Below are 71,853 nucleotides of genomic sequence, written 5' to 3' on the forward strand. Positions count from 1 at the left end.
CATTTGCTCAATGGGCCGGGAGAGGGAAGTGCAGCTGCTTGCTCATCTGCCCCTAGACTTGGTTGTGGGGTCGGCTTTTGGGCACAGGGTGCCAAGCACAAGACCTCATGAGTCACTGTCTCTGTCGGGGCTGCATACACGACAAAAGGATTATGTAAGCTACCATGGGTTCCTTGCAGAAAAAAGTGGGATATAGTGAATAAATAAGTAATTGGGAGCTGTGGAGGAGCGGAGTGAGCACTAGGTGTATAGTGGGCTGGGAAGCCAAAAATGTAGAGGGGAAATGAGTGGCCTGGGGAGAATTGATTTGGGTGTGAGCTCCCTATTGGTGAATAAATGAATTTTAGAGAATTTATTTAGAGAAGAGTTGGAGAAATTAATTGACTTGCTCTGTGAAATGGATGTTCTTTTGCATGTGCCTCCTGCTGGCATGTAAGTGCAAAGGGCATCCCGGTCTTTAACACTTCATGCTCTCCAGAAGTAGGGTAGTGAAAGAAAAAGACAAACAACGATGTCTCAAAACCTTTTTGATGTCCCCATCTTGTTCTTCCTTTTGGTATTATGAAGAAGGTATTATTCACTTTCCTATTTTTGTAGATATTTATAAGCATTGTGCATTTATAATACTTCAGACTACTGGCTTTCATAGACCTATCCAAAACTAGCTGAGGGCCCATTTCAACCTCATTTCCTCTAATTTCCAATGCAGGCATTGTGGGCTGTGTGTGTTTGTTTTGGTCAAATAATCCAGAGAGCAGAAATTTTATTGTATTTTAGGGTGGGGGAAGTACAAAGCCATATCAAACTGGACCTTTGGCTGGGATATGAAAAGACCAAGTGTACTCTGAACACCTCTCAATATTTCCAGGAAATAATCATTAACTTAAACGAAAATATTAGAAACTGGTTTGCTTATTCCATGGGGAGTACTTACAGGAGAAGCCACCAATTCAGATTGTTTTAAAGTGGCATTTGACAAATTCATGATGGATAATGGCTAATAGTCCTGATGGCTATGTTACCTGCAGTATCAGAGGCACTAGGCCTTTGTACAGGTGCTGGAGAACATTGGTGGAAGGATGTGTCCTGATCGTGAATTTCTTGTGGGCAGCTAATGTGAACAGAATGCTGAACTAGACATATGCTTGGTCTGACCCAACAGGGCCCTTCTTATGTTCTTAATTTCTCCTGTGCAAGCCCATTGAAATCCTGAAGGAGTTGCTTAAGGTCCTCTCAGCAGACAAAACTTCCAGAAGTCTTGTATATGAAAACTTGCCTTGCTCTCCCAACACATTCTTTCAGCCTTAGGAATTTCAGGAGCCCAGTCATATACTACCCAACCTTGATTTTTTTCCTTGCCTCTAGTGGGATAAATGACCTTTTGTTTTAAAACTGGTCACTTTCATACCATTATACCACTGTGTGTTTATTTTTTCCTCTCTCAATGTAAAGGATTGCTCTTGAAATATATAAGGTATGTGTCCGGGAAGTAGGAGGTAAAGATAGTGATCTTGCATTTGAAAGTGGAGGTAGGTAGGAAAGAGAAAGAAACAAAGGGGCTGCTGCAAACTTGTGCATGAGATTGAAGGAAAACTGGGAGAATCATTCTTCTGTTTCCCTGGAGTATCTTTCTTTTGCCACTACTGCATTAATGTCTATTTGTTCCATTTCCTCCACTGCTCTCACACACATTGCAGATCACCCAGAGAGACTGATTAATATTGCTGGATAGGGAGTGAAGTTAAAGGAACCTTCCATTGCAGGGACACTGCTGAAAACTGTGTCACTGGGAAGAGGCTTTAATTTCACCCCACTGCAGTGATTCTTGAAGAGAGTGCACTAGAGGCTTCCCCATGCACCCATTTCCACTGCTGTATCAGGATCCCACCAGCTCACTGAACAAATATTGGAGGAAAGAGGGTGCCTGGGTAGGACAAGCAATCTTGTGGCTATGTTCACTTATGGAAGACCTCCCCCCAATAAATGAAAAACTACCCCAAACTACCCCCAATGACACTCAAGTTATCTTACCTGCTATAAAACATTTCCTCATATGGTGCCTTCTCTTGACTGCTGCCGCCTGTCACTGTCCTTCACTCTGTGAATTGTGTGTTTGAAATAGACATTTCAAAGTAGATTAATTAAATGAGGGAAGAATGGTGATGGCATGAGTGAGACTGTGAGAAGCAGGCAGGTAGTGTTGCTGGTCAGCTTTCTAGCTATTCCAACAACTATCATCCTGCTGGGCCTTGATGTTGAACTAAGCCACTCTAAAAACAAGCTGCCCTCAGTAACCCTAAAACAAGCCATGGGTTCTCAGGGTGGCTTATTTGCACAATACTATCTACCATGATTGGACAAATGCTTCAATCTTGGACATCACACTAAGCCATTCTGTAACCACCCATGAAGTCCACCCACCATGGCTTAGCATGATGTGGGAATACAGACTATGTCTCCATATTAGAAGACAGATGCTATCTGGTGCCAAGGGACAGAGCCTTTCTGTGGCAGTCAACAATTATGGAATACCTTCCCCTCATGAATTTCCATATTACAGTCTATATTCTATACAGTCTGGTTCTATATTGCAATCTTTTTATAGTTATTATTTATTAAATTTCTAACCCTCCCCATTAGCCAGCTCCCTGGGGAGGTTGCAGCAATAAAATACAAAATAACATAGAGATTAAAATACAATATAAAACAGCAATTACAAATAAACATTAAAACCAATATAAAGATGTGCCATAATAATGACATACTCACAGTTAAAATGCTACTTAAACAAGTTAACAATTTAAATACTGTCAAAATAGAAAGGAGTTTTGCCTGGTGCCTAAAAGACTATAAGGAAGGCATCAGGCAAACCTTTCTAGAAAGCTCATTCCAAAGTTGGGGTGCCACTGCAGAATAAGTCCTTCTTTGTGTTACCCCCCACCTTATTTCTTTATTTTCAGTATAAGGCCCAAATGTTCTTTTATTTGCCCATCCAGTTTAAGTATATCTTACTCTACTCTGCTGCTTAACTGCATTTAAATGTTTTTTTATGAGTTTATTTAGTTTTTCATTTCAATTTATATTTCTATCCCACCCCATAGCCCTTTGGGTTCTCTGGGCAGTATACAAATTCAATATCTCAATACCTAATAAAACAATATAGTAAAATCCAAGATAAATAATACATAATACAATTAAGCAAAATGAAAAATACAGTATCAAAAATAATAGCAAATATCAATATCAAATATGCAACAATATCAAGAACAGTAAAATAACAATAATAAAGCCACAATAACCCTAATAGGAAAACTCCAGTGCTCAAACCAACACCAAACTGGCATTGTCCTGTGTGCTGGCTGGCTATGCAGGTGTGGCTGGTGTGGCCACGCCTGGTCTCTGCGTCCATTTCCCTCCTCTTTCCATTTCCCTCCTCTCCCCGGTGCTCCCACCACACATGTCAGGGGGCTGCAGGAGACAAGTGGTGGGGCAGAAGAAGCCATATTACTCTGTTGTGGGCACAGCATCAAAGGCAATGGCGAAGGCAAGTGGGCATAAGTGTATACAGGTTCACTGTATTTAAAAAGAAATCTTGGTGTGATCCATTCTTCCTTTTCTAAGCATCTGTAAGCATAAAAGACAACGCCAATGATATTTAACATTTAATAAGTACTAAGTCCATATAAAGCCTCACAAATGAAATGGGCTAAACTCAGTCTAGCCAGGCAAGGCAGACGGGTCCTGTAAGCCTTGCTTTTCATTGTCTTACTTTGTTTTAGGCTGTAAAACTGCAGAGCCTTTTCCACAAGTGGAAAGCCAAGTTGAAGGCTGGAGAAGAAGAAAGCAGACCAATTTGAGCTGCTTCAAGTACTATTGCAGGGCTTGGCATTTTAAACTATACTGGAAAAGGAACAAATAAGGCCCATATCTAAGGAGAAGGGACAGGAAGTTTCCCAAAAGGGAATGGTTTTTCTTTAGCAGAGGAAAAAAGTCTGTGCTGGTAAAGAATGGGTCCAGGAGGAAAAAAGATTGAATAGAAATACAAAAAGGAAAAAAAGAGGCAAAGAGAGACAGAAGGTAGGAAAGATGGGCCAAGATGTTTCTATATATTCAGGATCATTCAGCAGGACATACCCTATGTGGAAGAAAAGGGAAGAGGGACTTAATGACAGAGACCATCTCATTAAACTTCAGAGATGGTAGGGTGGAGGGGTCACTGAAACAATGGAAATAGTAGCCATTGTTATCACATCTGGCTTAACATTCGTCCAGGATCTCAGGGGTGCCTACATGATTCCTTTTGTCTTCCCAACACCCGTGTGAAGTAGGTTAGACTCAGAAGTAATAACTAGTCCCAAGGCTGTCCAGTGAGCTTCATGACTGAGTGGGGATATGAACGTGGCTCTCTCTGGCCCAGTCCAACACCCTAAATAGTACTCCACATCCAATATTTAATTAATTTCTATATTGCCCAACAGCCAAAGCTCTCTGGGTGGTTCACAAAGCACATTAAAGAAAACCAAGAAAGGATACATAGTATAAAAAACATATTAAATGTGCGCATGTTTGTGTAGGTGTGTGTGTATAAAACAATAAAGGGGGGAAAAAGAAAAAATAGAGTACGGGTAGAACATTTTGAGTAACCAGCAGGGGATTTTGCTGGAAGGAGTGCAAACTCTGCTACATTCCTGTCTGGGGTGCACTGATGCCTACTCCAGCAGTAGGTACTTGTCCATAGAACAGATTCAGCTGAAGTTTTTCTAGAAAAATCAGTGGTACATTAAGCAAGTCTGTTTTCATTTCATCGTTTTATTGTGAGGCTCCAATGGTTCAGCACCGCTAGAGGTCACTAGTGTAGAAAAAAACATGTGAAAGAAGCATGTGTGCTAAAGCTAGTGCTTTTTTCTTACCCTCTCCACCTGCACCAAAGCTGACTGTGCTTAAGCTGTCTGCGCTATTTATTGATGAGAATATTTCATCCCCACTGGTGATGCTGACCTTGGATTAAGAGGTGTCCACTGTACTGGAGAATCTTACTTCTGTTGGGAGAGAAACATGCAGATTGTGGAGGCAGAGCAACATCCCCTTCATTCTACAAAGATGGGGCCTGGTGCTCCTCCATTTAGTCCTCCTTTTTAAAATAAAAATAATAATAACTACTACTACATAACAATATTATACAAATAACATAAGTTACATAATACATAGACTAAAAAAACCATAACAACATAGGCTACAAATATACAGAACGTCATAAACTAAAACTATACATAACAACATAGTGCTCCCATCACCCTCTGGAGTAAAGCTTGCAAAAGATCACCACTAAACGCCATGACTCTTCAAAAATGCAGTGAATCTTTTGCCGGATACTTCCCTTTATGTTTCTCTAGTACATATAGTAAAAAGACATTCAGTATTCTTGTAAAATAATTTATTTTCCTTTCCCCTCGCCTAATTTTCAAATCACATGTTCATTTATCATTAACGGCTAAGTTCCACATTTCATTATACCAGTCAAGAATGTTGATTAAATCTATACCTTTCCAATTTTTAGCCATTAGTAATCTGGTGGCAGTAACCATAATAACAATTCTTGTTCTGCTGTCTAATTGCAAATCCGAAAAAGTATTCAAAAGTGCAATAATCGGAAACATCAAAATCTTTCTATCCATAATATCACTAATTTCCTTAAATATCATGCCCATTCTTTCTGTTTAATTTTGCACAATCACCACATATGATAATAAGTCCCTTGTTCTTTTTCGCACCTCCAACAAAGAGGCATTAATTCAGAATTAATTCTGTTTAACCTTACCGGTATATTATACCACTCCCAAATTACTTTAAAACAATTCTCCTTTACTCTGATCAACATATTCTTTATAATTCTATTATTCCATAGTTTCAACCAGTTTACTTGACTAATATCTTTACTCACATCATCTTGCAAACCTTCCAAAAGTCTACATTGCCCATACTGCCCTTCTATTAGCATTTTATATATTAAACTTGTAATTCCTTTCCTATTACTACTATCTTCCTTCTCTGTACTCTCTACCAGTTCTTCAAATTTAGTTAATTTTCTTATTTCACCAAGTGTTTTCCTCATTTCAGCCAATTTTGTAACTGAATCATCTTCCAACCGGAACCCTTCAATTCTGCACAAATTTGACCCATTTTGTCTTTATTATCCAAAATTTTTAACTCCTTCAGTCTTAATATGTTCTTTTCTCTTAGTACTCTCTGTAACGTACCTTTCAGATTCTCTGGAAAACTCTTCATTGCAATTACTGGAATTAATGAGGAAATTACTGAGATTAAAATCTTCCTACTATAGCTCTACAGTTCTTACATATTCTTTAAAAATGGAGTTTCTATTTTCTTTAAATTGAAAATATTATCCTCCCTAAATAAAATATTTTCCATATGATTTCTATCCTTTTTGAATTCAACATTGCCCCAAAGTAACTCTTTATAGATCATTATATCTAAAATATACCTTATTTGATTTGCTAAATAATATGTTTTAATATTTGGTAAGCCTACTCCTCCTCCCTTTTGGGATTTATGCCATAATTTTTTATTAATTCTAGCTTTTTCCCATTACAAAAGGAATTAATCATATTCTGCCAACTTTTCAAATCAGAATCTGCAATCTTAATGGGTAGCATCCAAAAAAGGAAATTAATTTTAGGAATAACCTTCATTTTGCATACCGCAATTCTACCAAGATAGTTTGGCCTTACCAAACTCCTTAATATAGTCTTCTATTTGTTTTTTAAGATAATCCTTATTCAATTTTGCCATTTTGTATATATTCCATATAATATAAATTCCCAAATATTTTGTTGTGTCCCTCCTTTTCCCTTCAAATAAGTCTTTCAGTTTGGCCTTATATTCTTTGCTATAATTAATTAACATAATTGCAGATTTGTCCCAATTAATTTTTCATCCAGTTATTTCCTCAAATTCTTGTAAGTGCAGCTTAAGTCTATCTATAATTTTATAGGGTCTTCTAATGTCAATAGGGTATCATCAGCAAATACATTTACCTTAACTTCCTCTTTATACCCAATTCTTTTCAATTCCGCATCTTTCCTAATTACAATAGCTAATAATTCCATTACCATCACAAATAAAATGGGAGGCAAGGGGTATCCTTGAGGTGTTCCCCGGCCTAGAGATATTATATCTGTGATTCCATCATTTACCAGGACTCTTGTAGAGTTATCTTTATATAATTTATTTATAGTGTTTAAACTTAACTCCAAATCACATATTATCTAACACAATTTTTAATGTATCCCATTCCACTGAATCAAACATCTTAAAAATGTCTAATGCTAAAATACCAGCTTTTAAGCTATTTTTCTTTGCTAGATGTATAATATTCAGAACTCTCCTCAAGACATCTGCCATCTGTCTATCTTTCAGGAAGCCATTTTGATCTTTATTAATATATTTTCCAATAAAGGTGTGCAATCTATTAGGTAAGATTGCAAAAAAAAATTGCATCTTGAATTATCAGGGAGATTGGTCTATAAGAGTCCATATTTACCGCAACTTTTCCAGGCTTCAATATTAAAACATTCAGAGATTCCTTCCATGATGGGGGGATCTCCTCACCTTCTAAAATTTTATTCATCAAAATTTTCATTTGGGTATCATTAATTTACAAAAAAAACTTATAAAATTCAGGGCCTAGCCCATCTACCCCAGGGGTTTTACCAATTTTCAGTTTATTTATTACTGCTTCAATTTCATCATCAGTAATTTCCCCTTCCATTTCTTCTTTGTCTTGTATATCAGTAGTCTTTTCCAAGTTATTTTTCACATATTCTATGACCTTATTTGTATCCACCTCTGTGGCTGTATACATTTTTAAAATAAAATTCTTGAAACGCATTTAATTTCGCCTTCATCTTACTACATCTTATTCCTTCTCCATTCTCTTTCACTCCAATATTACCCTTCCTTTTCTTTATCTGTGAGGCTTGTGCTAATAATTTAGAATTTCTATTACCATACTCAAAACAATTGTCTTTTCAAATATATTTTCTCTGCACCTTTTCCATATGTATACCTTCTCATTCTTTTTTTTTTCTTTTTTGGCCTGGATTTCTTTTCCAATTGAATCATTTCTAGTTGCAATAAAAAAATTTTCTAATTCATTTAAGTTATTTTCTAATTCACTTATCCTCTTAGATTGTTGCATCCTTACTTTCTATCCAGCTTTAATTGCTAGGCCCCTTCATACCTCCTTCATAGCGTCCCATATCATACTAAATTTCCCCTCTCCCTGTTCATTTATTTTCCAGATCTCCTCTATGTCTCTCTGCATCTTATCCATAACCTTTTTATATCTGAAAATATTAGTATCTAATCTCCATCTTTTGGCTTCCATATAATCTGCTTTAAAGTCCAATTCCATTTGCACTCTAGCTAATGATCTGAAATCTGAATGACCCCCATTTCTACATACTTAACTTTAGTTATTACCTCCTTAGATATAAATAAATAATATATTCTTGAATAGGATTTATGAGGTTCTGAATAAGAAGAGTACCTTCTTTCATTCCCTTTTAGCTCTCTCCAGACATCTTTCAAATCTGTCCTATTTATCATCTTGTATAGTTTAGTATATCTATTTTGTTTTTCACTTTGTTTCCAAGAGGATTTATCATTCATTTTATCCATTACCATATCACAATCCCCTCCCAAAATCACAAATTCTTTCCTAGTTTCCTCCAATACTGCTAAAACCTTCTGCATAAATTGTTCTTGGTTAACATTTGGAGCATAGATATTCCCTAAAGCACAATTCTCTCCTTTCATTTGCCCCTGAACTATAATGTGTCTTCCTTCTTGATCTTTAACTACCTTCTCAACTTTAAATTCACATCACTTAGATATTATAATAGCTACACCTCTGGATTTAGAAGTTCCAAAACATTTTTCATAAACATCCATCCAATTCCCTTTGATTTCATTTAACCCATCCTTTTTCCGAGGAGTTTCCTGTAAAAACACCACATTGTTCGTTCGCTTATTCAATACATTCAGTATTTTACCCCTTTTTAAATTTGTCCCTAGGCCTTTCACATTCCATGTTAATATATTAATTTGTTTAACCATTTTGGTTTTCCCAACACTGTAGCTTCAATCCCGAGTCTTGTGATCCACATTTAACATTGCCAATACATATAACATAGAAAACATAAATCAAACAATAACCCCACAACTTCCGCTCAACCCTGATACATAGACAAACTTTCTTCCCCCTTGAATTACCCCCATTCCCCTGCAGCCTTCCTGCCCTTAGGCACAAGGGGGAGGGGAGAAAGAGCGTAACCCCCTCCAAAGGGGAAAAGATAGACCACTCACCACCTCCCTGTTGTGTATAATTACCTAATATTGCAAACTTTATTATAAATTTATATATAGCCCCTTTATTTACAATATCCTACTCTATTGGGATTAACCCTTAAATTCTATAGATTGTCCCTAAAGACAAACTTCCATATTAAAACTTACTGCATCATATACCAAATTGCTATGAGATCTCACTATTTTAAATATTTCTTACTGCCCATTACTATTGTGAAGGTGACGGTTTTACCACTGTCCCCCAATTTTACCCCTTCTGGTATTTTTTGGGACTTTTGATGTAAGAAACATTATTACTCTTAGAACAACCATTTACATGTTTTAATTCTCAGGCTTCTTGGCCTTAAGAGACTTCAATGATCCTGTGCTATTCCAGTTTTTCACCCTTTACACTTAGTAACAGTAACATTTCATTTCTCACTCTATATTACCCACACCTTAGTTCTATTTAGTTCTAGTGCATGTAAATTCCATTGTACATAAGGGATCCTACTTAGCTTAAACCCTGAATGTGTAACAATGAATATTTTTTACCATTTACAACACTTAAGTCTGAAGCTAAAATAGTACAATTTTCTCCTCCTGGTCCATGCAAGCTCTAATTCCTAGCATTGGGGGCCAACCATCAATTCTAATTAACCATTTTGTATTTGTTTTACCCAAACAACCCAAAGGACCACCTTCACATCAGTTCATCATTATTTCTTTCCCCAACTTATTCTTGGCAGTTTAGGGCTCTCCTGTTTTTTCTTACTGCCCCTTAGTTTTTTACCCATTACTTAAGTACCCACACCTTCCCATCTACCTTACCTCATATATTAAAGCTCAATTTAGTTCTAGTACATTTACATGCCTTTGCTCATAAGGGATCCTACTTAGCTTAAGCTCTAAATGTGTAACAATAAATATTTTTTACCTTTTACAACACTTAGATCCAAAACAAAAATAATACAGTTTTCTCCTCCTGGTCCACCTAAATCTTATGAATGGGGGCCAACCATCATTTCTAATTAACCGTTTTGTATTTGTTTTACCCAAACAACCCAAAGGACCATCTTCACATCAGTTCATTTATTTCTTCCCCCTCCTTTTTCTTGGTAATTTAGGGCTCTCCTGTTTTGATCCAGTCCCTGTAGTATTTTCCTCTCCTATTGGCAGTTGCTTCAGTGACCTGAGATCCCCCCTCTCTGATGTCTCCGGCTCTAGATCGCCTACTTCTGTCAACATTTTATCCATCTGGTTGTCATATTCCTGAAGTGATAAAAAACCCATAATCTCTCAACCATGTTAAAACCCTTCTAGACAATCTTTTCGATAATACTTCTGATTAAGTTGAATTCACACAAAAACAGAATACCCCCAGCTATAATTAATAGATTTTTCTCTCAACAATGCCAGCACACTTTTCATTTTCCTTCTAAATTGTAATTTTTCAAAACAGACACTCCTCCAATAGATAAATCCTTTGGATTTTGCCTTTAAAAAAGCATAAACTTTTCCTTTTTTTGATAGTTCACAACCCTCACTAAGACATCTCTAGGGGCGCCACCAGATCTCTTTAGACCCACTCAATGAACTCAATCAAGAACCCACTCAGAGAATTGAAGTTCTTTACAAATGTCACTTATCCAGCTTTGAATCTTTTTATGTTAGGCCTCTCCAGGTGCTTCCAGCAAATTCATAATTCTAATGTTGGCTCTTCTTTGGGAATCCTGTAATTGAATTACATGTTTTTGAAGTTCCTTGGACATAGTCTCCTGGTGAAAGATCCTTATAGAATTTATATTAATCTGGCTTTCCAGAACTCCCAGCTCTTTTTAAAACTCTTTCATGTCTGTTCTAAGTGCTCCCAACTCCTCCAAGAGCTCCTTCTTCAACGTATCATTTAATAACTGTATTGTCACTTTTTTCATTTCTAACAAGTCCGAATTATTAACTTCATTCCGTCAATTATCTGCCACGTTTTAACCCCTGATCGGATCAAGAAAGCAGACAGAGGAAAGCTGAAAATATGCAAAGAGGTGGTGATACACCTTATCCACTAGATGGGGTTCTACTTCATGAAGAGATTATTATTGTAGAAAACACCATTTTTTTCTACTTCAGATAGCTAGGATCTTTTCAATTTTTCAATAAAGTTCATATATAAACTATTAGTAACAGGCCTATATCTAATGTATAATAGAGAAATAGAAAAAAATCCACTTATTCCCAATGCCTTCTTAAGTAATATAGGTACAGTAATAAAGAATAATAATGAGGGGCTCTCTGCTGATTTTCCTCCAAAAGTAATTAATTCTTATCCATCCACATTCTTATCTTAAAGACACTTGGACACTTTTCGTATAATATTATTGTTTACAGTCTTCTGCTATCTTGCTGCTCCGAAAAGTTTCAGTAACACCCACAAAGAAATCTGAGTCTGTTAATTGCACTTTTCATATCCTCATTTCAACAGTCTTTGCCCCTCTTATCTTGCTAATTCACAGTAATAATTATCAGTATACTCTAGACAAGGTTTAAATAGTATCAAAATCTTGGCATACCCAACATAAGTGTAAGCAGGCCTCAACAAACATTTCAACAAGACAGGAGCTCCGTTCTCAAGGAGCCATCTTCTAAACTGGCAAGCTCCTCCCCCGCTCCATGTAGTCCTCAGGAACCAACTGTGCCTCCACCTGAACCAACTACGGAGACAAGAGGGACCTATTTCCACAGCAGTCGCATGAAGTACTTCTGTTCAGGGCTTTGGAGAGCCTCAAACTCTTCTGGGGGCTCCTGGGAGGGTATTTCAGTAGCAGAGCAGGGATACAGAATGGTGCATTTTCTCTCTTCCTTCAGACTGTCAATGTAACAAACGCTTGTGCAGGAGCTCTACTGTTAACAGGTATGCTGATAGTAAAGTTGCAACTGTTCTGAAAAGAGTCTGAAAATCAGTAGACCCTTCAGGTGGCCACTTTGTCCCACTGTCCAATTGATGCTGGGGCCAAATAGAATTACAGTAGACATTTAGTTTCTTTTTCTTTGAGATGGAATCTCTTTTGAACTTTTTCCCATTTCCCAAAAGACAACCCAGAGGCTGTTCGCAGCTGTCATGATTTGGCGACTGCAGTCCCTTATCCTGCTCTGCTGCATTTTTATTCTGGCACGGTCCCCCCTCACTGGCTCTCGGAAGGGTGGAGGGGACAAGTCCCATGCCATCCCTCCTGTTTGCCTTAACGCCCGTGTCCAATACAGGGACAGAAGGATTTGGCCGAGAATATTCACCTGGTGCGGGAGGGGCAGTTAGTGGATTAGGGACAGGGATTCCAGTAGCTGTCAGCCCATATTTTTCCAGCAAATCTGGGCTGTCTCTAAGGGTTACAAACGCTTGTGCATGAGCATGCTCGGTCCACCTGCCAGCTCGTTGGAAGAAAAGCTGCAGCTGCAAAATGATTTGGAAATCAGCCGACCCCTCCAGTGGCCACCTTACTCCCCCATCCAATTTACATTGGGGCCAAACAGAACTGCAATATTCCTGTAATTTCCTCTTTGAAATATAATCACCTTTAAACCGATCCCAGTTATCTGGAATGCAACTCAAGGGTGTACTTGTTTGGGTTGACTTACCCTGTCCCATGATGCGCGCTGAGCGTTCCCCAGAATACCTTTAGAAGGATTTCAGCAGACCTCTCTGATTTTCCTTCTGTCAATTCTGCCGGGCGTCCCTGGTCAGAAGTGCTCACGCACTTATGCGAGATCCGTTCACCCCGGACTCAAACGAGGGTAATATACCAAAAAGAGTTTCCAAAACTCCCCCCTTCCGCCCAAGGAGCTCCCCCTGATTCTACTCGAACTCGCCTATTCCCATAGAGTTCAACTCTACTCGGGAGTCACCAGCCGTCAGACAGGGGAGGGCAGCTTGCTGGCCTCTTAACAGCACCGGACTCTAACCGGAGGCCCTTTTCAACTCTACTTGGGAGTCACCGGCTGTCAGACAGGGATGGGCAACTTGCTGGCCTCTTAACAGCACTGAACTCTAACTGGAGGCCCTTTTCTTTTCCCTCTTTTTGAACTGGGTCTTCCCCCAAGCAGTTAACTCTCCCCCCCCCCTTCTTTTGAACCGGGTCTTCCCCCGAGCAGTTAACTCTTTTTACCAGAGGCTTTTTCTTACCTGGGAGCTCCTTGTCTTATCGTCGGAGTTAGCTCTCTCACTCTTGTTTTCCTCTCAGCCACCCTTTCCTCAAGCCCTGCTCACGGCCGGTGGAGGTTTCTGGCCAAATTTGCCTCAGCCCAAATGCTGAGGGAAAGCTCTCTAATGCCGGTTGTCCACCCGTCCGAAAAGAGGTTCTTTGAGGAAAAGGCTTAAGAATTTTGAGGCAAAATTCGCCTTTAGTCCACTCGGTGCCCCACGTTGGGCGCCAAAACTGTTACCGGACTGAGCCAGTCAACAGCTGGGGCAAACCTGGGTGGACCCCAGACCCGAGCCAAACAGAGCCTGAGACAAGACTTAGGGCCAAAATCAGCTTTATTCTAGTGCACTATAGAATAAAGGGAGACAAAAGGGAACATTCAGCCCAAAGCAGTGTCTCAAAAGTTGCACCCCAGTACATGCGTTTTATACCCTAGGTAAACAGTTAGGTCACCTAATACACATCTAATGCATCGATACATCAATGTATGCACCCCCTCCCATACTGGAGAAAGAATCCTTTCTTCTGTCAAGGACCAGACATTTCCCATGTCTATTTCTTACCTGCTCGAGATTCACACAGGCTTGCCATGTTCTTACTCCCTGCACATTTGCAACTTTCATGGCGGCTAAAGCCAGTTTCCACTGTCCCTTTGATTACTGTAAGTGTAAGACCGCGCCGCGCCGGAGGGGAGCCGCTGCCTCGCCGCGTAAGATCGCGCCGCGCCGCCATCCACCGCCCACTTGGCTGCTCCGCCACGCCCCAGCACGTGTGGCAGGCGTGCTCCGGACAAGGCGGGGCGACGCAGGGCCGGCGGCTAGAAAGCCCGCAGGAGGAGCGCGCCAACAGCAGCAACAACTGTGCCCGGCAGCCTACGCCGGAGGAGGGCCGCCTCCTCACTGTGTAAGACCGCGCCGCACCGCCATCCACCGCCCACTTGGCTGCTCCGCCACGCCCCAGCACGTGTGGCAGGCGTGCTCCGGACGAGGCGGGGCGACGCAGGGCCGGCGGCTAGAAAGCGCCGGCGGCCTTGGGCCGGCGGCCGAAGGGCGTCAGCCAAAGGGCAGCCGCCGCCGTTCGGGTGGCCGAGCGGGGGGCGGGGCTGGCCAGGGGCTTTCGCTTGGCGATAGTAGGCCCTCCTGCTGGGCTGTGAGTGAGGGTTTGTTTTTTTTTAGTAGTAGTATTTTAAATCGTTTTATGGAGTCGTCCCTGGCCATGCTGCCGCTTATGTTTCCTGGGGAGCGCACGGGTCCCGCCATTGAGGTGGTTATGGGCAAGGGACGTAACAGCGGTGGGAGCTTAACGTGTCCGCATAGAAGAAGGAGGGACAGATGGCTGACACCTGTCCCTACTTCTGGTTTTGCTCCCAGCCAGAGGGTGCCAGGGAGTCTCGTCAGTCGGCCCTCCGGCCTGACGGTGCTGTTGCTTAATGCCAGGTCGGTCAATAACAAATCTGCCCTCATCCAGGACCTGATTGTGGATGAGGGGGCCGACCTGGTCTGCATAACGGAGACCTGGGCGGGAGAGGGGGGGATGTTGCCCTCTCCCAAGTGTGCCCGCCTGGGTATCTGGTCCAGCACTGCTCACGGCCGGAGGGGAGGGGAGGGGGGGTCGCTTTGGTTTACCGAGCCTCCATCTATCTCATGGGACTTCCTGTCCCTTCGAGACCAGGGCTGGAGTGTCTCTACTTGGTGTTGGGCGACCGAGACAGACTGGGGATTCTGTTGGTGTACCGTGCACCCTTCTGCCCAACAGTCTCCCTGCCTGAGCTGACGGAGACTGTCTCGGACCTGGTGTTGAGGACTCCCAGGATGTTGGTCCTGGGGGACTTCAATCTCCATGCCGAGGCTAGTCTGACCGGGGCGGCTCAGGACTTCATGGCCTCCATGACGGCCATGGGGCTGTCTCAACATGTCACCGGCCCGACCCATGAACGGGGACACACTCTGGACCTGGTTTTCTCGACGGGGCAGGAAGAGGGTGGTCTGAGGGTGAGTAATTTATGCTTGACTCCCCTGTCATGGTCAGATCACTTCCTGGTGAAGTTTGTGCTCGAGAGCGACTTCTCCCTCTGTAAGGGTGCGGACCCGATTATGTGGGTCCGCCCCCGGAGCTGGATGGATCCGGAAGGATTCCTGAAGGCCCTGGGGGAGTTTCCGGCTGACAAGACGGGTGCTCCTGTCGAGGCTCTGGTCAAACTGTGGAATGGGGAAATGACCAGGGCTGTAAACACGATCGCTCCTAAGCGTCCTCTCCCACCGGGCAGAGCCCGCTCTTCCCCTTGGTATACTCCTGAATTGAGGGCGATGAAGCAGGTTGGGAGACGACTAGAGTGTAGGTGGAGGAAATCACGAGATGAATCTGACCGAACACACTTAAGAGCCCACTATCGGGCCTATGCTGTGGCGGTGAGGGTGGCAAAAAAGAGATTCTTTTCCGCTTCCATTGCCTCCTCACAATGCCGTCCGGCAGAGCTCTTTCGAGTGGTGCAAGGCCTGGTTCGTCCAGGTCCAAAGGAAGACCTGATTCCACCCTCAAAGGCCCGCTGTGACGACTTTGCCAGGCATTTCAGGGAGAAAATCGCTCAGATTTGTCACGAGCTGGACACCACTATTGATTCAGAGGTTTCAAAGGAGACACCAACGCTGCCGTCTGGTCCAGATTTATTGGATGAATTTCAGTTACTGCGGCCCGATGACGTGGACAAGGTGCTTGGGCGAGTACGTCCCACCACTTGCCTATTGGACCCTTGCCCGTCTTTGTTAATAAATGATTCCAAGCACGGGATTGGAACCTGGATCTTGGAAGTGGTTAACGCTTCTCTGAGGGAGGGTCGGGTGCCTGCCCCTTTAAAGGAGGCGGTAGTCCGACCGGTCCTGTAGAAGGCCTCACTGGATCCAGAGATGGCCACTAATTGTAGACCCGTGGCCAACATCCCGTTTCTGGGCAAGGTGTTTCATCCAGGCACTCTTGGATGAAACTGATTATCTGGATCCATTTCAGTCCGGCTTCAGACCCGGGTACTGTATTGAATCTGCCTTGGTTGCACTGTATGATGACCTGTGCAGGGAGAAGGACAGGGGGAGTGCGTCCCTGTTGGTTCTTCTGGACCTCTCAGAGGCTTTCGATACCATCGACCATGGTATCCTTCTGGATAGGCTAGCGGGACCGGGGGTCGGAGGCACTGCTTTGCAGTGGTTCCGCTCCTATCTCAATGGCCGGTTCCAGAAGGTGGTGCTGGGGGACTATGGCTCTGCACCATGGCAGCTATGCCATGGAGTACCGCAGGGATCCATTTTGTCCCCTTTGCTGTTCAACATATACATGAAACCGCTGGGAGAGGTCATCAGGAGGTGTGGGCTGCGGAACCATCAGTACGCTGATGATACCCAGCTCTACCTCTCGTTTTCCACCAATACAGGTGAGGCAGTGGCTGTGCTGAACCAGTGCCTGGCCGAGGTAATGGGCTGGATGAGGGCCAATAAACTGAAGCTCAATCCAGACAAGACGGAGGTCCTGTTGGTTGGCGGATCGGGCTTCAGAGAGGGTGAATTGAACCTTGTCCTGAACAGGGTTGCACTCCCTCTTAGGGACAAGGTCCGCAGCTTGGGAGTGCTCCTTGACCTGGAGCTTTCACTGGAAGCTCAGGTAACAGCAGTGGCGAGGAGCGTTTTCCTCCAGCTTCGGCTGATTCATCAGCTGCGCCCCTATCTGGAGAACGACTGCCTTGCGACACTGACACATGCGTTGGTGACTTCCCGTCTGGACTTCTGTAACGCGCTCTACGTGGGGCTACCCTTGAAGATGGTCCGGATACTTCAATTGGTCCAAAATAGAGCTGCCAGGCTGCTGATGGGGACTGGACGTTATGTTCACATGACTCCAGTTCTCCGTCAGCTTCACTGGCTTCCCTTTGAAGTCCGGGCCCAATTCAAGGTGTTGGTAATGACCTATAAAGCCCTAAACGGCTTGGGTCCTGGTTACCTGAAGGAGCGCTTACATCCTTATATGCCCAGCCGCCTCCTGAGATTGGCGGGAGAGGCCCTTCTCCGGGAGCCCTCCATGGAAGAAGTTAGGAGGGTGGTTACTCGGAGGAGGGCTTTCTCAGCGGTGGCGCCTAAGTTATGGAATGTGCTCCCCAGAGAGGTCTGCCTGGCGCCGTCGTTATTTGTTTTTCGGCGCCAGGCGAAGACCTTTTTATTTAAGCAGTATTTTAAATGTTAATATTATTGAATTTTATTTGGCCAGGGCGGCTTGTTTTATATTGTATGTTTTATATTATATATTTGTATTTTAATGTATATATTTTAAAATGTAATTTTGATTTTTTGTTGTAAGCCGCCCCGAGGCTTCGGCGAATGGGGCGGCATAAAAATGTTTTAATAAATAAATACATACATACATACATACATACATACATACTGTATTTGAGGTCAGGCTAGCATGTTAGCTGTGGGTTACACAAAGTTCATTTTGTTCTTACCTGCCCTCCCTTCTGGGACAGTATAACTGTGGTGTTTTTACTATGTGGCCTTCCTCTGGCCAACTACTTTTGGGGCCTTTCTCTGGCCAATTACTTTTGGGGTGTTTTGGGGTGCTACAATTGGTAACACTCCCCTCTGAAGGAAGTAACTTAGTGATTGAGAAACAGTGAGGCAAACAACCAAGTCATGAAGCCTGTCTGAAGGAATGTGGAAGGGAGAAAAAGATAATTGGGTTGAAGAAAGAAGGCTACCTTCTATCTCATACTCCCAGTAGTTTTATGAGACGGGGTTGTAGGGCAAGGTGAAGCCAGAAAGGAGTGAACTAGTGAATTTGTAGTTATGAACACACAGATGTAATAGGTTGATGAATATTATCTCACACACCTTGAATAGACAATGGGCTAATTATAATGCACATGTGATTTATGTAGATGTATGTAGTGGGATGAGATGGGAGATATGAAGTAGGCGGATGGAAAGACTGTACCCCCTTAGTACCTTGTCCAATGAGGGAATCGAGGAGGGCTATGGAGGCCAAGTTAGGGTACAAAAGGAGATGATTTGTGTGTTTGTGCTTTGGAGAGATTCTGATAGAGCGGGCTCTCCCTGTCTATTGCAATAAACGAAGTAATTGCCTCTGATGGTAGTCTTGGTTATTTAACTTGAGGAGAAGTATTTTAGCTGCTTTTTGCATAACACCTCCAATACTGCAGTTCTATGATGGTGATTGCCTGTCTCTTACCTGCATCCCAAAGTCCTGGGCATCTTCTCACCTGAAAAGCCACATTTGACCATATTTCCACAGTGATGGCATTTCTTCCACTACATAACAAAAACTGCTTCCATTTGGAAAGTGGTGCTGGTGCATCCAGTCCCTTTCTCTCAATCAAAGGGCATATTTTGTACTTTTTCCAGGAATCGTTGTAGCACCAGCAACCTCTGCACCCAGCAGTCAACCTTTGCTGGTCCTCCCTTCTTCTCTAGGATTCACCCTGGCATACTGCTTATATAGAAGGCTGTGCAACTTTGACAGCCTAGAACGGAACAATGAGGAGACAATGGGGCTTATAGTCCAACAATATCCGGAGGGCCCCAAGTTGTCCATATCTGAACTGGGCTCATTTTTGCACTGTGATATAGGAACTTCTGTTCCTTTTGAGTAATAACTGCTGTTTTTGCAGAAGGCTATGAAGCCCCTTCCACATTCACATCTCAGAGGGTTTCTTGCCTTCCTCTTCTTTCTAACTGAAGCAGAGATCTGAGATAAGTCTGAAGAAAGGAAAGTTCTCATCTGCCTTACAAAAGGGAATCACAAATGCTCTTGCACTCTTACTTCCTACCTCTATAATTGTTCCTTGGTTTCGGCCTTCAAATCATACATTTGTTTTACAAGCCCAAAACCCAATGTTATTCAAAAAGCTGCAAAAAGACTTCTCAAGTTAAATAACCAAGACTGAGGCAGTTCCTTCATTTATTGCAATAGATGGGGAGAACCCACTCTATCAACATCTCTCCAAAGTACAAACACACAAAACAGCTCCTTTTACCCCTCAACCCATCTGCCACAGTCCTCCACTTTTCCCTCATTGGGTAAGGTACTAGGGGGTTATACTCTTTCCATCCGCCTACTTCGTATCTCCCATCTCATCCCACTGCATACATGTACATACATCACATGTGCATTATAATTAGCCTATTGTCTATTCAAGGTGTGTGAGTTAATATTCATCAACTTATTATGCCTGTGTGCTTGTAACTACGAGTTCACCAGTTCACTCCTCTCTAACTTCACCTTGCCCTACAACCACCATCTCATAAAACTACTGGGAGGTTGAGATAGGAAGTAGCACACTTTCTTTCAAGTCAAGATTATCTTCTCTCCCCTCCACATTCCTTCAGACAGGCTTCATGGCTTGGTGTTTTTGTTTTGTTTTTTTAGCCTCTCTGTTTCTCAATCACTGAGTTACTTCCTTCACCAACAAAAAGAATAGCACATTTTAAAAACCCAAATCACTGGAAAATGGAAAATAGAAAATGAAGAATACATGCAGCACACTGTAGGCCCTAGGCCTCAGGAACGGCTAACATACCTGCAAAGTCGTTCTGAGTTTCTTTGCTAATGGCACAACTATTGATATTCTTTTGGCAGTTGTTGGCATTTGGATCTGACAGCAAATGACAGAATGTTTCTGCATCTGTTGCAGAATCATGAGCTCCAAAATCCGCTAGAAATGTGACTTGAGGGGATATTTCAAACTGGAAATGGAATATTAGCTGTTGGAAAAAGGGCAGGGTGGCCTTGCAGCAGATTTGAGCGTGTTGAGTGACATGGATTGCTTTTACTGACAGTTTGGAAGCTGTAGCCTGTATATTTCTGAGTTGGGTCAGGGGCAAGATTCACTGCCTGAGGCCAGGCAGCAAAATATCTTGGGCCAGGCCTCAGAAATAGTGAAAAGCTGAATGAGTCAGTAGACTCTTGCGGGCAGCATTGGCTTTGTGGAAAACACAGGCTCACTGAAGAATGAATTGAAGATTCAGCTGATACTCACTGGGAGAACTTATTTCACTTGACACGTTGATGGAAAACAGAAGATCTCTTTATTCAAACAAACAAATTATGTGCATGGGGAAGGACGTTTCAGCCAAAGTTTACACCTAACTTTGCCAGTGTACATGTAGGCAAAATATTATATAGTTAACATTTAAGGAGGTATATGCCCTCCAGTACACTGGAAGTTCTATGAAAAATTGTATCAGTTAGAGGTACAGAACATGTTTTGCAGCTTTAGTTTCAGGCTGCAAAACAACCTTATCACACACTGTTTCTTTTTTATCTCTAGCCATTAAATTCTGCTCTTCCTGCTGCCACATACATGATATTTTCTTGAAATGTTCTTTTCTTAGGAAATTTTACTCAGAAAGGCTTCATTTGCCTCTGACAGAATCTTGGCTTTCAATTTGTGAGGAGGAAATAGAAACTTGGGTTCGTGGGAAAGATCAACTATTTGAACCTCTGCTGCTTTATTGTCCAGAGCCCCAGTACCTTTCAGTCACTAACCATAATGCATTACTGGGCAGAGGGAAATTGAACTGCCAGCTCTCAGCCTATATACAGACAACTTTTATAATCTGCTAGTCAAGTATGCCAATACAGAGTATTAAGCTTCCAGATAATCTTAGTACAAGAGCATCCTGATGTCTTTAGGCATGACATAATGTTCTAAAACCATCAGAAATACTGTTCACAATAGTATGGAAAACATAACTGATTGTTGTATTGATAGTCTAGCAAATTCTTGACAGTTCAGGTCAGCTGGGTCACCCTGTTTGCACATGCAAACATGTCTGATGGAGGAGGCATTTAGGAAGTCTGGTTTGGGAATTACACTCAGGCTTGCCTCTGTGGGACTTAGGTGGGCCCATTTGGAAGCAAATGGGCGCCATTGTTTCAGCTCTGCACAGGTATGAGCCTCCCAGTCTAGCTAATAATGCCATCTTCTTAAGGCAACAACAGTGACCTGGCTTGGAAAGGTGTGCCATGTGAGAAAGAGATGCAGGTTGATTTTATAACCTAAAGGCACATATAAGCAACGTTTTTCTGCCAGGATTTATCTAAATTTTTCCCAACACCTCAGAAAGGCTTTATTTGGTTTTTCTTTCCCACTGTGAAACAAAGTCATTCTGAGCATCAGCAAGTGCCAGCCTCAGTTTTGTAAAGGCTCCCACAGGGCATCTCTCATCTTGCCACCATTGTCTGCTCTTTTCTCATCTCACTCTCCCATTTATCAGACAGAAAGTCTGTGAGTACACAGGCAGCGGTCTCTGATTATTTATTTGATTTTTATACTGCCCCACACTCTTCTCCGTCACCACTACCACAATCAAGCTTTCCTGGGCCAAAGCAAGCAGGTTGCCTGGGGAAGAGGAGGAGCCATTTCAGGGCACAAGTGGGCCCTCAGGAGATGCCCAGCCATGTTAACCCTTTACACCGACTCTGGTTCCAGCAAGGAGCTGCTGTTGGATTTTCTCCTGCTTGATTACCTTTTTGCTCTGGAAGCAAGCAATAAAGCTGCAAAATGCACTCCCTGTCATGCTGATTGACCAAAGTCTTGAGGCCACCATTACATATGGACAGATCCATTTCGATGCTCATGTGTGGGATTCACAGGTGTTCTGGAGGAAAGGGTAGCAGGAGGGTCCCAAATTTACACTGAGAGCTTCAGGAAACTAAGTAAACTTCTTCATCCCCACAGCAAACAGTGCTTGTCAGAATATCCTTCTCTCTGCCTTTGGGGTAGACAGTGACAGGATAAACCTAGGTGGCTTATCTATCTGCTGGCAAAAGGGGGAGAGCAGCGCTCATTTGCATCTCCTTTGGTCAGAGGGAGGAATTTGAGAATACTGACTGACGAGGCATGACTGAATGTGGGCAGGATCACTCCTGAGCATCCCTCAGTGGAGCTTGGGGTGCTTTGCTCCCTGGTTCTCTGGTGATCTCTGCGTGATGAAATGGGCTAGGAGAAGGTGAGGATGTAAGTGGCGTAAGACTTGTGAGGACAACTGGACATGCAGGAGAGTACATAGTCAGGTACTTTGCAGCAGTCCAGCAAAGATTTTCTGGAAGGCTCAAAGTTTGTTGTCATCTTCCTCGTAAAACCTATGTTGGATCCCTTGGAGGACGCCTGTGTGCTTTGTGAAGCGCTTTGGGGTTGAAATCACTTGTCTTCATGTTGACTTGAATGCTGCTTGTACTTGTAGTTCAGTATCTGGTGAGGTGCACTGAATGGGGAAGCTGAGTGCATCCAGGGAGTGTTGAATACTTATTTGAATGATGGAGTGGTGGGTGTGTCACTTCTGAAAAAGCAGTGTCTGGATCTGGAGGTTTATACCAATTACTGTCCAGACACTAATACTCCTTTTCTGGACAAGGTGCTTGATAGAATGGTGGCTGGGCCATTGCAGATGGTCTTGAAGGATATAAATTATTGTGATCCATTTCACTTTGATTTCAGGCCTAGTTCTGAGAGAGAATTTCCAGAGAGCCTTATGGCTAAAAGTCTAACAAATAATAATAAACAAATAAATGACATTGACTGCCCTGGGAGATGACCTCTTCTGAGAGAAGGGAAGATTTGGCTCTTTTGATCATGCTTGATGTTTCAGAAGCTTTTGATACTGTTGGCCATGGTTTGTTTTTGTTTGTTTGTTTTGGGGATTGTCTCCATGAGTTGGGAATGGGAGGCCTCTGTGCCACAGTTGCTCTGCTCCTACTTGTGAGGATAGTTTTAGAAAGGGGCACTGAAGAATTGAACTTCAGCTCCCTGGCAAGTATATTGCAAGGTGTTCTAACTTGTTCCACATGATACTGAACATCAATATGAAGCCCTTGGTGGCAGTCATTAGGAGTTGGGGGCAAGGTGCATCACTATGCTGATTACACTCAGCTCTGTTTATCTGTAACATCTGTCTTGGGCGAGACCATGCATGTTCTGTACCTGGCTTTTGCTGCACTGGTTGAAAGCCACCAGAGTCTGAATCTGGTCAGACAGAGGCTGCATGGGTAGATAGTTCTCAGGTATTGGAATAAGGCTGTTTGCCTGTTCTGGTAAGCTTACACCTGAAAGAACGGGTGCCTTGTCTGGGGGTGTTCCTGTGGCAAGGAGCACCTATTACCAACTCAGGCTGGTATGCCAGCTATGCCTTTTCCTGGCTAGGGATAGCTTGACTACTGTACTCCATGTACATATAACCTTACACTTAGAATGCTAGTTAATAGGGGAAAGCTTGTGACCCAGCTATCTCTCTAACATGCTAGTTTTCTGTGCAGATGAACTTTTTAATGTATTTCTAAGAAAGAGCATTTTATACCGTGAGCCCTTTATTTGCATATGAACTGGTACCATGGCGCCACAGATGCATTTTGCCTACTATTTCTGCAAGCTGGAGCAGTCTTACCTGTTAGATATTTAGGTAACATTGCATGTGTAGGGTCACTACAGAAAGAATGGCACCAGAGACCGAGCTGACTAACACAAGAGATCGCAGTAAACAAACAGAGTTGCCATTGATTTATCAGCAGTAAGCTTGTGCATATAATCTTCCTGGGTCAAGGAGGTCTAATACTTTTGTTTGTGTCAGAGATTTTTGGTTTTAAAAGAAGTGGGACTAGCGTTACCAAATACTTGGAAGCAGAATAACAAAGCAAGTAGAGCCAGGATTAGCAGAATAGGGCACCTGATAAGGTCCATCCCCTGCTGATCCTGGAAGAAACCAGTGAAGCCTCCTTGCCCTCCTTCCTCTTCGATATTGCTACCCATGTGTCACTTGCCCTCGTCCAGGGCCTGAGCAGTGGCAAAACCTTCATTTATCTCATTTCTCATTCTGAGCAGTGCTGCAGATTGTGCATGGAAGGAAAGTGTAAGAAATAGGCAGTGCAGTTAGCCACAATGCCCGCTGATTGAATTCGCAGACAATACTAGAACTGGAGCAGTGGCCACAACTGAGGAGCAGGTACTCCAGATCCAAAAGGATCTGGACAGACTATGAAAGTGGGCAGGAGACAACAGGATGGCGTTCAATGTGGACAAGTGCAAGGTCTTGCACTTGGGGCATAGGAATAAGTGTCAAAGTACAGGTTAGGGGACAAGTGGCTGGAGAGCAGCACTTGTGAAAGGGACCTCGGGGTGCTGGTTGACTGCAGGCTAAACATGAGTCAGCAGTGTGATGTGGTGGTCAAGAGGGCAAATGCCACCCTTGGTTGCATAGCCAGAAGTGTGGCTTCTAGATCGAGAGAGGTATTACTACCACTTTATACGACTCTGGTGCACCCTGAACTGGAGTATTGTGCTCAGTTTTGGGCCCCTCATTACAGAAAGGATATAGCCAGGTTAGAGTCAGTGCAGCGTAGGGCCACAAGGTTGGTGGCTGGTTTGCAGGGGATGCCGTATGAGGCGAGACTGAGGGAACTGGGTCTCTTCTGCCTGGAGAAGAGGAGACTCAGAGGGGATATGTTGGCGACATACAGGTATGTGAGGGGATGTCACATGGAGATGGGTAGAGACCTGTTCTCCCCTGCAGAGGAAGGCAGGACGCGCTCCAACAGAGCAAAGCTCAGGGAGCCAAGGTTCCATTTGGATGCCAGGAAGCACTTCCTGACAGTTAGGACCCCGAGGGTGTGGAATGGGCTTCCACGAGAGGTTGTTGAGGCCCCATCAGTGAAGTTGTTCAAAGATAGGCTGGACATGCACATGGTGGGCATGTCGTGAGCAGAGCCGGCTGGTGCTGGAGGTCAGACTAGATGGCCCGGGAGACCCCTTCTGCCTTGCTCTGTTTCTGTTTCTAAGACATCTTGCCTCCCAGATCTGGAGCCTTAATTGCACAGTGTATGGGAATAGAGGGATGCAGGTGGCACAGTGGTTTAAACTGCTGTGCTGCTGGGCTGGTTGACTGAAAGGTTGCCGGTTCGAATCTGCACAATGGGGTGAGTTCCCGTTGCTCCGTCCCAGCTCCTGCCAGCCTTGCAGTTCGAAAGCATGTAAATGCAACTAGATAAAAAGGTACCACTTCGGTGGTAGGTAACAGCGTTCTGTGCACTTCAGTGTTTAGTCATGCTGGCCACATGACCATGGAGACTGTCTGTGGACAAACGCTGGCTCCCTTGGCTAGGAAACGGAGATGAGCACCGCCCCGTAGTGTCAGACATGACTGAACTTTAATATCAAGGGGAAACCTTTACCTTTATCTTTACCTTTATGGGAATAGACAGTTCTCACAACTAAAGGAGGTAAGAAGTGGGACCTTAAAAGGCTCAATATTGGCATGCTTTTTTAACTTAGTAAACTACCTTGAGATTGGGACTAAAAAATGAGGTGGTCAAGCTTGCCGGTGACACCAAATTTTTCTGGGCAATAATAGCAAAAATGGACGGCAAAAATTTTCTGCACAGTCAGCGAATGAGCCACATAATGGCCAATGCAAGTCTATGTAAGCAAAATATAAAGTGTGAAAGACCTATTTTTTACAACGTCTTCTGCCAGTGCCTATCTCCTTGCACCACATCTGTCAAGGGGTATGGAAATACTGTTTATCAGAAACACAGTCTTTTTGATAGAGGCAACCTTCTTGTGGAATACTCTTTTCAGAAAGGTTTGCTTGGGGTATTTCTTTATATAGTTTAATTCGCTTTTTTGTAGTTGATCCTAGAATCGTAGGAATAATTGAGTTGGAAGGGGCCAAAAAGACCATTGAGTCCAACCCCCTGCTAGTGCAGGATACCAGTTATACCATCCCACTCAGATGACTGTCTAGATTATTCTTAAATGTCTCTAGTGTGGAAGAGCACACAACCTCTCTTGGCAGCTAGTTCCACTGTCATATTGTTCTTACAGTTAGGAAATTCTTCCTTGTCTCTAGCCTGCACCTGGGGTACTGTTGTTGAAGTTCATTCAACAGTGAACTTCAACAACAGTACTTCTGTGTCCTACAATCTGGGATGCATGTGAGAATAGATCTTTTCCTTCTTTTTGTGACAGCCTTTGAGGTAATGCAATGAAGAACAATAGAAAAAATATTTTAAATACATTTCACAACCTGTTTAGACACTTCTGCAGTGAAGAGCAGCAAAGGCACGAACTTTTAACAACTGTTATGCTTTCAGTCCATTAAATGTTTGCCTTGTTAACAACCCTATGTCAAACTCTTCTCTATTACTTCAATGGAAATGTGAAAGTGTGCATCTTAGGCTAACCAATGGGTCAGTGGGAAAGCTGCCACCCAATCCACTGTGCCGAATTTCTCCAACTTCCTAGAAGTGAAGAGACATGGTCACTACTTTTCAAAGGTGCTTCACCCCTACATAATAGGATTACAATACAGTACTCAATACAGAAGTGAACCTCAATCAGTTCAAAAGTCAAATTCAAGTTTGGAGAGCCTATGGTATTTGGTTGGTGGACAGGACTGAACACAAAGGGAGTGCAGCAAAAGCTGTAGTCAAAATGTCAATGTATTAAAATTTACTGCCAGTAATAACTTTTCAGACCATGCAAATGCTGGAAACTACCAAACAAAGGTGAAAGGAGGTTGGGCAGGGTGTGGCCATCCAGGAACCAGGAAGTGCAGAATTTGGTTCCAGGGCCTATATCCCTCCTTCCGGTTTTGTACTGCTTTCTTTTAGGCCACACACAGTCCTCCTCTACCTGAATAACTGAAAGCAATTCAAAAGGTAGGATGAATGTGTAAGTTGAGCAGCAACTTACTGGGTTAAGTTGCTACTCATTCAAGTCATAGACAATACGTCACATAGAAATCGATATTAGTGGTTGATTTCAGTGGAATATTCACCCACCCATTTCCTTTAAACAACAAACTAGACATTATGGATGGGACAATGTTTAATTCCCAAGTGATAGAATAAAAATGTTCATATGGCTGATAATAGACAATTTGAAGATCAGTACTAACATACTCCTGAGAGCAAGAGACAAATCATTCCTACACTTTAGTTCATCTACCAGTCATAAGCAAACAAAATGACTGCCTCTGCCCTACTGTGGCAGTTTCCCTGAAGAATTTCTCCCTGGTGAGTAAAATCCTCTCAAGCACCTTGCCTATCTCAAGCTATGTTCTGTTTTCAAATTTCATTACAATGGTTTGCTAAATCTTCTGCAGGGCTTCTGTAGTCCAGTGAGAGCCCATAGCCAATAGAAAACAAAGCCTCCTCCATTATTTAAAAAATTTGCTGTGGAACTAATTCCCACCCCTTGAAAGTGTTTATTCCTCAGGAATGGGATGGGGTGACTGGCAAGAGGGATGATAGCTTAATTCATAGACACAGCCATCAAGCCTGTACTTTGTGCTTCCCCATGCCCTCTAACAAAATAGAAAACCATAGAGAAACCTGAGGGGATGAGAGAGTTCTGAACATGTTTCTATTTTTAGGTTGATTTCTTCTCAAATTGTGCAGTGTTGCTCTGCATGAGGGCAATTCATTCATCACACAGGCAGCCTTCTCTTCAGACTGATCCTCAAGTCTTCGCTTAAAGTCTTGGCTGGGAAGAAAGCTTTACCTTCAAGTTTTCAGCAAGTTTATCCAAGAACTCAAATGTGTTCAAGTAGTCAGAGCGCTTCACGCTGACATGAAAAAAACAAAACAAAAAGATAAACAAGGGCATGAATGCACAAGGTTTAAAAGGGCTCTATAAATTTAGCAAAGAATAAAAAAATAAAGAATAAAGAATAAAAGCATGACAAGGTTTATTCTTTTCCAGTATTTATAGACATGAGAAAGTATCTGAATGCATCTTAATTTATATTGGTCCTGGGTAATGATTTCTGCTGTTGTTATGTGCTATTAGGTAATCTCCACTTTATGGTAGCCCAATGAATGAATGCCCTCCAAAATGTCCAGTCCTCGAGAGGGCCGCTCAGTGCTTGTAAATTGAAGGCTATGGCTTCCTTTATGGAATCGAGCAATCTGATAGTTGGTCTTCCTCACCTTTTGCCTTCAACTTTCCCTAGCATTACTCTATTTTTCAATGAGTCTTGCCTTCTCAGTAAGTTCAACAGCTTCATTTTTGTCATCTTTGTTTCTAGTGGTGACTTTAGGATATGATAAACACCTTAGAAAGAAAAATGATCTTCAACTCCCAGCCACGCCTCAGGCTATTTGTATACCAAAACATGCCCAGCAGTGTACTTATAACAGCTTGCAGAGAAAAGTTTGTCTGCTGTGACTCTGATGAAGTGTGACCTAAAATATTGCAACCAGATTTTAGCCCTGTTTTTAGTTGTTGCAAGTGCTTGCTTTCTGCTGCCTCCCTTGTTGCAAAGCAAACTCTGCAAGAGAATAGTCAAGACATACCATATATTTTGAATGGGAACAAAATTCATATCTAACCGACTGCACAGGCTATTTAGATTAAAAGGATAAAGTGTATTTTCATGTGCTTACTAAATTGTTAAACACTTTCCTTTAATATAGCTTTACTACTTTTGTAGAAAAGTTATATATTATTATTGAGCACTTGGTTTGGGGAGTTTTCATACATCTCTTAGGCCTGCATACTTACTTAGGTAACCCTTTGATACAAGCAGACAGATCTTTTGTCATAAAACCAGCTTCAATGGTTTCTACACAGACCTCTTCCAAGGTGGAAGCAAAGTTCTTGAGCTCTGCATTGTTATCTAACTTTGCTCTGTGAGCTAAACCTCTAGTCCAAGCAAAGATGGATGCTGTGAAAGATGGTGGTGAGAGGCAGGGAGAGAAAAGGATTCAATTACACATTATTTCAACAGTGTATAACCCACAACAGTTCTTTTTGCATCCCCCAAAAGGACATAGCAATCTAGATTTAAAGATCACCTGCTATCATATTCCTTGGCATTCACTGTGTGTTTGTGATTTCTTACAGTAGTTTGTAGGTCCTGGAGGATGCTGTCATCCTCCAGCATTTCTCTCATGCTTTCCAAGTATTTTCACGTATTTTTTAGAATGGGGCAAGTGTACTATTACCTGGCTGTCATGCTAAATCAAGCTAAAACTGTATTTCTGCAGTTGTGCCTTATCACAGTGCTACTTTGTGGTAACAGATCATGTAGGAAAGTAGAGAAAGAAAAATCTTCAGGAAAAAAAGCACATATAAAGGATCCAATCTTAATTCAGCAAAGAATCTGAATGCAGAAACCTTGTTAAGGTGGGTTAAAAGCCTTCTATAGAGAAGTATAGTTTGCCACTGTGGAGCCATTACTGTGCAATATATGTAGAATGACAGATTTTCAACCCTGAATACAGTTTAGGTTTATTTTATTCAGTTTTGAACTCCATACACTATGTTCATCTGTGCAGTGCAAGTGACACTGCAGGTTCTCTGAGTTATTGTGCAATCTGACATACCTACAGAATATAGAATTTCTTCCCTTGTACCTCACATGAATAAATTTTAAGGAGAAAATCGCTCAGATTCGTCACGAGCTGGACTCCACTAGTAATTCAGAGCCTTCAGGGGAGGAACCAATGTTTCCATCTGGTCCTGATTTATTGGATGAGTTTCAGTTATTGCGGCCTGATGATGTGGACAAGGTGCTTGGACAAGTACGTCCCACCACCTGCCTATTGGACCCTTGCCCATCTTGGCTACTTAACAATGCCAAGCACGGGATAGGGACCTGGATCCTGGAGGTTGTCAACGCCTGTCTGAGGGATGGCCGGGTACCTGCCCCTTTAAAGGAGGCTGTAGTCTGACCAGTCCTAAAGAAGGCATCCCTGGTTCCAGAGATGGCCACCAATTACAGATCATCATCCCATTTTTGGGCAAGGTGTTGGAGCGGGTGGTGGCGGGACAACTCCAAGCTCTCTTGGATGAAACTGATTATCTGGACCCATTTCAGTCCGGCTTCAGACCTGGATATGGTACTGAATCTGCCTTGGTCGCCCTGTATGATGACCTGTGCAGGGAGAGAGACAGGGGGAGTGCGTCCCTGTTGGTCCTCCTGGACCTCTCAGTAGCTTTCGATACCATCAACCATGGTATCCTTCTGGATAGGCTAGCGAGACTGGGGGTTGGAGGCACTGCTTTGCAGTGGTTCTGCTCCTATCTCAATGGATGATTCCAGAAGGTGGTGCTGGGGGACTATGGCTCTGCGCCATGGCAGCTATGCCATGGAGTTCCGCAGGGGTCCATTTTGTCCCCTTTGCTATTTAACATCTACATGAAACTGCTGGGAGAGGTCATTAGGAGGTGTGGGCTGCGAAATCATCAGTACGCTGATGATACCCAGCTCTACCTCTCGTTTTCAACCAATCCAGGTGAGGCAGTGGCTGTACTGAACCGGTGCCTGGCCGAGGTAATGGGCTGGATGAGGGCCAATAAACTGAAGCTCAATCCAGACAAGATGGAGGTCTTGTTGGTAGGCGGTTCGGGCTTTGGGGAAGGGGACCTTGACCTTGTCCTGAACGGGGTTGCACTCCCTCTGAAGGACAAGGTCCACAGCTTGGAGTGCTCCTCGATCCAGAGCTTTTGCTGGAAGCTCAAGTAACAGCGGTGGCGAGAAGCGCTTTCTTTCAGCTTCAGCTGCTTCATCAGCTGCGTCCCTATCTGGAGAACGACTGCCTGGTGACAGTGACTCACGCATTGGTAACTTCCCGACTAGACTTCTGTAGCATGCTCTACATGGGGCTGCCCTTGAAGACAGTCCGGATATTTCAATTGGTGCAAAACAGAGCTGCCAGGTTGCTGACGGGGACTGGGCTTTGTGCTCACATAACTCCAGTCCTCCGCCAGCTTCACTGGCTCCCCATTGAAGTCCGGGCCCAATTCAAGGTGTTGGTTATCACCTATAAAGCCCTTAACGGCTTGGGGCCTGGTTACCTAAAGGAGCGCTTACGTCCATAAGTGCCCTCTTGCCCCTTGAGATCGGCGGCAGAGGCCCTTCTCCGGGAGCCCTCTGTGAAGGACATTAGGAGGGTGAGTACCCGGAGGAGGGCTTTCTCTGCGGTGGTGCCCGACCTATGGAATGTGCTCCCCAGAGAGATCCACCTGGCGCCGTTGTTATTTGCTTTTCGGCGCCAGGCCAAGACCTTTTTATTTAAACAGCATTTTAATTGTTGATTTTATTTATTGATTTTAACAACTTTGGCCAGGATGTCTCCAATTGCATTTTATTGTATTAATGATATTTATTTATTTGTAAGCCGCCCTGAGGCTTAGGCGAATGGGATGGCATATAAGTCCGCTAAATAAATAAATAAAATATTCATGTCCCCAGAGCTAAATAGTCTATTATTCCCAGTCTTTTGATGTAAGATTTGCTAGGTAAAACTGGAAGTTGCTTACCAATGGAATTAGTGGAGGTTTCTTCACCTTTCTGGTACAAGCGATAGTGACGAGTCACTGTACCATGAGCAGCTTCAGCTTCAACTGTTTTCCCATCTGGGCATACCAGGACACTAGTCATCATCCCCAAGGATCCATAACCTGCACATGAGAGCAGTCTGTGTAATCCTAGCTCTTGAAAAAATGAGTGGTTTGCATATTCTTCTAGGTCAAGAGTGGGCAATGTTTGGCCCTCCAGATGTTTTGGCTGACAACTCCCATCAGCCCAAGCTAGCATAGCCAATGGGACTTGTAGGCCAAAATGCCAGAAGCTACCCACCCCTGTTCAAGGCTACAGATTTACAGAAGAGGGGAATAATCCCTTTGCGTCCCTCCCATTTCTATCTTGACCACATTAAGGTTATTAGAGGAAACTATCCCCACACAAATCAATGAGACACTTGTTTTGATCTACGATGTTCTTTAGATCTCTAGTGGTAAATTCTTTTTATATACTACAGCTTAAACCATGGGTGGATTTTCATTGTTTTTCAAATATGGGGCACAATTCAGCCAAAGTTAAACTTTGCTGTATATTAAGCATCTGCCTCATTCTCTCCCACTGAAATCAATAGAACCTAAGGTGTTCACCATTGTAGGTGCATAGGGCTTTCTGTTCACTGAATGATTCAAAATGCATGCAAACGGAAGCTCATGGTAGAAAGGTTCCATCCATCCAAAAAGTATATACATGTTGGTATCCCTAATACCAGCAATGAATCATTTCTGGCTCAGTTAACAGTTTGTGCATATAACATAATGTAAAAACGCTTCAATTGTCACATATTTCCCATCACTCTGAACAACTGATCAGTCAGAATGTCAAGGCATTGGTCCTCCTATCATATACTAAGTGAAGCAACAGGATTCAACCTCTTTCTAGCCCTCCTTGACCTTGGAGTTAAGTGTGCATGTTATTTTCCATTATCCTTTTCACATCCACATTTCTTCAAATCAAGGTTGTATCATCTGATCTTTTCTACCAGACACATGAAAAAGGTTTGCAGTACAAAGTATGGCTGGAAGAACAAGGATCTGTCTTGGCCCAGAGCAATATATTAGGTACTTGTTAATCCTATACAGAAACTGGCAACAGCTCTCTAGTGTAGGTACTCGGACATATTTCCTGCTACTTGCAGAATTACAATAGTATGCATTTCCCTGCCAAAATGAATGTGAATACTTCTTCTGGAAGAGGTACCATGTAAATAGCCTCAGATTCAGTCAGGATGGAAGAAAAATCCAAGGGAACATCACCACTACTGGGGAGCAGGAGCTATGTATAGGCCATGCCTGAGTTGGCCTCTCTTTTCAGGTGTCATGAGATGTTTATTAATTTGAGAGACTAGATGTGACACAATATTCTCATAAAACAAATGCAACTGCAAAATTATAATTATGGTCTACAGCAGGGTGGACAATGTGTGGCCCTCTGCAACTCCCATCATCTTTGATTACTGGCTATGTTGGCAGGGGCTTATGTGTGTTGCAGTCTGTCAACATCTGAACAACCTCATGCTCTTGGCCTATACTAGGCACCTGATAAAATACTATGCCGAAGCTAGTCACCTGCATATCATATTCATTGACACTTCTGTCCAATGGCATCCAAATAGCCAGAAGGCTGAGCAGTAATGCTATGACAATGTATCCTAATATTAGTGAGATATAGTAGTCTCTTCTTACTCAGGAGGGGTCACTAATTAGATTGTGCTGAAAACTCTTCCCCCCAACCTTCCCTGAGAGTACCACCTTCTTCTCAAGTATTATTTATTTATTTAAAGTTTTTGTATGTCGTCCCCTTGCTATACAGCCTCGGGACAGCTCACAGAAATAAATGTAATATGTAGTACTAGAGGCCAATTTTACCTTTCACTGGGCCCAGGTATTCCTGGTTTGACTTACTGTTACAGGCGACGTGGATGTGGGAGAGGGTATAACATTAATCAAAGCAGACTCTGAACAGCTGTCTTTCAGCTTCCAATACCACTTCCCTAATTCACATCAAGAAAGCTATGCATCATGCTACTCACTTTTCATACGGTACATGAGTTACAAAAGAGGCTTTACGTATATTGCTTTACGCATATATTCTTCTTGATATCATATGAATAGTTTAAACAACTAAATGAGTAAACCATGAGAACTGTTTGCAATGAGGTAATGCCTCATTTGAAGAAACAAACAGTGAAGAGACAGACCCAGAATTAAGCCTGCCTAATTCATCATACAGGCCCACTATGCCCCCCACCCCCACTCATACAGTGATCCTAGAAATTCATCAGAAATGCACTGGACACTTTCTTTAAAGAAAATTTCACAGGGCAAAGTGCTTTACATCAGGTACCTCCTCAAGGAACATTGCACATACAACTCTCTTGCTGCATACAGCTTATACAAAGCCAAGCATGTCGCAGAATGAATAATAATTCATCCTATTTTAGATTTATTTGGGCCACTTAGCTAAAAAAGTGAACTCTTCATATTAAAAAGCACTGAAATATTTTTTGTGGGGGCAGTGTTGCCTTCTGATTTTGCTTGTGGGCCTGCCAGAGGCAGCTGACTGGCCACTGCTGGAAGCAGGATGCTGCCCCATACAGACTTTTCACCAGATTTACCAGTGTTACAAGAATCAAATCTTTCCTTGCACAGCCAGCATACTGGGTACCACAGGTGTGCAGCTGGCTAACTTGTTCCTGCAAAGCACAGCCGTACAAAAACTGGATCATACCTTGTGCAACAGAGTCAGACTGCACATCACCATCGTAGTTCTTGCAGGCCCAGATAAACCCTCCCTCAGATTTTAGGGCTTGGGCTACCATGTCATCAATCAGCCGATGCTCATACCAGATTTTTTTGGCTTCAAACTGTGACTTGTACTCCCTGGAGGGCAAAAAGAACTGCATGTTACATGTAGTAATTACAGGCCTAGTACAGGCAAATCTTCAGAAGGAAGGGAAAGTGGGTTGCACCTTGCATAAAAAGAAAGTGGGAGTGGAGAAAAACCTGTTGGAGTACTACAGATAATTTTAATGTATTTTAAATATCTCCAGCACACACACAGCAGTTTAAGTTTCAACCTTTATACTACCTACACATTAAAAGTTGTTTCTCATAAATGTGCTCACTTTAAGGCACATTTCATTTATGTACATAATTTATGTTCCAGCTGTGGAAATGCCTAAGGGCTGATGGGTCACTGACACTGGCTCTACCCACCTACTGTCTTCCATGAACCGGATATGCATGGGAACAAACTGAATGCTGGCTCAGCTGACAATCTGGTTCATCCCCTGACCCCTACCTTATTTTAAAATCAAACATGATCGTGTTTATACATTTACTAAGCAATTTATTTTTTAAAAACAAGTAGGAAAGAACTTTCAACTGCTGTAGAAACTGGAGGCATGGGAGATTTCATGATGACATCACAGGGGACCAGTCAATCAACATCACGCACAGCCAGATTCTGCTTGAAGCTTGTATAAAACAACCTTTCCTGCAAAGTTGGACTCTGGGATGGACACTAGTATGTTTGGACTAGATGCACTATGGCTAGTCCAAAAACAGCGTGGAAGCAGCAAAACCCCCAAAAAACCTTCAAAATCTGTCTTTACCCATGAGCAAAGGGTTTTCAGCACCCATTGTACAAAACATAGAAACAGAGCGAGTCAGAACGGGCCTCCCGGGCCATCCAGTCTGACCCCTGGCTCCAGCCGGCTCCGCTCATGACATGCCCGCCATGTGCATGTTCATCCTATCTTTGAATACCCTCACCGATGGGGCCTCAACGACCTCTCGTGGAAGCCCATTCCACACCCTTGGGGTACTAACTGTCAGGAAGTGCTTCCTGGCATCCAAATTGAACCTTGGTTCCCTGAGCTTTGCTACATTGGAGCACATCCTGCCTTCCACTGCAGGGGAGAACAGGTCTCTACCCACCTCCCTGTGACATCCCCACACATGCCTGTATGTCGCCAATATGACATATTCTCCAGGATGAAGAGACCCAGTTCCCTCAGTCTCACCTCATATGGCCAGCCATCAACCTTGTAACCCTATGCTGCACTGACTCTGACCTGGCTATATCCTTCCTGTAATGAGAGGCCCAAAACTGAACACAGTACTCCAGTTGCAGGCACACCGGAGACATATAGAGTGGTAGTAATAACTTTCTTGATCCAGAAGCCACACTTCTGGCTATGCAACCAAGGGTGGCATTCGCCCTCTTAACCACCGCATCACACTGCTGACTCATGTTTAGCCTGCAGTCAATCAGTACCCCGAGGACCCTTTCACAAGTGCTGCTTTCCAGCCACTTGTCCCCTAACCTGTACTTATGACACCTATTCCTATGCCCCAAGTGCAAGACCTTGCACTTATCCACATTGAACGCCATCCTGTTGTCTCCTGCCCACTTCCATAGTCTGTCCAGATCCTTTTGGATCTGGAGTTCCTACTCCTCAGTTGTAACCACTGTCCCAGTTTTAGTATCATCTGTGAATTTGATCAGCAGACTGTTCATCCCCTCTTCCATGTCATTGATGAAAAGATTAAACAGGATTGGCCCCAGGACAGAGCCCTGGGGGACTCCACTTGTCACTGGCTGCCGTCCAGATGATTCCCCACTAATGGATACCCTCTGCTTTTGGTCAGTCAACCATGCCCTAATCCATTGGACAGTGCATTGGTCTATCCAAAAACTCCACACTTCCTCAACCAGGATATCATGGGGCACTTTGTCAAAGGCCTTGCTGAAATCCAGGTAAACCACATCCACTGCATCCCCTCCACCTAGCCACCTCGAAACCTTGTAGAATTCCACAAGGTTTGTCTGGCAGGACCTGTTTTTGCAGAACCCATGTTGTGTGGCTGCCAGCTTCCCTTCCCTATCTAGCATCACTAGATCTCTCGCTATTATGAGCCTTTCCATTGTTTTTCCTACAATGGACGTAAGGCCAACTGGTCTGTAATTCCCCATGTCCCTTCTACTACCCTTTTTGAAAATTGGGACCAGTGTCGCCACCCTCCAGTCCTCCGTTACTTCACTCGTTCTCCATGAGGCCTCAAAAATGGAGGCCAGCGGGCTTGAGATAACGCTTGCCAACTCTCAATGTATTCTTGTGTGTAGCCTGTCAGGGCCTGGCGCCTTTGTAATGTCCAATGCCCTGAGGAGCCCCTCAACTTCTGGGAGGGTGACTCTAATCTGTGGCCCTAAGTCCCCAGCCTCATCTAATCTCCCATGCAGATCTCCCCCATCCTGCTTTGGGGAGAACACAGAGGCAAAATAGTCATTTAGCATCAGTGCCTGTTCCCTCAAATCAGTCACTGGATCTCCTTCCTCCTTATTAAGTGGTCCCACTACATGTCTCCCCTTCCTCTTGCTATTTACATGCTGATAGAAGCCCTTTTTGTTGCTCTTGATATTCTTTGCAAGTCTCAGCTTGCAATCAGCCTCAGCCTTGCAAAGAATCCTTCTGCAAGGGGCCTCCTTCCCCCAGTATACCCTTTTGTCTATTTGGCCCAGTACCCATTTCCTACAGAGGTTCCTCTTCGTCTAATCCGCCTAACCACCTCCTTTCGCATTCATGGCAGCGCTCTCCTTCACCTCCCCGCCTTACTAACTAGAGTTATTGTCAAGGCTTGGGCCTCCAAAACTTCCCTTTTGAGTGGCATCCATCCCTCCTCAACTCCAGTAACCTTCCAGTAACCTATCCCAGAAGGCTTTCCCCAGTCTGGCCTTCAGTTGGCCAAAGTTGGCCCTCTTGAAGTCCCAGCTTCTAGTGCTTGACCTGCTGCACGTCCCCAGTCCCCTGATCTCAAAGCAAAGGATGGCGTGATCACTCGCATCCAGAGCTCCCCTAATCTGTACTTCATCTATCAGCTTCTCCCTGTTGGGTTTGCCAAAGCCTTTTTCATGGCTCTTAGGTAGTCACTGCTGCTTCCCTCTGTTTTGAATAGTGCACAGAAGCAAGCAGCCAAAGTTCATAGTAAGGGGGAAGCTCTCCTCCAACTTTTCCTGTTTGAATTGCAGCTGTAAATGCTACAGAGTCCTTTGCCTTTGTATCAGCTTGGAAGAATTGAGTGATAACTTTTGGTTCATGGGCTCTGAAGAAAGCCAAGTGAACAGCCTTTTAGAAGCTGGGATGAACCTTTGGCCTCCAGTTGCTTTAAAAAAATAGATAGAATAGCCCACATTTAAATTCAAAAATCACTTTCTACACTAACTTTTATATTCACATCTTTTCCCCTCAGCTTCCAAAAGGAGATGATTTTAGCTAATTGACATTCTGGAAACTACACCACCAGTTCTGCTTCCCCCTGCTTAAAAAAGCAAGCAAAAATTAAGACTATCAAGAAATATGTTTTAAGTTATGCAAGCTAACAGGAAATTATACCACTCTTTGAACAGAGGTATACATGCAGATATTCATGCAGGATGAAAATATGTAATATAACAAAATATTTTTACTTCTCATAGATCTCCTGGAAGATGTCCTTAAAACGCCCATCGTATTTCTTCAAAATTGTGTTTTTGGTGCTCATGTAAAGGGGCCAGCCTTTAGACAATGCCATCTGGAAAGAACTGTGGGCAAAGTCCCTGATGGACTGGTCAAGGTTGTACATTCCCAGAGCCACACCTCCACAGTCTGTGTCATGGAAAGACAGAAAGAGCAAAGAAAGTTGCATTCAGGCATAAAAAACATCTGCTTTTCAGCAGCACAGTATCACACAGAACAAACTCTCACACAAACACACATTATTTTCAAATATTGTACAATAACCATTTAACACTGTCAAGCCAATACTTTATATCAGCCATTACTGAAACAGCTTTTTTCTGCATATGAACATACACTCCGAATAAGAGGCAACCATATCCTTGATCTTCTCATATGTAAACTTCCCCATGACTTGGTCATGCAAAGTCACGCAGAGGACTACATGGAAACTATAAGCAAGACAGAATTAGAAGTGGGGGTGGACAATTCAGAGAAGCAGGGCAGAGAAGCTTGCCTCCTACAGTCAGTCTTGGATTGAGGCTTGCAGCAGAAAATGCCCGTTGCTTCCTTTCCTGTACACTGAGTTGCCCTACCCCAACTCAAAGAGCTGCATGCAGAAGTGTATCTGGCTGTACAGTTGCAGCCACATTTGTGGTGCTTATCTGGGTGCCTCTGAATTGGTTTTTAAAGGCAACTGGAATGCTTAATCCCATCCAGGGCCTATTTGTTGTATGCAAATCTATTATAGGTTGGCCTTAGGCCAATATTACAAGGAGAGCCCCACAGTGGACAAACTTCTGTTTCAGAATCCATGTAGGACAAAAGTCACCACAAAAAGGCAGAGACATTAATAAAGCAAGCTGGTCTGTTCATAAGCTTATTCCTTTTTAACTTGAGAAAACACAAATAAAGGGCCATACTGACTTCACCATGTTAAAAACAAACAAATCAAGCTTCCACATGCTGTGAGACACACAAAACCCCTTCAAAGGTTACAAAGAGGTGGGAGAGACGACCAGATATTTTGCCACAACATGAGAAACAGCCATTTGTTCTCAAGTTCTGGTTTAAGCTTTTCTCCAAGTCATGTGATTGAGATTCAACTTGTATGGATTGTTCAGTCTAAATGTTAGCTACTGCTGAAGGTGGAAGGGTAGCAGACTAATTATTGGATGCCTTGCTAAAGGCAAATGTCCTGGAGAAAGCAAAGGATGCTATGTATGCAAATGGGTTTGGTAAGACTGCCTGGGTCTTACTGATGTTCTGGACACAGATTTGTACCTGTCCAACGCTTTTGAAAAAATGCAAAGGTGTCTCCAGCTAAGGCCACTTCTGGGAGCAGGTTTTAGACAGTGGAGGATGCTTGGAATGCAGAAAGCCAGAGAGTCTGACCAGGGAGGCCCAGGTTCTAGTCTCCACTCAGCCATGAAACTCACTGGGTGACTTTGTGTGAATTGCTCTCCACCTAACCTAACTCACAGGGTTGTTTTCAGGATAAAATGCAGAGGAAGAGCATGTATACCGCCAAAGCGTCCTTGGAGAAAAGGCACAATATAAATGTAACAAATATATAAATTCACATCTGCATCTGCGTCACCATCAAGTATCTTTTCCAGATGAGAAACAGAAGCCAGTGACTCCAATACAGTTATCTGAACTTTAATCTACCTTCCCGGAGCACTGGCTGTTCACAGATCCAATGAGAAATAGGTGTATGACTTATTCATTTCAACTATCTTGAATGTCCTTCTGACTGCAAAAGTGAAGTTTAAGTAACTTCACTGGCATTGAGTTCTTCTTACCTTGTTTGCCATCTACAACCTTTCCTAGACACAGCCAGTCTAACTATGGTCACCCATGCCTGATCAATTCCTGGCCTCTTTATACTGCCGTGCAAACTGAAGTTCCTGGTCTCATCTGGAAGCCTTAAACATGCAAAATTGAAAGCTGGGGTCTCAGGTTTGCTCTGATCCCCTAAGCAACAGTATCCGCTAAGCAAGAGGGGTGATGTGACTTACAGCAATTTCTCTTCCCCCTAAAGTGTCTTGTGCTCATGAACATCTGCTCCTGAGGGTGCAGAACCATCAGGAACAGAAGGGGGCTGTGAAAAATTGTCACAAATTGGCTGATATTAAAATAAATATAAAATAAATATTACACATTTTCAGTTTGTTTGAGGTACATTTGATTTGTACTTCTTTTTCTAGCTAAAATACAATTTTGGAGATAGTTATGCAAATTAAAATGTCTCTTAAATAAGTACTTTCAGAAATTGGAGCATGTTGTAGCAACCATTTCACTAATGACTAAACACTGTAACATGAACAGACAAAGGTAGCATTGGGCACAAGGTCACTGTTCTGCTATAAAAATAGTTCTAGAGTCACCCCCCCTAGACATCGAGGGGCTCCTCAGGGCATTGGACATTACAAAGGTGCCAGGCCCTGAGGGGTTACAGCCAAGAGTACTTCAAGAAGTGGCAGGGGTTCTCTTATGACCACTGGCCTCTATTTTTGAGGCCTCTTGGAGAATGGGTGAAGTTCCAGAGGACGGGAGGGTGGCATCAGTGGTCCCAATTTTCAAAAAGGGTAGTAGAAGAGACATGGGGAATTACACCCCAGTTAGCCTTATGTCCATTGTAGAAAAAACAATGGAAAGGCTCATAATAGTGAGAGATCCAGTGATGCTAGATAGAGAAGGGAAGCTTGTGGCCACACAACATGGGTTCCGCAAAAACAGGTCCTGCCAGACAAACCTTGTGGAATTCTACAATAAGGTTTCGAGGTGGCTAGACAGAGGGGATGCAGTGGATGTGGTTTACCTGGATTTCAGCAAGGCCTTTGACAAAGTGCCCCATGATATCCTGGTTGAGAAACTGAGGAGTTTTGGGATAGACCAAAGCACTGTCTGGTGGATTAGGGCATGGTTGACTGACCGAAAGCAGAGGGTAATCCATTAGTGGGGAATCATCAGGATGGCAGCCAGTGACAAGCGGGGTCCCCCAGGGCTCTGTCCTGGGGCCAATCCTGTTTAATCTTTTCATCAATGACATGAAAGAAGGGGTAAACAGTCCGCTGATCAAATTCGCAGACAATACTAAAACTGGGACAGTGACCACAACTGAGGAGCAGGTACTCCAGATCCAAAAGAATCTGGACAGACTATGGAAGTGTGCAGGAGACAACAGGATGGCGTTCAATGTGGATAAGTGCAAGGTCTTGCACTTGGGGCATAGGAATAGGTGTTATAAGTACAGGTTAGGGGACAAGTGGCTGGAGAGCAGCACTTGTGAAAGGGACCTCGGGGTGCTGGTTGACTGCAGGCTAAACATGAGTCAGCAGTGTGATGCGGTGGTCAAGAGGGCTAACGCCACCCTTGGTTGCATAGCCAGAAGTGTGGCTTCTAGATCAAGAGAGGTATTAGTACCACTCTATATGACTCTGATGCGCCTGCAACTGGAGTATTGTGTTCAGTTTTGGGCCCCTCATTACAGGAAGGATATAGCCAGGTTAGAGTCAGTGCAGCATAGGGCTACACTGGCCGGTTTGCAGGGGATGCCGTATGAGGCAAGACTGAGGGAATTGGGTCTCTTCAGCCTGGAGAAGAAGAGACTCGGAGGGGATGTGTTGGTGACATACAGGTATGTGAGGGGATGTCACATGGAGGTAGGTAGAAACCTGTTCTCCCTTGCAGTGGAAGGCAGGATGCACTCCAACAAAGCAAACCTCAGGGAACCAAGGTTTAATTTGGATGCCAGGAAGCACTTCCTGACAGTTAGGACCCCGAGGGTATGGAATGGGCTTCCACAAGAGGTGGTTGAGGTCCCATTGGTGAGGGTGTTCAAAGATAGGCTGGACATGCACATGGTGGGCATGTCATGAGCGGAGCCGGCTGGAGCCGGTGGTCAGACTAGATGGCCCAAGAGGCCCCTTCTGACTCACTCTGTTTCTATGTTTCTATCTGGGTGGCCTTCAGAGAATACCTATCAGTGTATCGAACACCCATCAGTGCTTAATCAGTGCCTTGCCCATGCTTTCCTTGCTGCAAATTTCAACTCAGCCACTGCACTTACTGGGTGTCCTTAGGCAAACCACTAGTCTCTTCCACTTCTCAGCTGACTCTATGGGAATAACACAGACCTTCTTAGAGGGCTACTGAAAGGTTTACTCTAAGACTTCTTAAGCTTTAGAAAAGTGGTTGGAATACAATGGCATGGTTGCAAAGCATGAAGCTGTGTTGGCTGTGAATGAAGAACAAAAACTCAGTATGACTGAACAGATGCCAACTCAGCACCAGCCTCCACTAGCCTCAGCCTGCATGCTGGCATGCAGCCTACAACTGTTCATTCATAGCCATAGCTCAACTGAGAGTGAATATAGGCTAAGAGTCACCAGAGCTTCCTTGCAGCCACCAAACTCTATGCATTCTCTTGTGAATGCTATCCTAAATGGCACATATAGCATGCATGACACTGCTGTGTTTATTAATACTTCAGACTGAGAGGGGAAAAGCCACACCAAACACACAGATGCAGTGTGGGGATTCATTCACAGCTTAAATGAACGGAGTGTCTTGATTATACAGAGGGCTGCATCAAAGTCCACATGCAAGCAGTCTCCCAGTGATTTTTCTCTGCAACCTGTAACTTTCCTGGCTCTCCCTTCTGAACAATAAGGAACTTGATCTCAGTTCTGCTGGGGGGATGGGAAGGAATGAGCTTGAACTTCTCAACAGCGCTCAAGTGGGGAGCAAATAGGCACTGCAGGTAATAATAATAATTAATCAACATCATCAAGATCCCCCTGCCACACACACTGCAAATAAAACCTTTGAGTGTTCACAACAGTCTAGATACATTGCTGAAGTAATCCTTGGAACAACTATGCCAAGGTGGTCAGTGATGTGGGCTGAGGCTGATTGGAGCTGCTTGTCTGCCTGAGGCTGAGCTCACCTGCTGCAGGCCTTATGCTGCCACGGACTGCTACATACTACAAGTGCTCCAGCACTGCAGACAAATCACCCCAGCTATCATAAGGTTCTGCCAAAGTGTCCCCTTAAGACTCAGTTAAGTCCTTCAAGACATGGAAACAACTCTCAAGACAGCTACAGGAAGAGTCTCCACATGGCCCAGCCTCAGTAAGTGGGCACCTGCTTGCTGGGCCTGGTGTTCCACCTTAGCCAGATACTGGCAACCAATAGTGTCTGGCTGGGTAGCTGCTGCTTCTTGCTTTCTCCATTGTTGGAAGTGTGGCAGCTGCTGTACTTCAAAATGAAAGAAAAAACAGCCCAGTGGTGCTGCTGCAGGGGCTGGCAGGGGCTGGCCAGGCCATGGAGTGTCTGGCCAGGTGCAGCTGCTTGTGGCATGGTCTTCAGTGACACAGCAATGGCTGGAGCACCTGTTCTGGTGGTGTGGCAAGAACTCAGGCTACTTGGTAGCGATGGTACTTTGCTGGGGTGGAAGGAGGGGGACAATGTACCAATTGCTAGTTGTAAATCTGTAGTTTAAAGTCTGAGTCCATCAGTTAAGTAGTAGACCTTTAAGTTTCAAAGGTCTAATTTGTAGAAAGCCTTACAGGAGGGGTCTCAAACTCGCGGCCCACGGGCCAATTGCCGCCCGTGGGACGATATTTTGTGGCCCCCACTTAATATCAAAGTTTAGTGATAGTGCAGCCCACACATTTTTCTCACATGCACCTGCGTGAGTCGTTACCCTGGGCGCAATGTTCCCTCTAAGCCAGGGGTCTCAAACTTGCGGCCCGCGGGCCAATTGCCAGGATGGACAGGGGCCCTGTGGCTTTCAAAGCGCTGGTGGCGCCCGGGCCAGCCGCGGGATGAGCAGCCCACCACCGCCGTGGTGGTGGAATACTTGATGTGGCCCAGCCTCACCCAGCCTCTACTTCCAGCGGCCCCCAGGTGAGTTTGAGACCCCTGCTCTAAGCTGCACGCCGGGATGGGCGGGGCACGGGGGAGGGGCCCTGTGGCCTTCAAAGCACCAGCGGCGCCCAGGCCGGCCTCCGGGAGCAACGCGGGATGAGCGGCCCACCACCACCACGGTGGAGGAATACTTGATGCGGCCCAGCCTCACCCAGACTCTACTTCCAGCGGCCCCCAGGTAAGTTGAGTTTGAGACCCCTGCCTTACAGTAAGATATTTTGTTTGCTTCCTGTTCACTTTGATGCAACCTTCTCCTATTCTCCACACTCAGATATCTTTAGAATGACACTTCCTTTAATTCTGAATACCTACTTTCAAAGTTATGAACCAAGTAAGTTACAGGCTGGCCTCCATTCTTCGGTGTGTATGCCATTTCTACCTTTCCAGGGCCAGGAACAACAAAGTCTGTGGCTCTGTACTGCAAAAGAAGCACAGCAAACAAAATGGCAGCTTTTATCAGAGAAGGGCAATATGTAACCTACAAACATCCCTCTAACATATGTTACTAGAATCATGTAACATGATGAATGGAATCAATTCTCCCCTTTTGTGAGGCAGAAGATGGGATGAATAGCATTTCCTTGAAATTCCTTCTACACAAAGGCCAGTGACCTCAGCTACAGTTTGCACAGATTGTGACATAGCTCAGTCTATTTAATTGTTAACAAAACCCACAATGCAACCTTTCTATTTCAAATAACCGTTTCTAAAATCCCTAAGAAACTTGTTTTATTACAACTAACCCACTGCACTGTAATCTGCTGTCTATTGCAAACATGCTCCAATTGGGCAGGAGGGAACATGTCATCCTCTGGATGTCACTGGACTACAACTCCCATCAGCCATGGTCAGAAAGAGCTGATTGGAGTTGCAGTGCAACAACATCTGCAGGGCTAGATGATCTCCATTCCTGCTCTTGTCCAACAAAATTTGGCATCTAATAAAAGTATCATCCAGCAACACAAAATACTGCTGGGGATACTCACTTGGTCTCCGTAAGCATGACGACCAATGATGATAGGCTTTGTCCATCCAGGGATCAGTCGTGGGATGTTTTTGCAGATGATGGCTTCCCTGAAGACTGTGCCCCCCAGAATATTTCGGATTGTTCCATTGGGAGATTTCCACATCTGCTTCAGCTTGAATTCTTCTACTCTCTTCTCATCAGGTGTGATTGTGGCACATTTGATTCCGACATTGTACTTCCTTATAGCTTCTGCAGCTTCTACAGTGACCTTGTCATTTGTTGCATCACGATTCTCTATGCCTAAGTCATAGCTGCAGAACACAACCCCAAAACATGATCACTTGTAAGGCCTTTATCAGCTCGCCCTAATGATTATTCATATGTGTTTCCCTTGAAGCTCAGGATGGGAAACTTGTTGGGAAATTTATGCCAGGATTAGTGTAATGTGCTTTAATTGGGGCTGCCTTTGAAAATGGTCTGGCCTTTGCAACTAACTCAGAAAAGTGGGCCTCATGAGCATATTAATGCTGCTGGTTATTGATGAAAACTGGGCCCCATGAGCATATTAAGCCAGTCCTTTGCAGGCTATGCTGGCTGCCAGTTGCCGTCTGGGCCAGATTTAAAGTGTTGACCTTAACAATAACAAGCTTGGGACTTGGATATCTGAGGTAATGCCTATTTCAACATGTTCTTCCCCAATCACTGAGGCCTTTGTTGGAGGCCCCTCTCTGAGTTCCTCCCCCTAACAAAGTGAGGGGAGAAATGGCCAGGAGAAGGGTCTTCTCTCTTGTAGTTCCACCTTTGGAACTTGCTTCCTAAAGAGATTCAGCAGGCATTGTTGCCTTTATTCTTTTTGCTGCCAGCTAAAAAACTTGTTATTCTGTAGTTGTTTTGGTGATTAATTTGGTTTTAATATGGTTCATTGAGCTTGCTGCTGCCTCTGAGTGGTTTTTAAATCACCAGACTGTATTTATAAATAATTTTCTTTTAATTTTTTTGTTATTATTAAATTCTGATTTGACTGTTTATAATTTTGATAGTTTTTACTTCTATTGTTTATTGTCTGATTGTTTTAATTGAATTTTATACTTTAATTGGTCTTTTACTGTTGCTTTACCTATTATAAGCTGTCCAGAGAACTTTTTGGCTGTGGGTGTGGCACATAAATGTAATAAATAATAATATCACTTAATGACAGCAAACAGTGGAGACAATTAAAATGACTTCCTCCTAGTTTTAACCAAAGGGCAGCACAAGCAGAAAGGTTGTGCAAGTCACCTCCTTGACAGAGTGTGAACCTCTGATCGTTCGCAAACGTCCAAGGAAGAAAAAAATTGCATTTCTTGAACAGTTACATATAAAAGACTCCAGAAGTGAATTTACTGAACACAGCTTTTGTGAACAGATAGATGGGTGGATGGGCTGTTTCCTATGTGATGGACTCATGTGCAAGAATTCTGTTTTTAGGGAATAAATACAATTATCAATCTAATATTCCCATTCCTATAATAGCACTTTGGCATAGTTTTCCTATCTCTTTGCAGGTAGGAAAGCTGGTTTTTGCCAACTGGTTTTCCACCACCTGGAAACTAAAAACACTCAATTATAGTTTTTGTGGAATCTCCAAATGTATGCAACTGGACAAATACAGGAAAACTCACAAACTAAATGTGGGTCTCTAAAGGACTGGATAAATCTGAAACCTCTCAAGCCAAATGAAACAGTTCTTTTCTGATACTTTCAGAAATGAAAGTGGAGTTGGCGAATATGAAGACCCAGATGATTGACGATCAGAAGACGATAAACCAGAATGAACAAAGAGTTGAATTAATGGAACAAAAATCTCAGAAGCTTGACTACGATAGAGAGACTGGAAATAGAGCACAAGCAATTGTAGGACTCTCTGACCTTTTTGGAACTCGAAAAAGCTTCAAATGTTTTAAGATTACAAAATATTCTGGAAGAAAAGCAGGAAGACATTAAAGAAAAGGTTACCAAACTATTTTCAGAACAACTACCAGATGAAGGAGTTGATTTTGAAAATGAGCTGGATTTGGCGTATAGAGTAAACTCCAATTATGCCAGGTGGAATAACTTCCCAAGAGAAGTCTATGTTAGATTCCTCAAGAGGAATACAAGGGATGAAATTCTAAGGAAGTTAAGAGGTCAAACTGTAAAATTAGAAGGTATAGAGATCATAGTAAAGAAATCCCTTGGAAAATCAGGCAAAGGAGAAAAGAATACCAATTTTTGACAACAAAATTGTTTCAAAGTGGTTAAACTTTAGATGGATAGTTCCAGAAGAAATCATATTTTCTTTTCAATTTAAGAGATTTAGATTGAATTCAATATTAAAAGCCCAATAATTTTTTTAAAAAGTACAGAGCGTTACTGGAGAATGATGATGCCCTGCAACCCACAAGGGATGAAATTTCAGAGAAGGGAGCTGGTCTGGATTCATTAAGCGATGAAGACAATAATTTGAAGGAAATCTGTGAGAATATGGACAAGTGATAGGGATTAAAATTAATAAAAGGAAAACTAAAATACTGGTGAAAAACATGACTCAACTACAAAAGGATGAATTAATGGAACTATCCGGACTTGAAATAGTTAAAAAGGTTCAATATTTGGGAATCTACTTAACTGCTAATGTGCAACTGTAAAGGAAGATAATTATACAAAGCTGTTTAAGGAGGTTAAAAGGGACTTGGAATAATGGAAGGACTTGCATATTACAATGTTGGGAAGAATTGCCACAATAAAAATAAATATACTTCCTAAATTTTGGTTCTTGTTTCAGACCATCCCAATAAAATTAGAGAAGAAATTTTTTCACTTAAATATTTTTATATCTAAATTCATATGACTAAGGAAAAAACTTAGAATTAAACTAAAAATGCTTCAAGAAACAAAAGAAAGGGGTGGCTTTGTATTACCAGACTAAATGATATACTATCAAGCTTGTGTATTAGTATGGATAAGGGAATGAATGGTACTGAAAAATAGGAGACTTTTATATGTGGAAGGACATGATTTACAAGTTGGATGGCATGCTTTTTTGTGGTACGATAAACTAAAGTCACATAAATATTTTGTTAATCATTATGTAAGGAACTCTTTAATTACAATATGGTTAAAATTAAAATCTAAAATTTATAACAACATTCCAGGGTGGGTCTCACCTTTGGAAGCATTTACCCATCCGAATTTGTTAAGTAAGGGAAAAGCTATAAAATATGGGGACATTTTGAGTATGAAAGGGCAACTTAAAACCAAACAAGAATTGCTCCTACAGGGAATAGAATTGCATTGGTGGCCATGGAATCAAATACAATCTAGATTCAAAAAAGATAAATACTTACAGGACTTTTATAAAGAACAGATCCCTTCCAATAAGATGTTATTGACAACAGAAGATAAGCTGATTAAAAAGATGTATAGATTTTTATTGGATATGAAAATGGAATATGAGCAAGTTAGAGACAATGATTAAATGGGTACAGAACTTTGGTTATAATACAGTATTAGAAAAATGGCAGAAATTGTGGAAGAGAAATATAAAATTGACAGTTGCGCCTACATATAAGGAGAATCTGTATAAAATGTTTTATAGATGGTATTTATCTCCAGATAAATTAGCCAAAATGTTTCCAAATATGTCCAATAAATGTTGGAAATGTTTTAATAAACAAGGTACATTTCATCATATGTGGTGGACATGTGATAGAGCTAAGATATTTTGGATTAAGACACATAGTTGGCTTGAATTAATGTTATGTAAATATGTACCTTTTAAACCTGAAATTTTCCTGTTAAGCCTGATACCTGATGATTTTGACAATCTGAGCTTATATTTAGCATTGCATATTATTACAGCAGCTAGAATTGTTTTTGCTCAATATTGGAAGGAAGAAGAGGATTCCTACGGAGGAGATGGGTAGAGAGCTGTTCTCCCCTGCAGAGGAAGGCAAGACGCGCTCCAACAAAGCAAAGCTCAGGGAACCAAGGTTCTCTTTAGATGCCAGGAAGCACTTCCTGACAGTCAGGACCTCCAGGGTGTGGAATGGGCTTCCAGGAGAGCTCGTTGAGGCCCCATCGGTGAGGGTGTTCAAAGTAGGCTGGACATGCACATGGTGGGCATGTCATGAGTGGAGCTGGCTGGAGCTGGGGGTCAGACTAGATGGCCCAGGAGACCCCTTCTGACTCGCTCTGTTCCTAGGTTTCTATAATACTGAAGATATTGGACTACGCAGAGATGGACAGATTGACATTAATAATGAAAAATAAAGAGTCAACGTGTTATGAGGCTTGGAATTTGTTCTATGAGTGGCTGGAAAGGAAGACATGGACTTAAAGTTTAGGATATCTATGTGATCTATGAAACTGTACAGAAGAATCTGATACTTGACCAATTGATATGATGGTTCTTTTTTTTCTCAGTTTTTTTTTAACTGAATAAAATATATTAAAAAAGAGAAACATTTCTGTGTTACAGAGAAAAAAGTCTGATGTCATGGGACTTATCATTACTATGAATGAAATGCTGACTTGTTCATAAGCAAATAGGCAGTCACATCCTTTAGAATTACTGCAGCCTTTTATTTAGGCATGTAATGAGTGGAGCACACTGGAGCCAGGGGTCAGACTAGATGGCCCAGGAGACTCCTTCTGTCTCACTCTGTTTCTATTTAAAGAGATGAAAAAGGGAATGCTTCCACAAGCTATATAGCATCTGGCAAGATAGATAAGCTAAGAGAAAAGGCAAGGAGCTCAGAGGGCCCTTTGTTGTCTTTGCACTGTTTATCTCATTCCCTTTTCACCCTGGGAAAGGTTAATCAGAGATACACAGATATAAAAAAGGTACACAGAGAATCATCTCAGTATCTCAATAGATAACTTCCTGATTCACATGGAAAAAAAACATTTATGATTATCCCCAGAGGTAAAATGAGAACTACCCACAGAACTTAATGGAGAAATCAGGATTTAAATATTGCCGAAATGGAATACCAGTGCGTCCGCTCTACCATTCAAGGTAGCAGCGCCAAAGCTTATAAAATAGCTCTGCTAAAGTAAACAACTAAGCAAGTGCTGTTTCTCCCCCCATACTGCGGTTGGATGGGACTGTGGCTGAGAAAGACAGGCTTATCACTGCTCTGTAGTGTAGTTCACACTAAAAACTACATGTCAGGCTCTGAGTGGTTTAAAACAATTAGCCAATTTTGTTCAGGGGTGTAAGAATCCTACTGCAGGCTGGCTGAAGCCAGAAGAGTAGCTTACAACACCCCTGCCACGTTATTTATTGCTGTTATCCCAAGGTGGCTGAGAGCAGGAAACAACTCTGCAGTGTAGTTCACAATTACTCCTCTGTTGTAGTTTGGGGGACTGTGCTGAGGAGAAGCAGCTTTGTAATGTGGTCCCTTCTTAATATTGCGGGTCCTGTATAGAGCCAAGACCTGCCAGCCAAAAATCCCCCATGCTTCTCCAGTTGCAGCAAAAGGTCTATTTACTTAAATTGTTTCCATTTGATATCTGCCCAGTCCAAATCTAACACACAATTGTGCACAGAAACCTCACAGTAAATGTCCAAAAACTGTTTTGAAAAATTGCACATGAAATGGAACCTAAGCTGGGTTAGGGACTCCTGTCTTTGATAACAATGTTTGTTTTTTCTGCCCTCTCAGCCAGAGAACTCATGCTTAGAAGATACACACTGAACATTTGATTGCAAAACCCCATTTATGTCATAATAAGTAAGAATTAAGTACACTTGGTGATTGCATGAAATTGTGAAATATACTGCATATCAGATTCTATACAGAACAATATATGAACCAACAGTGGCACCTAACTGTTTGCTTTAAGAATTATGATGTATGTCATAATCTGCTGGGATGGGCTTGCTCAGATGCCATTTTTTGGCAGCGTCAGCACTAGGAAAGTGGTACATCTTGTTAGGCAGCTTTGTATTCAGAACAAAATCAAAGTACAAGAGAAGTAGGAGAAAGGTCAAAGATGCCTGGTTCAGAACTTTAAAGAACTGCTGTATTTTTGATAGTGGTAATCTGTCCATGGCCTTGAGAACTTGAGGGATAGAATATCAAGTCAGCTATTGGAGGTCCTCGTGGTTTATTTTTATTTTATTTATTTTATTTATTAGAACATTTCTATGCCGCCCCTTGCCGAAGCCTCGGGGCGGCTTACAACACAATAAAATACAAAAATAACAATATAAAATTAAAATTAACAATATAAAATAAATAAAAAATATAAAAGAAGTCGCCCTGGCCAGATAAATGAGCAAATATTGTTAACAATTAAAATGACGTTTAAATAAAAAGGTCTTCACCTCGCACTGAAAAACAAATAATGACGGCGCCAGGCGGACCTCTCTGGGGAGCGCGTTCCATAGGTTGGGCGCCACCGCAGAGAAAGCCCTCCTCCGAGTACCTACCCTCCTAATTTCTTTCACGGAGGGTTCCTGGAGAAGGGCCTCTCCCGCAGATCTCAAGGGGCGGTTGGGCATATATGGATGTAAGCGCTCCTTCAGGTAACCAGGACCCAACCTGTTTAGGGCTTTATAGGTCATAACCAACACCTTGAATTGGGCCCGGACTTCAATGGAAAGCCAGTGAAGCTGACGGAGGACTGGAGTCATGTGAACATAATGCCCCGTCCCCGTCAGCAACCTGGCAGCTCTATTTTGAACCAATTTATGGAGGTCCTAGGCTAAATGAAGTGGGAAGGAAGTTAAGTAGGGTGCAGTTTTACCACTTGAAAGCCATATAAAAGTGCAGAAAGCATCAAAAGGAAAAGACCATCTTTCCTCTGGGGAGCTATTCAGAACCAAGAAACAGGTCAAAGGGCTGGAAAGAGGACTAATGGACTAAAAACTGACCAGGGCTATGTGGAAGTTGAAGCTGCCCCCACAGTAGCCACTTCTTTTTTCCTGGCAGAATTCCTATGCCATTAAAAGCTTGAGGAGCTACTGGAACAATAAAACCTTACCCTAGCACAGAGATGCAGCAATGCAAAGAGCTGTACCTGTTACATGTCTGACAGTCATAGCATTTTTAAAAGGCATTGGGACACTGACAGAAAAAAATAATGGCAACTCAGTTAATTAATTAGCTCACAAACTGCATAGCAATCTGAAATATAAGAAAATGACAGGGCCTTGTGACAGCACCTGAAAGGATTGTGGCCATGGGCACTGCAAAGAAGAAGAGTCACCAGGTTCCACCTTCTGATCAGTTTAAGCTTACCTGAACCCTGAGATTTTAAGGAGAAGGGTGAGCTTAGAAGCATGTGAATTCCTGTTCTGAGGAACTTTACACAGACCATTTAAAATACTTCAGAAACAATGGCACTTATGATCCAACCTGGTTCCCACTAGATGTTTTGGCCTAAAATTACCAGCCATTCCTGCCTATTGGCCAACTTGCAAGGCTCAGGGACTCACAAAGGCCCACCCATGTTCCACCATTCTTATATCCACCTGGAAGGCTATAGCAGAGTAGGCATGCTCTGTGGCAGCCCATTTTAAAAGACAATTAAAAAAAAAGTCTGCTTTGAGTAGCAATGATCTTTACCCGTCAGCTGCTGCCTTGGGTTCCTCATCAACAAAGTCCTCGCAAAGGCAGTATCTGATTAGTCCAGATCTTTGCTATTCAAAACACAAGTTAAAACAGAGCCTTGTAAAATTATGTGTGGAAGTCCTGCTTGGCTGGCCAAGTGCTGAACATGGAAATTAATCTTGATATCAAGAAAGGGAATGTGTGAGTAGCTACCAAGAGGAAAATATTACCAAAAATAGTTTTTCAGATACAAAAGCTAATATCAGGGAACCACATACTGCTACTACTACTTATTTTTATTTAATTACATTTCTATACTGCCTGTAGCCAAAGCTCTCTGGGTGGTTTACAACAAGTTTTAAAAACAATAAAATACAATAGATAAAACCAATTAGGAAGAATTAAAATTAATTAAAATAACATAAAACATAAAAGACAATTAAAAAGACCAGACTAAGAGTAAAAGGCATCTGGCTGTCAGGCCCCTGAATGACCAGGGAGATCTTCAAAGGCCTCCGCAAAGAGGGCTGTATTGACATGGCACCAAAAAGATGGCAAATTTGGCACCTGGCAGGTCACAGCAGGGAGGTTGTTCAAATGTCCTCATAATACTGAAGATTTGTAAGGTCTCACATACCTGTGGAGATCCAGATCCACATGAGGAAAGATCAGCTTTTCCTTAATCTGATCCCATATTACACGGGTCATTTCATCCCCCTGCATCTCAACAACAGATCCTCCCTGGATTTTTTTAGACATTGTGAACTAAAGGGAAAAAATACAAATACATGCCATACTAAACAAAACAGAATATAACAACATCAAATGGATCTTTTGCTTAATCTTACCCAAGCTGCCAACCTCCAGGTAGGCTGGACTGAAAACTTCCATGATCTCCAGCTAGCAGCAACAATAGCCATGCTGGCAAAGAATCATGGGAGTTTTAGCCAATCCACCTAGAAGACACCAAGTTGTATGAGGAGGAGGAGGAGGAGGAGGAGGAGGAGGAGGAGGAGGAGGAGGAGGAGGCGGCGGCTGGTAGAAGGCTGCTCCAGCAGGTCAAAGTGACACTTTGCTATCCACATTCTCAGGGCCAAAGTGCATGATAAGTTCAATAAGAAGTATGTGACTTTGTTTCTTTTTGTTTGTGTCTACAAGTAAGCATGCAAGGCCCTGGTCTGGTTTGAACTACCATGCATGGGTGGGGAAGGACCTTCCCTTCCCAGCTGCTCCCCCTCCCCCAGAAAAAAAAAGGCTCTGGCAATGGCAAATGAAGCACAGATGTTACTTGTTCATGCAAGTAGACAACTTTTCTGAGACATGAGGGCTCCTGAAAATATAATACACAATCCTTGGTAATTGCTTTGCAAAATTATGAGTTCCATAAGTACTGCAAAACCAAAGGTACCACTAGTATAGATGGTTTATTACTCTTCCATACTACCTGAGGCACTAGGAAGGAGTCCTCCCATATATTAGCTTTCTGAAATGACAATCCTCATTTTCAGAAACACACGGAAGTGAGAGAGTGAGTGAAAGAGCAAGCTCCTAAATGCACCTTGATCTTTGTCAACAAAAGCACTGCTTGAAAACATTCCAGGACTTACTTATAATCCCTGCAGGTTTTTGGCTACTCCTGTAAGTTGTGAAACAGCAGTGAGTTGGTGTGTGTGTGTGTGTGTTTCTTTTTTGCAATTGGGACATTGACAATGACATTTCACAAAGATTCACAGAGTTACTTTACCTTGTGACCAGTCCCAACCTGATTCTGCACACATGCATGTGGAAAAATGGATGCATTAGTTGGCCTTCACACAATACAGCTTCAGCTAAACTTCTCAAAAGAAATGATCACTGCTAGGGAAAGTTTAGTCAGGAATCACCATCAGCTGCCCACATATATGCCAGTTCATGGTTTTACTTCTCCCATTTTAAAGCCTTGATGGCTGTATTTACAAATATCTTATATTTGTTCACAAAGAGGGGAAAGCAATAGTATGAACTGACCCCAAATGATCAGAAGGTATGTTATTGCTTTTATTATTACCTTTACATCCCACCATCTTTCCTCTAGCAAGGAACTCAAGGTGGTTCTCCTTCTCTCCATTTTATCCTCACAGCAACAACCTTGTGGGGTAGGTTAGGCTCAGAGTCAGTGACTGGCCCAAAGTCACCCAGTGAACTTCATGGTAAGTCAGGGACTAGAACCTTGATCTCCCAACTTCCAGGCCATTATGCCAAACTTGCTGGCAAATTCAGGGCCATACATTGCATAGAAGTTATGCATATATAATCAGTTTCTGGGATTTTTGGTCATAATATGTCTTGGTCCAAAAAGCAAAGATCAAACAGAATCATAAGCAGCTTCAGTACAACTTTGGGGGGTACATAGAATGGGAAGGGCTTATTCTTACTGATTCACTTGAAGCCATTCTGGGTAGTATAGAAAATAAATAAATAAGTTCTTATCATGATTATTAGGAGAGGGAAGTTACATGTTCTTTCCAACTCCAACCTGAGGCAGTCCAGGTTCCACTGAACAGAGTTTACCTCATACATTTCTGTATCACTATATATGTGAAGATTAAAAAATTAGAAAAGGCAGAAAAGCACAGGAAGTGAGGAAACTGTCTTACATTGAGTCAGATCATCAGTTCATCTAGTCCTATATTGTCAGCACTGGCTGGCAGCAGCCTCACAGGATTTCAGGTGAATTCCCCCACCCCTGGCCCTGCTCCTACTTGGAGGAGCTGAGGATTGAACATGGGGCATTCTAATCAGCATGCAAAACATACGCTCCACTACTCAGCTACAGCCCCTCTGCCTTGAGCATTAAACCATAAAACATAAAAAGTGGCAAAGAACAATTCAAAGGCAGAGGCTGCAATAATCAAGATGACTGACAGAATATGTGTTAGCCTGCAGCCTAAAAGATAACAGAGCTGGCACCAGGCAAACATCCTTAGGGAAGGCATCCCACCACTGTGGAAGCACAGCCCCAAAGACGCACTCACTGAAGCACACCTTCTTCTGGCAGAGGTAGTGGTTGTGGCAGGTGCTGGCTAAATATCCTAACATCCAGGCCAAGTTGCCATGGGAGGAGATGCTCCTTCTATGTACTCTGCACACAGAAATCCACTGCCACAGCCACCCTTCCAGGGCTCCTGGCAATGCATGAGCACTCCACCTGCTCTTCTTGACAACCAGTCACGATGACTCAGGCATTTCACTTGTTTAGAAATGGGCCCCTTTCTTGAGAATTCAGTTACTGCAATACATATATGCAGCAGTGGATGAAGGAGAGGGCACACACTGCATTCGGATAATGTAAAAGGAGCTCCTATGGACTGCAGAATGTACATCAGTACGACTACAGCCTTGATCACTGTGATTACTCGTACAAAGAATTCATAAGGCATGGCCTACAGCAGGGGTCCTCAAACTTTTTCAATAGGGGGCCAGTTGAAAGGTGCCGACGATGAGCGCAGGCCGCCAAGGCGGTGCAGGCGGGAGACATGGGCCGGGGCGGGAGCATGCGTGCGTGGAGAGGCAGGGGCAGGCACATGCAGAGATCCTTTTCTCTGAGCGAGTCCAAAACAATCTCCTTGTGAGCAAGCCGCCACACGGCGAGGCGCCAGCTTGCTTGCAAGGAGATTGGTTTGGACTCGTTCGGAGAAAAGGATCTCCTTGCGAGCAAGCTGCCGTCGGGCACACACACATCCAAAAGCAAGTCCAAAGCTATCTCTGCATGAGCCAGCCACTGCTTTGGGGCGCGCATGCACACCCAAAACCTCTATGGTAGGCGGGATAAATGGGCATGGTGGGCCGGATCCAGCCCGCAGGCCGTAGTTTGAGGACCCATGGCCAACAGGCACCTGATGCAAGAATTTCTCTGAAGGACCTGGATGGACGTGTGATATGGAAACTAAACATAGGCAAGTCTATTAACACATACCTTGTTCCCAAACAGTTCTATTTTATTGATACAAATATGATGGTGGAAAATTGGCACACTATGTAAGGGGTAACAATGGACTCTGCCACAGAATTGGCACATTGAAAGTAATGATTTGTTAAAGCATACACTTTTGTGGATAAGAGCCTATTTCATCAGGTACATGATGATTTCATAGGACTCCTTTTCATAGCTGAGGAATACTAAACATAGAACATGGGAATATTCAGTACGCTGAAGTTCGTCCCCTGATCAGGATAGTTTGAGGAAAGGAAACAAGTAGTTGCTTGTTAGCCAGTCACAGTGAGAGTGTCTGCAAAATATTTATGTGATTCTTTTAATGAAAATTCAGCCTGCTGCTAAATGGTCACGATACATTTTGCTTCACAAAGATAACATTCAGGGAAAAACAGGCTAGTTTTGAAAGCAGCAGAGTTTTAGGTGCCTCTCAGGCTCACCCAATTAGGTAAGGAACTGTCAGTACTGTTCTCCTAAGGGTAGAATTCTCTGTATACTTGTACAGATATTACTGGCTGGGGAATGCTGAGAGCTGCAGAACGTTTGCCGTCTAAACACACACAGGAACACACTTGATCAATCTGCTTCAGAGCAATCAAGCAGAGCTTAAAAATCTTGGAAAACATCGGCTTGCTCCTTAGAGATCGTTTTCTCTGAGTGCGTCCAAAACAATCTCCTCAAGAGCAAGCCGCTGCCTCCCCGTGTGGGGGGGGGGCAAGGTGGGAGGCGGTGGGTGCAAGTGATGTGTGGGTATGCACCCAGTGCGTTGAAAACCTTTTGAGGCAGGCAGGATAAATGACCTTGGCAGGCCAGCTCCGGCTCCCGGGCCATATTTTGAGGACCTGTACTCTAAAGCAAACACTTCAAGACAAAAGGCTATTTTAGTTGGGAGGGCAGAGTGATGTTTTTCAACAATGTTTTAATCACACCTTGGCCAAACAAAATTATGGGTCACGCTTTTTCCTATACCCATGCTTTCAAGGCCACTTAGATGGAAGATCACTGACAGCTAACATAGGGCATCCTTGGCATTCGTGCTGTGTCAATTCAATATCCGATAGAAATTTTTAGCAGCTGAATTCACAGCTTAGTTAAAAGCAATACTGACATGAATGAATTTCTGGCACATTTTCCAAGTCATGCTGTTTTATCTTGGATTAATTATTTTCAAATTATCATCAGCCATTGGCTGTTCTGTAAGAAAGAGATCACCACATGCATACAAATACACTGAACTGAAAATAAGGGGGGGAACCGATTGTGTGAAAAAACGGTGAGTATATTACTAAAGCATGTTAGAATGGAAGTTATCTGCGTTAAACAACCCCAATGGATTATATATACATTCTCGACCAATTTTGTCTAGTTGTGAATAGGTTTCATAGCCATTTCGATTTATACAAGTTGGAGGGTGGTGACAAAAGGATATAAAAGGGAAATAGAACTGGGGTAAAATCGTAACAGAAAGAAGCATCTATATACAAAATAAAACAGCCGGCGACTTCTACCTTTCCATTCTTAAATGGCAGAAAAATATCTGTATTAGTCTGTTGCAGCAAAACCCACAAAGAGCCTTTGTCAGTCACCTGAACGTTAAAATATTTTATTATGGTAATAGGGTTGGTGGGCAAAAGCCCACTTCTTTAGACACATAATACGTCTCTTAGCCTTCAAGGTGTCCCAAGACTCTTCGTTGTATTTTGCCAGGGATCTGAAACGGAAAAGCAGGAACCCACCCATAAAATAAGCGCAGCAGATACCGAGGAAAGGAAGGAGAACAAAAGAAGTTGGGAGATCTAGCCGACTCACCTGCCTGGCTAGGTAAAGATCACTAAGCGACTCAGGTGGTCTCCGGTGACAGAACCCGCAGATCTCGGCGGCGCTATTTCTGGTCCCGCTGCTGCTCGCGCGGCAGGTTTCAGAGCCGATCTCGGCAACAGCAGAGAGCACGGCGACACTGCGATTGCTGTCGTTTCCAGTTGCTTTGCAAATTCCTCAAAAAAGGGACTGCTTTAAAAGCAAGACGGCTCAAGCCTCGCCTCCTTCGGCTCATGAGAACAGTCTTCCTAGGGCCCTGCCCGTAGTCCCGCCTTTGCCAACCCCATCTCCCAATTGAGAGGATTGAGAGGAGAAGGGAGGAAACCTCTTCGCCAATGCGCGCTTCCCACGCAGGCTGGCGAGAGAAAGAGAGAGAGGGAGACTGAGGGAGGAAAGCAGGAAAGATTGGAAAGAGCTTCTAGGGTGGGGAGGAAGCGATCTGCCAGTGAACAGGAGGAGGAGAAATAAGGGGTGGAGGGGAAGGAACGTCATCATTTGCGTGTGCCACTCTGAGAGGGGTGTTTATATTTTGCAAGGTCAGTACCTCTGCGTGGGTATACCAGCCTTCTGCAACCTGGTGCTCTTCAGATGCCTTGAACTACGTCTCTCATCATTTTAATTTATTTGTAATCACAGTTATATCCCGCCCTTTTTACTTTTTGCAAGAAACCCCAGGCGGCTTGCATGGTCCTCCTACACTTCATTTTGTGCTCACAACAACCCTGTGAGGTAGGTGAAGTTCTCAGCGACTTGCTCAAAGTCATGCAAGAACATTCATGGCCAAGCGGGAATAAGAACCCGACGCTCCCCAGTCCGAGTCAAATACTTTTGACTATTACACCACTCTGGCCTTCCGCGCTGGGGCCGCAAGAGGGCACCCCATTTTATTGCTTCCGTCTTACGCGTTTTGTCTTCACCAAAAGTTACCGGGCCTCGCTGATTCCAAGAGTTAAGGGGCGGAGCCTGGTGATCATTCATGTTCAGTGGAGTGGAATAGGGCCTATGCATGGGTGGGCATGTCAACTTTGCTAGAAGAGAAGAAAACTCTAGCTAGTCTTGGTGTCTGCTGGTCACAGTTAGCAATCAGCAAAAATTCTCAAAGCATAAAATATCAACAACAGCAACAATTCCCCCTTGATTCTGACTCCTCAGAATTTTGTCTTCTTTCCTGAGAAAAAGACTGAGATACTGCTCTCTCAGATTATGATTATCCTCTAGCTAGTTGGGTACTAGAACCATAGCCTCCCAATTTTCCGTAAAATTTTGGTCCCACTAGAGCAGGGTCTCCCAACCTGTTTCCTTGCAGATGTTTTGGATTACACCTCACATAATCAGTCCCAGCCAAACGGCGAATTGAATGGAGTTGATGGGAATTGTAGTTCAAAGCATCTAGAGGTTGGAAAAGGATACTCTGTTAAGGCAATGTTGGAATGTGGAGATCTAACTTTATACTTGTAAGACAACCATCAATTTAATGATGAAAAGTTAAGGAAATAGTAAAATCTTGTTAAAGGGTCAGCTGGTCTAATATTTATGAATGAGAAAAGATGGCTGAAGGTGATAGGACCTCGCCCAAGGCCACCCACTGAGGCATAGCTGTGGTGGCATTTGAACTCTGGCAATCTGGCATGCTGTCACTGGGCAAACAGCCGACGTCTGCTGTGGGGAATTGGCCAGATAAACATTTGTGCAAACAATGCTAAGAACTTTAACTGAATTTGTGGTGTTTGAAGATCAAACCGAAGTGCTATATGGATCAGTATGTGCACTTATGTCTACATAGCTGTCTTTTCTTTATATCTGATTGCATTAAGATTGTTCAAAATCCATATGCTGTGGATTAAAATGTAGTATGCCTTGAGAAAATGCCTTATCTACACTAATGGAGAATTATGGCAACTGCAGTTATGTCTTGGATGAATTAGACAAGCATGTTTTTTGCAAATACTCAGAATGTAAAGGCACACTTATGAGTCCATAGAGACTGAGTAATTTTCTGTATACTTGGCTTGTGTAACATGTGAAATAGAACTAATTTCCACAGATTAATGTTCTGAAAGCTGCTGAAGCATCCTTTTTCAAATATCACTTTGGACACAAGTTCATTGCCTTGGGCAAAGCCATTATTTTCTCAAACTGATTCGCAATATCAGGATGATACTAACCCAACTAAGCAGAGTTGAAATTGTCATCATTGGCATAGGAGACCTTTTCCTCATTTGGGGTCCCTGCCAAATGTCTCATTTTAATACTTCTAAAGTTTGCCCTGCCCTGTTCTCTCATGCCTGCTGGCCTCTGTTTTTGAGGCCTTGTAGAGAATGAGTGAAGTTCCAGAGGACTGGAAGGTGGTGTCAGTGGTTCCAATTTTCAAAAAGGGTAGTAGAAGGGACATGGGAAATTACAGACCAGTTAGCTTTACGTCCATTGTAGGAAAAACAATGGAAAGATAGCGAGAGATCTAGTGATGCTAGATCGGGAAGGGAGGCTGGCGGCCACACAACATGGCTTCCACAAAAACAGGTCCTGCCAGACAAACCTTGTGGAATTCTGACAAGGTTTCAAGATGGCTATATAGAGGGGACACAGTGGATATGGTTTACTTGGATTTCAGCAAGGCCTTTGACAAAGTGCCCCATGATATCCTGGTTGAGAAATTGAGGAGTTTTGGGATAGACCAATGCACTGTCTGATGGATTAGGGCATGGTTGACTGACCAAAAGCAGAGGGTAACCATTAGTGGAGAATCATTGGGATGGTGGCCAGTGACAAGCGGGGTCCCCCAGGGCTCTGTCCTGGGGCCAATCCTGTTTAATCTTTTCATCAACGACATGGAAGAGGGGGCGAACAGTCTGCTGATCAAATTCACAGACGATACTAAAACGGGGGCAGTGGCCACAACTGAGGAGCAGGTACTCCAGATCCAAAAGGATCTGGACAGACTATGGAAGTGGGCAGGAGACAACAGGATGGCGTTCAATGTGGATAAGTGCAAGGTCTTGCACTTGGGGCATAGGAATGGGTGTCATAAGTACAGGTTAGGTGACAAGTGGCTGGAGAGCAGCACTTGTGAAAGGGATCTCGGGGTGCTGGTTGACTGCAGGCTAAACATGAGTCAGCAGTGTGATGCGGTGGTCAAGAGGGCGAATGCCACCCTTGGTTGCATAGCCAGAAGTGTGGCTTCTAGATCAAGAGAGGTATTATTACCACTCTATACGACTCTGGTGCGCCCGCAACTGGAGTATTGTGTTCAGTTCTGGACCCCTCATTACAGGAAGGATATAACCAGGTTAGAGTCAGTGCAGCGTAGGGCCACAAGGTTGGTGGCCGGTTTGCAGGGGATGCCATATGAAGCGAGACTGAGGGAACTGGGTCTTTTCAGGCTGGAGGAGACTCCAAGGGGAACTGTTGGGAACGTATAGGTATGTGAAGGGGTGACACACGGAGGTCGGTAGAGACCTGTTCTCCCCTGCAAAGGAGGTCAGGACATACTCCAAGGGAGCAAAGCTCAGGGAAGCAAGGTTCAATTTGGATGCCAGGAAGTACTTCCTGACAGTTAGGATCCCAAGCGTATGGAATGGGCTTAGGTCCCATCGGTGAGGGGGTATCCATGTTGTAAGCAGAACTGGCTAGAGCCAGGGGTCAGACTAGATGGCCTGGGTGGACCCTTCGCATTTACTCTGTTTCTATGTCTTTAGCACAAATATCTATACAGTATACACCAATTCATGTGTGCAAACATTTGTACCACAATTATGTTACATAATTGAACACTGATGGAACAGCAGTAACTATTCCTAGACTGAAATATTTAAAAGCAGTTTGAACGTTGGGAAGGAATTTTGAGTATCACACGCATTCTTCCTTCAGTTGACCTGGTCCACACAATTATTATTATTATTACATTTCTATGCCGCCCCTTGCCGAAGCCTCGGGGCGGCTTACAATCACCAAGGGTTAAACAAGCTACAGCATGTGCTGGGCTTCAGTTGCTTAATAACTTGCCTGCAAGCAGCTTATTGTGTGATCTGAACCTTGGGCAGTATGGCTAGTTGGAGGGGGAAAGAACCTTCAAATAATCCAGCAACCCATGGGCTTTTTGAAGGCTGTTTCTCAATGCTTAGTAGGATCCTCCTTCATGTGATACTTGTGCTGTTGATGCCACTGTAGGCTCGTATGCTGAGGTGCTACAAGGCACTGGATACTACAGTACACCTGTACAGTTTCATTACAAACAAGCAAGTATTACCTTCATTGACGGAACTGTGCATATGTTCTGGGACACAGAGACTTAATTTGCCAGAATACATGCAAGCATAAGGTGGCAATTTTGCTTACCATATCTATAAAGCAGCAACACATTTTAAGGTACTCAAGTTTGTATTAATTTGATTGATATTCAGTCCGGATCGCCAGGTGTGCTTCCCTTTCTTTGGGAGCTTGTTCTCATCGGGAAGTTAAACTTGTGTCTGAATTGTACCACTTTAAGCTGCGAGTGGCAGCTCACACCAGGATGGGCAGGAGTGTGCGCAAATAGTAGGATATCCTTCCATGTCTACGGCCAGATGTCAGAGTGAAGGACTCCAGCTTAGCCTTCTCCACGACGTAGCTGCTCATCGTACGGAGGAACATTCACGCATCTTCGCCCTCGCAGGTAAACAGCAGACCCACGTTTACCCCTCAGTCAGACCTGGGCTCCTGTCTGTCCGTGCGCACTGCCGTAGCAATGCGTGATTCACCGTGAAGAACGCGACCGCCTGGGGCGGAAGTGAAAGCCGGGGTGGATGATCGCGGCGCTCGTTGGGAGATGCCTGCGTGCGCCTGCAGCCTCCGGTCCTCGCGCTCCGCTTCTCCGGCGTCGCCTGCGTTGCCTGTGGAGGACCAGAGGCGCGCGGCTCCTCCCTCTACCGGTTGCCTGCCCCGAGCAGCCACAGGAAGAGGCGGTGGCGAAGGAAGCGCGCCCAAGCCGAGTCAGGGGCTTCTTTTGCCGGTCATCCAGGCTTCAGCCGCCCGCCCCTCCTCCCCGCATCTTGCTCTCGCCAGGAGGGGGAATCGTAGCCTGCCGCGGAGCAGGTAGGGCAAGAGGGGGCGGGTCTCTCTGGGTCTGGGATGCAGCCGGGACGGGGGATCGTGTCGGGCGGGTAAGCACATGAATGCTAATTTTCCTTCTTGGCAAACCCACCTCGGGTCATCTGGTATGGGGATGAAGCTGGGAAATGTTTTAGGCAATAATTCTAAATTTGCAGATTGATGTCCCCTTCTAAATCCCACTGAGCTCAGTGGGGCAAAACTTATACGTACACCGTTGAGCTGTAGACTACAGTCCATTGGGTTATAATTGTCTACAGTGCTTGAAAAAAAATATTTAACTGGCTTATATTCCCTTGTTTTGTTTACCTGGTGTACTACTGGGTGTGGCTTGGGTGTCAGCTTTGGAGATTTGGGGTGGTTCGGCACTCGAGTGCTTTAATTCTCAGTCACAGAAGTGAGTACACCCCTCACATTTTGTAAATATTTTATTATATTTTTTCATGTGGCAACCCTGAAGAAATGACACTTTGATACAATGTAAAGTAGTGAGTATACAGCTTGTATAACAGTGTAAATTTGCTGTCCCCTCAAAATAGCTCAAAATAACTCAATTAGCCATTAATGTCTAAACCACTGGCAACAAAAGTGAGTACACGCCTAAGTGAAACTGTCCAAATGGGGCATTATTAGCCATTTTCCCTCCCTGGTGTCATGTGACTCGTTAGTGTTACAAGGTCTCAGGTGTGAATGGAGAGCAGGTGTGTTAAATTTGGTGTTATCACTCTCACTCTCTCATACTGGTCACTGGAAGTTCAACATGGCACCTCATGGCAAAGAACTCTCTGAGGATCTGAAAAAAAGAATTGTTGCACTACCTAAAGATGGCCTAGGCTATAAGAAGATTGCCAAGACCCTGAAATTGAGCTGCAGCACAGTGGCCAAGACCATACAGCGGTCTAACAGGACAGGTTCCACTTGGAACAGGTCTCACCATGGTTGACCAAAGAAGTTGAGTGCACATGCTCAGCGTCATATCCAGAGGCTGGCTTTGGGAAATAGATGTATGAGTGCTGCCAGCATTGCTGCAGAGGTTGAAGGGGTGGTGGGTCAGCCTGTCAGTGCTCAGACCATACGCCACACACTGCATCAAATTGGTCTGCAGGGCTGTCGTCCCAAAAGAAAACCTTTTCTAAAGATGATGCACAAGAAAGTCCGCAAACAGTTTGCTGAAGACAAGCAGACTAAGGACATGGATTAGTGGAACCATGTCCTGTGGTCTGATGAGACCAAGATAAACTTAGTTCAGATGGTGTCCAGCGTGTGTGGCGACAACCAGGTGAGGAGTACAAAGACAAGTGTGTCTTGCCTACAGTCAAACATGGTGGTGGGAGTGTCATGGTCTGGGGCTGCATGAGTGCTGCCGGCACTGGGAAGCTACAGTTCATTGAGGGAACCATGAATGCCAACATGTACTGTGACATATTGAAGCAGAGGATGATCCCCTCCCTTTGGAGACTGGGCAGTAGGGCAGTATTCCAACATGATAACAACCCCAAACGCACCTCCAAGACGACCACTGCCTTGCTAAAGAAGCTGAAGGTAAAGGTGATGGACTGGCCAAGCATGTCTCCAGACCTAAACCCTATTGAGCATCTGTGGGGCATCCTGAAACAGAAGGTGGAGGAGCGCAAGGTCTCTAACATCCACCAGCTCCGTGATGTTGTCATGGAGGAGTGGAAGAGGACTCCAGTGGCAACCTGTGAAGCCCTGGTGAACTCCATGCCCAAGAGGGTTAAGGCAGTGCTGGAAAATAATGGTGGCCACACAAAAGATAGACACTTTGGGCCCAGTTTGGACAGTTTCGCTCAGGGGTGTACTCACTTTTGTTGCCAGCGGATTAAACATTAATGGCTGTGTGTTGAGTTATTTTGAGGGGACAGCAAATTTACACTGTTATACAAGCTGTATACTCACTACTTTACATTGTAGCAAAGTGTCATTTCTTCAGGGTTGTCACATGAAAAGATATAATAAAATATAAAATATATAATGTGAGTGGTGTACTCACTTCTGTGATATACTGTACATGTGACCCCTCTTATATTCTGTAACTATACATATCGCTGTTATGTTGTCAAAGTGCAAAAGGCAAGGATTGTAAAACACTCTTGTGTTGAAGTGAGCAGGTGCAAAGGAGAGGAATGCTGTACTTTTAGAAGATGCTTAATTGAAAGAACTTTTGGTAGTCATGGGAGTTGATCCGTTTATGTGACAAGCTGCACCTGTTGCTGTTCCCTTTCACCAGGAGCAGGTAGAAGGTAGATCACCATTTACTTAGGGCTTCAGCTTGCAGAAATTCCTGTTCATATGGCCAATAGTCAAATACTGGGAGATGAATTTCAAAGCCCACTTTGGGCTTCAGCATATTACCTTCTCAAGGCATTATTGACCAGATGTGTATGGTCATGAGGGAAAAGGAACCACAGTTGCTCCTCTGCCACCCCCGTATGCTGGTTGCATGCTGCATGGTTTCCCTAATTGCTTTTATAGCACATAACTTCCCATGTCATCTGAACCCGTGACTTGTTGTAGGGTTCTGGGGTGCTTTGAAACCACTCTTCACGATGCACCTTGCTAGATTTGGATGAAATGGGAATCTGTGCACAGTGAAGGAAATTAGGAAAATCACACAGCAAGTGAGTGGCATTCAGTGTTCTTGTGTGGAATTTGTGCTTTAAAATTGGGGATAAGCAGTATCTGACTGCAGTGCTAGAGGTCAACATATTGACACAGTTTTGGATTATTTAATTTATTAAAACATTTAAAAGACAGTAACTGGTTTTAAGGTGCAGTGCTAGAGCAGTCTTATTTAGTGGGTCTTTGCTAATTTGGAACAAAAATGACTATTACTATTACTGCTTTGAGCTTTCTAGGCAAACATTAAATGCTCATGACATTTGTACATTTGACAGTTTTATTTCATGGATGAGATATGTGTTGGATGGAGCAGTTTAACTTCCAATGACAGGGAAAGGGCTGGGAGCTTTTTTCTGTCTAGACATGCATTGGATTTTTCTTTACAGTTGTTAGGATTGTGGTAAAAGTGACTCTTTCTCTGCTCTGCCTGCCCTTCGGAATCTTACGTGGGCTCATGTAAGCAAGAGGGAGGGATCACTTTGGAACATGAGCTCAAAATTTTCTTTTCCTTTTGAATAAGAAACTTTATCTGGCAAAGATCCTGAAGTTTGAGCCTTCTACATTTTTATCCTTTAGTTGTTTTCCCAAGAAATATCTTTATATTGGTAGTTAAACTTAGCTCAAAGCAATGGCTAGATAAATTAGGAAGCATACTATAGTGTACCTCCCTACATTACTATGACTGGGTGAGCGATCTCTGTGCAACATAGTAGCATACTTCAGTGAAGAAGAAAAATCCCTAAAATGAAATCTTCTTACACTTTGTTCCAGAACCCCATCTAGAACCCCATCTGAAATGCTAAAATATTTGGCCAGTAACATCAGTGTTCCAACTTCCACTTATGAATATACCATTTTGACTACTTGGATAATTTTCTACAAATTATATCATATTAAAAATCCAGCAGGCATTTTGAGTCAATGTCTCCATTAATATTTCTGTTAATCCATTTTTGAAGTGGGCTTAAATTGACTCATGTTGAAGTAAAAACTAGAAATGGGATCATTTTCTCTTTCCTACTTCTCTCCAAAAGCACACACTTTTCAATCTCAATATGGAGAGCATTTCACCGCTGCCTTAGTATTCTGTCTAGTTAAGAGAAACCTACCTGAAAACATCCTCACAATCTCAATTATATTATGCATTGTATTTTGAATGAGTAATATTTGAATGATTAAACAATTAAGATGAGAAGATTAAATGGAAACCTAGGACAGTAGAAGTGCTGCTGGTCCACCATTCTTTGTTTTGCACCTGCGGGCACAACTGGATTCAGTGCTTCCTAATAAAAACCTGGGAAGTGAACTTTCTGCTTCTTTCTGGAATGGAACCAGTCCTCAGAGTTCCCTTCTGCAATGAGCACCATAATTATGCTACTCTGAGATTCAGTTCAAATGACTCGAAAAAAGGGAGGCATGAAACCAGTGTAATAAGGAGCCTTGTTAACTGTTTGTTTGTTTGTTTTTTAAGTGGTATTTGCTGAAACCCCATCCACATAAATTTTAATGGTAGAGGAGGCTGTTTTTCTATCTCTTTGCTGCTGTTGTCTCATACATGAATTCAGGGAGGAAGTAGATCCATACTTTAAAAAAAACTGACTTAAAAATACAGTACAATATATTGTAATACAAAAATACACTGGTAACAACAAAACTTAAAAAGGAAAAAGTGTACCCCTACACCGGACCTTTGGCTACATGATAATTATTTATTCATTTCTATATATATCCTCCTTCTCTTTTCTTCGTCTTCTGTGCTTCCTTTCCCTCAGAACTATCCCTTTTCCATCCAAAATTGCATTTAATCATCTCTTCTAATATACAGGAAGTCCAAAGGTTACAAATGAGCTCTGTTCCTGAGAAAATGGAAATTCATCTTTAAGTTGAATTTGTATGTTAGTTGAATCATATATAGTCAACCTTTCACATTTGCAGGGGCTGGGGCACAGCACCCCATGAAAGTGGGAACATTGTGAATATCTCTACCCCCCCACCCCAAATCATCAGTGCATCCTCTTTGCAGCAAGGAAATGCCAAAGAGATTTCCTTCTCTGGATGGGTGGGGCAGGAAGGCCTGATTTGGAGGTCTGCCTCTCTCTCCTTAAACTTTTTCTCTCTCTATGGCGATGCTTTGGAGGCCTTCCCTCATTTCTTTCATTCCTCCCATGGTGATATGATTTCCTGCAGCAGGCCTTTAACTGAAATTTTAAAAACATTTATAATTTTGATTTTATGCCATTGCAAAAGCCCATATCTGGGTCTTCTGTGCAGCTTACAATACAAAATTAATAGGCTTTATGGCAGTTCATTTGGAAGTATAGGTTATTCATCAGGTGTTCATAACTCAGGCAGTATCTGTAACTTGTTTAATGATATTAGGGTTATCGGGCCCACTTGCTAATCTCTTTTGTTTTCTCCAAGAACTACAGGGCAGTATTCAGCAATCATGGAACACAAGTGTAAGCAATCAGGAGTTCCTCCAGATGTTTTTTACTCTATCTTCCATAAACTCTATTCAGTATGGCCAGTGGTCAGAGATAATGGGAGTGCAGAAAATCTGGAGGGCACCACTTTACCTTGTCCTGCTCTAATCTGTTGATTATTTTCTTCATTTGCCATATTTTAGGGTCATACAAAAGGGTCGGGCAGATGTGGACATGACAATGAGCAGATAGCCAAGGTATAGTGTCCAGACTTTATTTTGGTGTCCACTTCAGTACTGTATGTAGTGATTCTTTAAGGATTTCTTGGACAGCTATTTTCTTAAGAGCACCTGCTTCAAAAGCATTGATGGGCAATAGAGTGGGGAAATCCTTTTGTCTTTTTTAATATGTTGCGCTCTTCCCTCACTGAATATGTTAATACACTAGGACAAGCTGTGTCCAGAAATGCAGGGATGTAGGAGAAGAGCAGGGGTTAGGCCAAAGGGCCATCTAGGTTAGTGCGCTGTGTCTGACACTAGCCAAACAGTTGCCCTGAGAAGTTCAAAAGCAAGAGTCTGGCAGTAGCAGCTGTCCCTGTTTATCTGACAGCATCTAGTATTCAGAATAAGATTGCCCTGTACATAGAGAATCTGTACTTGGCTGTTATGGCTAACAGATACTGATCACTTATGGGAGGTGACTCCTGGGACGATCCATTTTAGTGACTATTGCACTGCCTTGCAATGAATTCTGTAAGTTTATTATATGTTGTATGATGAAGTAATTTTTGTTCATCCTGAACCTCTTATCAGCTACCTGAATCGAGGAGTCTGAGGTAAGCCACTCACTGTGAGAGGCAAGCCAGCATGTGTAAGCAGAGTACTTGGAGCATACATGTTTGTGACCTAAACTGATAGAATCTCTGGTTAAAGCTGCAAAGAAAGTATCTGTGCTGATGTGTTGAATGAACATCTGTGAAATAAATTATTTCACCTTTTAAAATACAAAATATGTGGTACAAATTGCTTTAGTCTTATGCTTTCTAGCTTATCTTCTATTTGCAGTCCTGTATTTAACAATACGATAAACCTACATTTGTTTTCTGCATGGGTTGGGTTGCTGGGACAAATTTCAGTGGCTGAATTTGTTGTTGGTTGCGAAGTCGTGTCCGACCCCTCGCGACCCCATGGACGACATTCCTCCAGGCCTTCCTGTCCTCCACCATCCCCCGGAGTCCACTTAAGCTCACACCAACTGCCTCAGTGACTCCATCTAGCCACCTCATCCTCTGCCGTCCCCTTCTTCTTTTGCCATCTGTTGTGCCCAACATTAGGCTCTTCTCCAGGGAGTCCTTTCTTCTCATTAGGTGGCCAAAGTATTTGAGTTTTATCTTCACTATCTGACCTTCCAAGGAGCAGTCAGGGTTGATCTCCTCTAGGACTGACCGGTTTGATCGCCTTGCTGTCCAAGGGACTCGCAGGAGTCTCCTCCAGCACCACAATTCAAAGGCCTCAATTCTTCGGCACTCAGCCTTCCTTATGGTCCAGCTTTCACAGCCATACATTGCAACTGGGAAAACCAAAGCCTTGACTGTACGCACTTTTGTCTGCAGGGTGATGTCTCTGCTTTTTAATATGCTGTCTAGATTTGCCATAGCTTTCCTCCCCAGGAGCAAGCGTCTTTTAATTTCTTGGCTGCAGTTCCCATCTGCGATGACCTTGAAGCCCAGGAAAATAAAATCTGTCACTACCTCCATTTCTTCCCCATCTATTTGCCGGGAAGTGATAGGACCGGATGCCATGATCTTAGTTTTCTTAATGTTGAGTTTCAGGCCAACTTTTGCACTCTCCTCCTTCACCCGCATCAAGAGGCTCTTTGGTTCCTCTTCACTTTCTGCCATTAGAGTGGTATCATCTGCATATCTGAGGTTGTTGCTATTCCTCCCAGCAATCTTAATTCCAAGTGGTGATTCATCTAGGCCCGCCTTTCTCATGATGTGCTCTGCATATAAGTTAAATAGGCAGGGCGACAGTATACAGCCTTGCCGAACTCCTTCCTCAATTCTGAACCAATCAGTGGTTCCATGTCCAGTTCTCACTGTTGCTTCTTGACCCGCATACAGGTTTCTCAAGAGACAAATAAGATGGTCTGGTACTCCCATCTCTTTCAGAACTTGCCACGATTTGTTGTGATCCACACAATCAAAGGCTTTAGCATAGTCAATGAAGCAGAAGTAGATGTTTTTCTGGAACTCCCTAGCTTTCTCCATGATCCAGCGTATGTTGGCAATTTGATCTCTAGTTCCTCTCCCTCTTCGAAATCCTGCCTGTGTTTCTGGTAGTTCTCGGTCCACATACTGCTGGTGCCTAGCTTGTAGGATTTTGAGCATCACTTTGCTAGCATGTGAGATGAGTGCAATGGTGCGGTAGTTTGAACATTCTTTGGCATTGCGCTTCTTTGGGATCAGAATGTAAACTGACCTTTTCCAATCCTGTGGCCACTGCTGAGTTTTCCAAATTTGCTGGCATATTGAGTGTAGCACTTTTACTGCATCGTCTTTTAGGATTTTGAATAGCTCAGCTGGAATACTGTCGCCTCCACTGGCGTTGTTGTTGCTCAGACTTCTTAAGGCCCATTTGACTTCACTTTCCAGGATGTCTGGCTCGAGGTCAGTGACCACCGCATCATGGTTATCGGGAACGTTAAGCTCTCTCTTGTATAGTTCCTCTGTGTAATCTTGCCACCTCTCCTTAATCAGTTCTGCCTCTGTTAGGTCCCTGCCATTTTGGTCCTTTATCATGCCCATCTTTGCATGAAACGTTCCCTTCATATCTCCAATGTTCTTGAAGAGATCTCTGGTCCTCCCTATTCTATTGTTTTCTTCTATTTCCTTGCACTGTTCATTTAAGAAGGCATTCTTATCTAGCTATTCTCTGGAATTCTGCATTCATTTGTTTGTACCTTTCTCTTTCTCCCTTGCCTTTCACTTCCCTTCTTTCCTCAGCTATTTGTA

At 43.4% G+C, this 71,853-nt stretch overlaps 2 protein-coding genes and 1 long non-coding RNA gene across 10 annotated transcripts in view; 1 reads left to right on the plus strand and 2 right to left on the minus strand.

Annotated features, from left to right (window-relative positions):
• Positions 1-2,594: 2,594 nt before the first annotated feature.
• On the minus strand, positions 2,595-11,390 carry LOC123024404. The gene is made up of 2 exons (XR_006414920.1): positions 4,911-11,390; positions 2,595-3,624 (listed from the first exon to the last, which is right to left on the minus strand). It is a non-coding gene; the product is annotated as an uncharacterized LOC123024404 (long non-coding RNA).
• A 16,030-nt stretch (positions 11,391-27,420) lies between these two features.
• Positions 27,421-59,143, minus strand: IDH1 (isocitrate dehydrogenase (NADP(+)) 1). 2 transcript variants are annotated; one of them, XM_044431871.1, is made up of 9 exons: positions 58,684-59,143; positions 53,539-53,666; positions 45,341-45,632; positions 44,667-44,772; positions 38,390-38,567; positions 34,649-34,800; positions 31,879-32,019; positions 29,116-29,278; positions 27,421-28,177 (listed from the first exon to the last, which is right to left on the minus strand). In XM_044431871.1, the coding sequence occupies exons 2-9, from the start codon at positions 53,658-53,660 to the stop codon at positions 28,084-28,086; spliced, it is 1,248 nt and encodes a 415-aa protein (XP_044287806.1). In that variant the 5' UTR covers positions 53,661-53,666; positions 58,684-59,143; the 3' UTR covers positions 27,421-28,083. The 2 variants fall into 2 exon arrangements, with proteins under 2 accessions (XP_044287806.1, XP_044287807.1); XM_044431872.1 differs by lacking the exon at positions 53,539-53,666 and having other exon boundaries at positions 58,684-59,137.
• A 4,482-nt stretch (positions 59,144-63,625) lies between these two features.
• PIKFYVE (phosphoinositide kinase, FYVE-type zinc finger containing) overlaps positions 63,626-71,853 on the plus strand; it is a 115,103-nt gene continuing 106,875 nt past the window's right edge. For 4 of the 7 annotated variants that reach the window (XM_044431783.1, XM_044431784.1, XM_044431787.1 and 1 more), the window contains exon 1: positions 63,627-63,830. In XM_044431783.1, the coding sequence (XP_044287718.1) occupies positions 63,799-63,830 (32 nt within the window). In that variant the 5' untranslated portion in view covers positions 63,627-63,798. Of the gene's footprint in view, positions 63,831-71,853 lie in introns of all 7 variants that reach the window. The other 3 variants (XR_006414887.1, XR_006414888.1, XM_044431786.1) reach the window with 2 other exon arrangements.

Source organism: Varanus komodoensis, unplaced genomic scaffold, assembly GCF_004798865.1.
Source record: "Varanus komodoensis strain SLA01 unplaced genomic scaffold, ASM479886v1 scaffold23, whole genome shotgun sequence".
NCBI classification, from domain to species: Eukaryota; Metazoa; Chordata; class Lepidosauria; order Squamata; family Varanidae; genus Varanus; species Varanus komodoensis.

What these genes read in the sequence shown, in the direction of transcription:
- IDH1 (XM_044431871.1), bottom strand. Translation starts at nt 53,660, where the DNA reads ATGTCTAAAAAAATCCAGGGAGGATCTGTTGTTGAGATGCAGGGGGAT. An exon ending in GTGGATCTGGATCTCCACAG is followed by an intron (nt 45,633 to 53,538) that starts GTATGTGAGACC and finishes TGTGTTCTGCAG; the next exon opens with CTATGACTTAGGCATAGAGA. An exon ending in TGTATCAAAGGGTTACCTAA is followed by an intron (nt 28,178 to 29,115) that starts GTAAGTATGCAG and finishes TTTTCATGTCAG; the next exon opens with CGTGAAGCGCTCTGACTACT.